Genomic DNA, 72,089 nt, shown 5'->3' with positions numbered 1-72,089 from the left:
CGTGTGTGAATCTTGGCATTAATGTTTGTGAAGTGCTTTGAGATCCCAGCAGGAAAATTGGCTTACAGTGAAATATTAAACCACACAGATCCCTACAACCTTGCAGGCAATCACCAAGTGACCTGAGAGGCTTTTTGTTCTTCCCCAGCCTCTTAGTTTCTCTGTACAAACTATGGTTCACTAGGTACAAGATCATCTGCAGTGCAGTTGTAAGGAATATCTTCATGCCACTTCCAGGCAGGAAGAGGGGGCAGATATTAGAATGTAATGCAGAATCTTTTATTGCTGGAGTCATATTTATCATTAATTCAGCTACCACTTACAGATGCAAAGAGAGAACTAGAGTGACTGTCCTTAAAAAATGTATTGGTTGAAATAATTCTAGGCATTGTTATTCCTATTGCACGCTGTCGTGTTCATTGTTATCAGAATGGCTCTGTGAAATTGCTGTGGATGTACGAGGCTATTTTCATAATTCACTTTTGACACACATTCTGGGCTGCCGCTTTTACAGTGGACTTTTGCTTCTTGCCTTTAATCGTTTGGGTTGTATATTGCTTTTTCTGCATTCTCATCGCAACAAGCAATCATCCCAGAACAGGTATATATCTCTCCTGAATTCAGTACTTCTGCACATTCCAGGCAGGTGTGGACTCATGAATTCTCAACGTGCCTCAATTTATCCTTACAGACTGCAACCATTTCAGAAACACTCAGTGTTGCACCCAGAGCTTACCCAGTTCTTTCAGAGTTGCATTTTATTAGGTTATATTTGATCACAAAATCCTGAAAACCAAATATTTTTGGAAAGGTTTCTTACAACACTTCTGTAATTACTGTATTAACTTCCATATGAAGATCTCAAAGTGTACATTATGAAATGAGGTTTGTGACACTCCTTGGAGATGTATAAATATTATTATTCCCACTTGGGTAGGGAATTTAGGTAATGAGGAGGAAAGGTGATGTATCTAAGGTTGTGCTGGAACTACGTTAGAGAGAAGAGGATAATGTGAAATCAAATATAGCTCTGAACTCCTAAATCTCACTTCATTAATTTAAACTCTGAGTGATGCATCCTTCTTATCCAGAGGGCTGTACACTGATGTATTTCCACTGGAGCTTTTCTCTGAGGATCAAAGGGGCTATGAGCCTTCATGTTGAGCTTGGTCAGAGTTCTACGTCTTGACTACTCAATGGCTAGAAACTCAGAAATGCGTTTTCTTTATTTGAAAGTGCAATTACCAATGGAAAGAAAATTTAGGGATATCAAAAATGTTTCTTTCACCCATTTAGTGAGATGGCTATGTTGTGTCTCTGCTGCCCTGGAGATCTCTGGCAATGGAAAGCTGGGGCTACCTGCACAGGTGGCCTTTTGAACTCTGAGATAGCTGAGAGCTTGTTTATGTCCCTGTAACCAGAGTGAATTAGCGGACTTTAATTTCAGAGCTATTCCTTTTGTGTCCTCCTCGTACTAACCTTTAATTATGCCTTCATGCTCACTCTCGCAGGCTCTGTAATTGACCACAAATTTAGTTGTGTGGCCCAAATCGAAGGCAAAGGCACATAAGTGTATTAAGGTCAATTATCTTGTGCTACAGTTCTCCTGCAGAGTGAGCTGCTTCTGGTAAACCGTATTATTAAGCAGGCTGTTATTCAATCCTAAAGTTGCTTTAGTTGTGCTTTTTCCTCAAAGTAACACTAACGGGTCATCGGCGTCACAGAGGATTGCAGTGTTGGGGACAATACGGCAGCCAAATCTCATTGCGTGCCTGTGATCAGGGTTTGAAATGCATTAAAAAGGAACAGTTGATGGTGGGCTATGGTTTTATCTGCTTTACAGCCAGTTCTTCTGGAGGGTCTAACATCTGAACCTATCAAAGTTTTGCAATATTAATTAAGTCATCTAATACCCGGTCGAATTAGTATGCATTTCACAAATGAAAATGGAGCCCTCAAAGTTCAGTTTGTCTAAAGCCAGTCTGAACATCAGTGGCAAAGGATCATAAAAGCTAGAAAGGGTGAAAGCCTGTGAGAACTCCTCTTTTAATGCAGGATTATTCTTAAAGAATAATAGGCTGAACTGTATGCAGTAGAGGTTTTAAATTCCCATTTAAAAAAAATAAATTAAAAGTGTTAGGGTGAGTTTTGTAAGGTGCTAAATGGGAAATCAATCTGTACCCTTGTTTTATATCTAAAAAAAATGCCATAGAAATAAAAACATCTGTATTAACATTGGGAACTGTGTCAGGTGGAGTAATTAGGGAACTTCTTGATCTGTGAAAGACGAATTCCACCTTCTATCACAGAATCTTCAGAGTTGGAAGGGACCTCTAGAGATCATCTAGTCCAAGTCCCCTGCTAAAGCAGGATTGCCCAGAGCACATCCCTCAGGGCTGCATCCAGGCGAGTCTTGAAAATCTCCAGAGAAGGGGACTCCACACCCTCCCTGGGCAGCCTGTTCCAGTGCTCTGTCACCCTCACCGTAAAGAAGTTTTTCCGTGTATTTGAACAGAACTTCCTATGTTCTAACTTGTGCCCGTTGCCCCTCGTCCTGTCACTGGGAACCAATGAAAAGAGTCTGGCGCCATCCTCCTTCAACCCCCCCTTTAGATACTTGTATGCCATAATAAGGTCTCCCCTCAGCCTTCTCTTCTCCAGGCTAAAGAGTCCCAGCTCTCTCAGCCTTTCCTCATAAGGGAGATGCTCCAGTCCCTCCATCATCTTAGTTGTCCTACGCTGGACCTGCTCCAGCAGTTCCCTGTCCCTCTTGAACTGGGGAGCCCAAAACTGGACACAGTATTCCAGTTGTGGCCTCACCAGTGCAGAGTAGAGGGGGAGAATGACCTCCTTCGACCTACTGACCACACTCTTCCCTATGCAGCCCAGGATGCCATTGGCCTTTTTGGCAACAAGGGCACATTGTTGGCTCATGGATAATTTACTGTCTACCAGTACCCCCAGATCCTTCTCCTCAGAACTACTTCCCAGCATGTCCACCCCTAACCTATACTGGTGCTTGGCATTCTTCCTCCCCAGGTGCAGGACCTTGCACTTGCTTTTGTTGAACCTCATGAGGTTCTTCTCTGCCCAGCTCTCCAGCCTGTCCAGGTCACGCTGGATGGCAGCACGGCCCTCTGGAGCGTCAGCCACCCCTCCCAGTTTGGTATCATCAGTGAACTTGCTGAGGATACACTCTGTCCCATCATCCAGGTCATTAACGAATGTACTGAACAATAGTATATTCTATTATATTCTAGTAATAGTATGTTCTATTATTATTCTATATAGCAGTACAGGTTTCAACAGCTAACAGGGGATTTCTGAATTGCATGGTGTTTTCACAGCTGAATTTCCCAAGGAACAGCCAAACTGAAATAGATCCTTGTATTGAACAAAACAAACAAACAAACAAACAAACAAACACAGACCAAAATCCCCAGAGCTGATGTTTTTCATCCCCAATAAGCTGCAATCAGCGAGGAAGTTGTGTCCACGCTTGACTTTGGGTGAATGGTCAGGTACATACTGGAGCCAGGCAGGAGATGACGTTCCTAGCTGAACTGGGATCCATTACCGGTTTGCACCTATTACAGATATTCTTCATCTCTGCTGTCTTTTCCGATAGGTACCTGTTGTTGGAGTTACAGAGCTATGGCTGTGCGTGGCCAAGCAGCGTTGTTTATGTATCAGCTAGAAGCACCTGCAAGGTACAGCTGTATTTCCCATTGCACACCATTTTGCTGTGCTATGAAGTATCACTCGGATTATTTTTTTAATAACCATCACACATATGGGAAAAAATGCACATGGAAAGCGTTGCCGGTTTCATTTACGCAGTCTAATGCAGTGACTTTTAAGAGAGAGATAAGGAAATGGTACCACTGTGTCAAAACTGAACTTGGTAGCAGAATCAGAAAATAATCGCAGTTTAAGAGAGAAATGCTTCAAATTCCAGGAATAAAGGCCACCTTATTACGAGCTGAAGGTCTATGAATAACCCATTATCTGGAATCTGCAGAGGATTCAATAGGAAAGCCATTGTTGTATTTCTTTATACTTGCTAGAATTCAATTTCATTTTGTATTCTTCTTTGATGTTAAAATATTGATGTTTACATCACTACTACACCTAGATGCCAAAACTGGTAATGGGAAGACAGTGGACTGCAGCTAACATGAAAAGTAGGAGAAAAATAAGTTCTCTTCTAAGAGATTTATGGCTCCCAGTGGTTTTGTGGTGTGAGGTGACTTGTCCTGCTTCAGAAAGGAATCTTATGTTTTTACAGCTCAGGATGGGAATCAGTTTAGGATTTTAGACCTTGACTGAAATAGCCTTGCACTTTCTTTTTAATTTCCTTACAGTCAATGCTTTTGGTCAGGATAGTCCTTGAGTCTACCACGCTAGAAAGTGTCACCTTTCTGTCAGACCTGGAATAATTCAATTTCTGTGTGACACATATCAATCCTCCCAGCCTGCCAGCCGCTGCCAGGAGGCTGAGCCGCGCCGCAGGCAGGATACGGCCCCTCATTACTGAAGTTCACCACAGGCACATCACAGTGCTCTGAGCCTGGACTCGAGATCCCGTCTTTACAAGAGACCCTGGTGCAGGGGGCTCTGCCCAGCAAGAAGGAGACATCCCCAAGGACCCTCGGTCAGTGGGGCACACACAGCACCCGGGTCAACGCTTCCTAATCCTAAACCTGAGCAACTATGGGACCAGAGCATATCAGTTCATCTCATCTTGATTCAAAGCCAGGATTTCCGGACTCTCTTGGTCACTCGTCCCAACGGTAAAGTGCCCTTGCTGTTAAAAAAATAAATTTACATCATTTTATTTCTAATTTAATCTTCGCTGAATTCAATTTCCAGCAATTTAATGCTTTTGTCTGTTAGAATAAAGAACCCTCTTGTATCAAATGTTCTCCCTATGTAGGTACTCACAAACTGTGATTGAATTGTCTCTTAATCTTCTTTCAATAAGCTTAATTGAACATCATAATATCAGTTGAATCTCCCAAAAAGGGCCACCTCTTGATAACTGATTTTCCAAAGAATCTTAAAGCCACAGGAACAAACAAAATGTTCCAGTTCCTCCCTCTCCTCTTTTTTTTCTTCTGGCCTCTATTAAATAAAAACAAAATACGTAGCAAGGATCTGTCTTCTGCCGGCTTAGTTGAAGCTCATTTCCATGGCAGGTTGATGATACGACAAATCAAAATATTAAAAATCCTCCATGGTGCCAAGGTGCTCTTGGCACTGAATTCAAAATGAATCTGAATAATGAAAGAAATGGAATAAATTCTGAGATATGTGGATAGGAGATATCCTCCAAGATATCTTGGTAGAGCTATTAAATGGTAACTGGTTATCAATTATCACTTTCACAAATTATAATTGCTTTTCCCTCTTTATGGCTCTTTTAAGAGACTGCTATTTCTCCTCCCCAGCGGCAGGCGAGCTCCCTGACAGGCGCTCCCTCTCCTCGTCCCAGCCGATGCTGCTGGTGGGCCAGCGGACAGGACGCAGCATCTTCCCTGGGGGCGAGAGCTCCTCCAAAACCCTGAGGAGGAATCCATGGAGAGGTTCCCACGCTGCCCACCTCCCCTGGCTGCTCGTCCCGTCCCCCCCAGCACCTCCCTGCCTGGGATTCCCTGGGCCAGGGACCATTCCCCTGGCCGCGTTGTCCGAGAGGTGTCGTCAGTCTCCGACAAACGCAGGGGCCAAGAACAGAGCAGGAATTACTGTATAATTCTGAGCTTTGCGATGTGATGGGAGCTAATGCCTGGTATTTTATGTTCCATTTCGTCACACGGAGTCGAGGACTAGGAGGTGCTTTTTCTTCTTTTCCCCTGTGAGATCTTTGCAAAAGTCTCTCTTTTTTCTGTTCGCGCTGCAAGCAACACCAAGCCATCAAACACGAGGTGTTCCCGTCTCAGTGTAATCCTAGGTTAAACGCACAATGGGATCTAAGGGTATGGAAACAGCTGTCCCCCCCCGTGCAGCAAGAGGGCTTCTATTCCCAAGACAGCTAACAAAGCTCAGCACACTACAGTTTCCAAAATCATCTAAAACTTGTCAGGCATTTTATTGACACCTTAGAAAGAGGGACATCTACCCAGCAGCCGGCAGACCCGTTCCACTGATAATCAGTCCCGCATCGTGCTGCTTAAAACGCTGGCAAGAATCAACACTACAGGAAAGTCCCCGACCCAGCTGGAGGGCTCTGAGCTCTCCGTGCATGAATATGGCTGGTGCAGGCATCTTCCTCTCTTGATAGAAGAATTTTTAACTTTTTTTTTTATTATTATTTTAAATTTTAAAAGCTATAATCACAGCCCAGTGCTGAGACATTTCAATTAAGAAATTGGGGGTGTTCCTCCACAGCTGCCTCGTGCAGTCGTCAGCAATGTGGTGAAGCACTGCCAGTGAAAAACAAACGAGAAACGGAGAAAATGAGCAATGGAGAGCTAAAGCTCGGATGTCAACTTGGCTTTGCCGTTTCCTCCACTGCCTTTGTCAGTCATTTTGGCAAGGTGTCAAAAGCTACGGCGTTAGTCTATATGCGGAGTCGCACCCCCTCTTACACGTGTATGTCTGATCTGAACACGTTCTCTGAGAATCTGCTTCCCTGCGAATCCCTGCACATACATCCTCCTGCTTCAGCCATGGGTAGGATCCGAAATAGTATCTGTGTGACAGCTCTGAACAGATGGAAAATACTCGTGTCAATGTCTCAATTATTAAGCTTCTGTGTATTCCCAGTGATTGCTGCCATGCTCTAAAGAGCTAAATACATGCACTAAGCCTTTCGCCTAGACTTCCAGGTGTCGCTGGGTTTTGAGTTCTTAGTTCTGCAGAGCATTAGAGTAGCCGATCCATTGTAGTTACTGGTATTTTCTCTTTGACATCTTAACTCCTTCCTAAATCTCTAACAAAAACGCATCCCAAACAAATGTCTCTTGCTCTTCTACTGCCATTTTTATGTACTACCAGAGGGCATGCCGCGGGCCGTCACCAAACCTTTAATTGCAAGTAGATGTAGATGTTTTCAATGCAAAAGCCTCGATGGAAAAAAAAGATACTTTGGTTGCCAGTGGGAGTCCGTGGAACTGCGAGTCTCTGGGTCTTACATCTGTGTAGCCCCGGGTGGCTTTGAGGGGAGGCTTCACAGTTGTGCACATACACACACAGAGTGAGAACATAATCCTATAATCTGGTTAGATCTGGTGCTTACTTGCCAAGGAATTGCCCACATTACAGCAGTTGCCAGGTCAATGAAACTCTATAGTTTTTGGTGCGTATGCGTGGGAAACCCAGAGGATGTCGGTGAAACTCCTCTTGAGTTTGATGTTAGGCATGTGCTTAACTGGGCCTTACACAAGAAAAACATCCGTAAACATTCAAAAAATCAAAGATGCATTGCTCTGAATAGCTTAAGAATATTTAGAATAAATTTCAGGAACATATGGTCACTGCGCGTTGGTTTCTTTTTTCCTTGCTAGTATGTTTCTTGTTGCCCATTCATCTTATAATTAACAAACCCAGTGGGATAAATCATTGTTTCCAGCAGCTTAGTGTATAGTTCCTGGGACAATGGCCTGGAAACTCAGTACACTACTGTTTATCAGCTATTTCCCATACTCTGGCAGGCAAATAAAGATCCCTGGAAAGTGTTGCTGTTGGTGTTCAGTAAAGTTGTTGCCCACTTCTTGGTGTGCTATAAACTCTGAATTACCCACGCCGTGCCTCACCAGGCTGTTGGATCTGGCAGGAAGCTGTTATGGCTCTGCTCCTCAGCCACATCTATGGGGATATTGATTATTTATAGCCCAGCTGCCTTAAAACTAAAGCAGTTGAGAAAGCAAGAGAGAAAAGCAGCATTCCCACGAAAATGGCTGAAGCGGGTCCAGCTTGTCTTTCTTTCATGCTGTGAGTCTCCTTCAGGAAACGAGTATTTGAATCTGTTATTCTTAAGGGAAGCATTAATCACAAGCTTAACTCTAAACAAGCTTAAATGGTTTACTGGATTTTCTAGCTGAGGAGAAAAAGAAGGTGGGAGGAAAGAAAACAGCATGGAGGAGTCCAAAAGGATAAAAGAGAAAGCAAAAAAAATAAAGACACACAGAAGAAATACAGAGCTGCCAGGAGGAATAAAAGGTTAGGTATTAAATTGGGAGGGGGAAAGGGAGAATTCAGACATAGCTGAAGGAAAATAAGAGCAGCACAGGCCAAAAATACCACCCCTTCCCCAAATTTGGAATTAAAAATCAGAGACCCGTATCTTAAACTTGAGTTAATATTCTAGTGAGACAGAACAAATTATTTGTACTCTGCAGCCCACTTCATGTTTTCCTGATACACAACTGGAATGCTTATTATTACTATTATTATTACAAGGCGTAGTTGGTTTCTGGGGGAGTACTAGCAAAACCAGATCTATTCTTTCCATTTCTCCTTCATCCTCTGCTTCTGCAAGATGAATGTGAATGAAATCAGCGCTCCAACCCTGGCAGTCTCCCCCCGCAGCGTGGTGAGATGTGAGCGACCCCAGGTATCTGCAGCTGTGGCAGGTGAGGTACCGATGCTTCGGTGCCTTTCCCGTGCTGCAGGGAGCGAGAGCTGGGCGGCCTCTCTGCTGCTCCTGCCTGTGCCGCTCCTGCTCAGCCGACTCAAGATGGATGCTAAAAATCCCGTCTGAGAGGAGGATGTGCTGCGATATGCTGCTATATTCTGTGCTAGAGCTTATGCCATGCTGCAGAGCAGCAGCCTACGTCATATGTGCAAACCCAAAGTGCATTGAACAATAAATATAGTAACAGAGTTCTTATGCCTTATGTTCAAATGCATTTCCAGGGTGGCACGTGCTGTGGGGCAGTGGAAGTTGCACAGATATTCAGGGCTATAGCAAGGCAGGAGCAGAGAAGCAGCCACCCATCACCTGTGAGGGACAGTAGCTCCTTGCTCTTAGTGGGACCCCAAATCGCCTTAGCAGCAGTGTCTTAGCTCAGCAAGATGCACTGCTGGTGATACACTCAAGAGTATGGAGAGAAGAGCTGCCTTTCCCCCTGCTGCTTGCAGGGGCGGGGGACAGGAGGGGAAGGAGACATTTATCCTAGGACAGCAAAGTGCCTTATTATGGTCTTAAATGCATTCTGCTCCGCCACACACCTTGCTGCTCAGCAATCCTTCACTGCAGGGAACTGCTGAGCTTTAAGGCTCAAATCCTCATCCGCAGCAAGCACACCTGCTATTGATGCTTTTTACCGTGGGTCTGTGATGCCAGACAAGAGTTACTGAAGTTAGGAGGAAAGGAAATTTTCAAATCCTTTGCAGTTCCCCGCCCTGCTGGTTTTCCTCAGTACATCTGGGCTTCCTGGGCTGGCTTCGCGCTGGTGTTTATCTCCTTGGGCCAACATGAAAACCCAACAGGCAGCAGCTTTAGTCGCAAGGGGCTCAGCCCAGGCTGGCTAGCAGATCTCCCCTCTCACCCCAGAGGAGAAGGCAGTTTCTGCAAACTGCAGGTAAAAGCAGAACAGGCTGCGTGACTTGCTGAGGACAAGCTGAACAGGGCGAGGGAATGTGCAGACTCCAGGCGGTGGGAAAGCAGAGCTCGTTTAGGGAGCTCGGAAACTGAGCAAGGCCCGAGTTAGCAGAGGCAGGGGCGTGAGCTCCCCGTAGACAGAGGGTTCTATGTGATCCTCCAGTTGCTGGGCTGAAGGCTGGGGGATACAGGTGGTGAAGCAGCAAGGGAGCTGAGTATATTCAGTTATTAGTCAAGGACCCCTGCCGCTCGGCAGGCTGCAGTGCCGCAGGCAGCGAGCTGCCGGCAGAAGGGAGGAAGAAGAGGAGCAGGGACATAGCAAGCAGTCCAGGAGCAGGCAGCACGGTGCAGAGCCAGGGACCTCTGTTTCTGTAGGAACCTTAACCTTCTGGTGGCACGCATGGTCTAAACACCGAAACACAATCGGGAAAGCAGCAAATACATGGAATATGGAGCTGTCCCCAAAAGCCCTGGATCTACCTGGAGCAGCCCCCACTCTCCTGTCTCAGAGCACCAGTCAAGGCAGACAAACTCCCACGCAGGCACTTTGCCTGGGGGAAGGAGCAGAGAAGGACAAAGGAAAATGTTCCTCTAAACCTTGCACACGCACGGCCAAGAATTTAATTGCATGCCATCTTTCGAGTCTGTCCCATCCCTCGCTCCCTCAGGGGCTTGCTGATTTCTTCACTCATTGAAACTAATCCCAGTCACCTTGTTTGGATGGTTTAACTCCTTGGCTGGCCCAGATGCCTTATTGCTTCTGCCAAGATACTGTTTCATTCTAAAATTCATGTTTCTTGACAGAAGACTGCCCATGACACAGATGATTTTGCTCAATGAACAAGAGCAATTGGGAAATAAGGAGGGCCTACCAACAGGAAAGAGAAGCGTCAGATGGCTTGCAAAGCTAGGGGATCGCCTGTCACTGGATGTCTGTTTTCTCAGAGGACCTATACTGGGAAGATGAAGTTCTCTAGGTTAAAACAGAAAGTCATGTCCAGGGGTGTCTCCCTCCCATTCCTGGGCCTTTGGAGTCATCCTTCCACAGCTGCTAGGAAATAGCATCTCGCGAGCATCTGCCAACAGTGACAATCTGCCGATCACAGCACGAGGGGGTGGGTGTGTAATGTCAGGGTAAAGACGCACAGTTAATCTTTGACATGAGAGCAGACCTGGGAGATCTTTGGTGGTTTCTCATAGGTTTCGTGAGGGCCTCTCCTCAAAGAAAGGGGTTGGAGTCCAGCTGCTTTGCTGCTGTTTGTTTGAATGCAGGTCACCCAGTGTGCTCAGAGGCTCTCATTCCTCACACGGGCATTGCTTTGGCTTTGATCGTTGTGCAGTTTACGTCCAGCAATCCTCATCTCAAATTCCGCATGACTGCAAATTAAAAAAATGTAATAAATTTGTCCTCGTTTTGGGTTAGTAAGGAGAAACTTCAGATCTGACTAAAGAAAGGAGCAAATTGCAACTTGGAGAATTTTTCTTTGAGATTCATTAGTGAGCTCTTCCTGATCCGTGTTTTGGGTTGATGCTTAGTTCTCAGCCTCCATGGAGTCCAGTGTACTGTGCGAAACTGGGTTTCTCTTCACTCCCAGTTTGGTCCTGGCTGTCTCTAATTCATCCCCTTCTCAGGCAATGCACAGTCTCCGTTATCGTTCTGATTTAGGTTTTGTTGGAACATGGGAAAGCAAAGGGAGCCAACAGAAATGATATCTACGTGCTAGGGAACATATGTGACCTTTGCATTTGTCACAACTGCTTGGAGAAGAGGGTGCTGTTTGCTTCATAACCATTGCAATATCCTTCACAGGTGGTTAATGCATTCTATCAGCACATGAAAGAATAATTGGATAGCCACTTTTTTAAGCTGTATGTAACCAACCATATCAAGTTTATCACTAAATGTCATAGTTTATCATAATCTAATCACCAGAGAGCAAGAAAAATGAGCATACTTGTCTCCATCAATAAACGAGTGATTATTCAGACAATAACTAGGTTTATTTCCTTTATTTCCATAAATGTTTGAAATCTTATGAAGATGCTCCGGAGAAAGGATTATTTATGTTGGCATCCAGACAGTATAGCGATAGGAGGTTTAGAAAAGCTAGAGAGAGATGTTCATTTAGAAATGATCCTAAAAGTCTTAATCATTTTCATTCTGCAGAAGGAAACTGGGACATCAGATTATTTATCAGATTAAAAATGCACCACCTGTCCCGTATTGTAGCATGCGAGCCCAATGCACAACAGAATCACTGGAAAGCCAGTAACAAGGAAAGAGACAAAATTTCTGCATTAGTTTTTATTTTTAAGATAACATGGCTGTTCTCCTGCCAATTGGCCCTTCTTCCATGTCCCATTTTTGGAAGTTATGTAGTATCAAATGTTGACATGTTACCAAAGAAAACCGCTCCACTGACAAAAGTAAAAACAGTTTTGATCAGTATCAGAAAAAAGAAAAAAAGTATAAAATATTGCCTCAAGTCTCCAGTATGTTCTAACATGAAGAAAGTTATAGCTTGTCCCCAGGGGGGTGACAAACTGCATCTCTGATGGCTGAGCAAATCTAATGCCACATGACACCTGCGCACCCACGCGTGCCAGGAGACAGGTGTGTGCTGTAGTATTTCATACAAACAGATGTCCTCAGCCAATGCACTGAGTTGCCTGAGCCTCTTACGAGAAAATAGAGATGTCAGGAAAGGAAAACAATTTCCTCCATGATCCATTTGCCCTTGCAGCTATTCCTCACGCCTCCAGACTTAAGGGCGAACATCTGACGGCCACTCAGGCAGCAGCAGCGGCTCTGGGTCTGCGAGGAGGAAGCGTATGAAGAAGAGCTGGAAAATATTTTTGTGACAAAAATAGCAATACGTCAGCCTGAGCGAACGATAAGAGATAAGGACTCTCTTTCCTCGCTAAAGTGGAAATACTAGTGACAGCAGTCTAGGGATGCTTTGCCAAATTTGGCCACCAGCGTCGGATGGGTGCTTGCAGTGCAGTCCCGGTTAATGACTTCTTGCTTTACCTGCAGAGAGGTACCAGTTTGAGAGCGTTTCCCCTCAATTTCCTCGGAAACGTGGGGGAGATCCCACGTGAGGGGAACTTCTCTGTGAGCTCCTCACCCATCTCGAGTGTGTCTTCAGGATGACAGACTGAAATTCCTGAGCAGGGACCCGGGAGATCTGGCTTCAGTTCTTCTCTCTTCACAACTTCTCTCTCTCCCACCCTGACCTTTGAAGCCGCCCCGTCTCTTTAGATGCGGGTTCCCCAGCATTATTGATGGGGAGTAGACAAAATGCCTTTTCTCTGCCCCTGCTCTGTTTTATCATATTATACGTCCATGAAGTACCTAGCAACAAAAAACTGGGATCTTTTCAGTGCTGCTGTAACATAACAAGAAGACAGCTCGACATATTTTCTCCTAAGGTCTTCTGTGGCTTTCTGTGACTCTACGGCCAACCTGGTTTTCCTGGAGGCATTGAGCCAGAGCTTGTGCTGGAAAATAAGCAGAGCCACTGCTCTCTAAAAAAGGGTTAAATGAGAACTAAGGAAAATTGAAATCTGGGTCTTGAGCAGGTTTGCCACTTCACAACTTGGGTCTATAGCTGCTGGAGATCTCCTTTGAAAATGTCCTTTAACCCCTTTAAAACATTTATTTTAAAGCTTCTTTTAGCCTGACATTTCTGTAATACGTCACTGCAAAATACCTTCTTAACAGCTGCTGGCAGTTCATGGCCTCTTGGTGACCTAAATGCTGCTTTTGTGCAACAGTGGCCAGCGAGCAGCAAATGCTCTGGATGATTTTGCACTTCCTACAGCCCCGCTGTTGAGAAGAGGGGAGGGGGAAGTAGCAACAGCAGGAGGCACAACATCGGGGGACAGGAGGCAGGGGGCAAGCTGGAGAAGATGGATGAGGGGCAGGAGGCACAGTTGCTGTGAGAAGAGAGTTGAATTCCAGACTCAGTGGGAACTGGGTAGCGAATGGTCCCTTGTCAGGGCCAGATGAGTGCCCTCCCTGCCTATCGCTCCCGGCAGCAGGCTGCCGCGCTGCTGCCGGTGCCCACGATGCAGAGGACATCACCCCACCAGCTGCTCGGGGCACCTCAACATCCCTCCAATGCCTTGGCCAAACCACCGCTTTCTATTCCGCAGCGCTTCTGCAGGCTGAGATGCCAACCAGCTACTTTTCCACTAATTTAACTGAAATTCTGCTAATTAGACCAAGAAGGCCAATGAGAGCTCCATTTTGTTCAGCCTTCTCTGTACCCATAACAAGAAGCAGAGCCTGTATCGCGGGGCATCTCACCTGAACAGGCAGGACAAAGACTGAGAGGATTTCCCCCCCCCCGCCGATTCCTTCATGCAAAATGAGATGAATATACGTTTGATCTTCCCAGTGAATAATGCTTTTAAAAAAGGCAGACGGTGCTTTCTTCTTACCTTTTTCAATTACTGTTTACAACTATTTTCTACTGCATTTGTGAACTACTTCAAAAGCTTTCTTGGAATTTGTACACCCCAGAGTCGTTTGGATGTAGTACAAACCAAGCAATTGAAAAAAGGGGGGTGAAAAAAATAAATTAAAAAAAAAAATCACTTGCAGGTTAATAAGATTTCAGACGGAAGAAAAAAGCAATAGCTCAGAGCTGCTGTGTGAGGGACTCTGAACCTATTTATTTCTGTTCTCTCACTTCTTATTTTAATGCATCACAGTTGAATTAGCCTTGGCAGAATTTACAGCCCTTTTGGTCTATTGGGCACACTAAGTCTTTAATGTCCCAAGTGGTCCTATGATCTGTTAATTACCTTATTGCATGCAAAGCTCTATAGGGCTATTTCTCTACAAAAATTCATTGTCAGGATCAAATTAGTTGTGGGGACCCCTTTCTGTGTGATGTTGAGTGTCCTCAGCTCCGCACGGGGAGTGTAAGATCCCCCGCTCGTCGCGGGATGCATTCAGCTCTTTGCAGGATGAGACAGCGTGTGAAGTAAATGATCAAAGTGGCCCATTAGATAAATCCATGCTCTCATCGTTAACCATCCTGAAAGTTGCAGGAGAATGGTTTACATTTTTCATTTTGTATTCCAAGCACCGCGATTAATTTTGACATTCCCTCTCTTTGTAAGGACAGTTCTGGTGCTTGGCTCTGGAGAGCTGAACAGCAGGTAACAGCTGAACTGAGGCAGTAAAACATCCTCCTGTTTCTTCCTAACCCAGAGGAATTGTCATAAGCAAGGGGAGGTTTTGAATGAATGGCATTTCTGTAATGGACGGCCCCATTCAAAGGCAATAGGTGAAAAGGCAACAAGCAGTTCAGAGAGATTTGAGTTTTCCCCATTTATACAATATATTTCATCCATTTATACAATATATTTCATCCCTGCCTGGCAGAAATACCAGTTGATTAGAGGCACTCACTTTCCCATCCTCTAAACCCCATGCTCCAGTTTGCTTTTCTTCAGCCAAAACTATTGCCCATTACCTTCTAAAATGGCAAATTTCTACTTCTGAGAGCAGCAAAGATCCCCAGGGTCATGGTCCCCATGGCAGCAATGTCTCCTGGGGGCTCCTTATGTTCTTACAAAGCTCGGTAACTGCAGAGTCTCGGTTAATAAGATCACTGCAGCATTGTTTCAGCTTTCTTTTCTGGCTGTTCTCATCTGCACAGGGGAAATACATAAAGCTTCTCCTCCTGAGGACCACTCCTTAGGGGACGTTGTCACTGTATCCTCCACTCTGAGTATCTTTCTTCCCAGTCCCTGCCAAAGCAAAGAAATCTGGGCTTTTTTGGGTGTCTGGCAGAGGCAAGCAGCCGGCTCCCCTCCAGCCCTGGAGCGGCCACGCAGTGCCTCACCCCTGGTCCTGCTCAGCTTGCCACAGGGAAGCCGCCCTTGCTCCTCAGGGTAGCTATTGTGGTGGCCTGTGCTTACCCCTGCTCCTCTGCTCCTCTCCTGCAACTGGAAAACAGTCCCCACACCTCTGGGTCATAACACGATTTTGCACCACTGGAACACCTCTCGTCTGAGGATCTCAGAGCTCTTTGTGATCTGCAGGGACTGGGTCCCCACAGGATCCCTGCTGAGGGAGGTGACCATGGGGGTCCGTCCATCAGACACTGCGTGAGGCCCGATTTTCTAGAGGATGAGAAACTGCAGCCCACCCCACCGTGCTCCGTCCAGCTGCCCCCTCCAGCCCCAGCTCCCTCCAGCCCAGCCAGCAGCTGCATCAGCCCCACCTCCTCACCTGGATTTGGAATCTGATTCAGCACCAGATTAAATACATCTTTGGTTAAGGCACAAGGGGAAGAATGCACTGGAGGGTTTTGCTGAGCATGAAAGAGGATGCTTTTAAAAAGTCACTGTATTTAGGCCACGGGGGGAAAAAAAGCCTACAAATCAGAGAAAAAAGGGGACTATAAATAGGAATCAAACTAAGATGTCATTTCTTCATCTGTCTTATTCCTTCAAAAAGCCATCCCTGATATCTCCCTGGCCAACTGCTTGGGCTGGGTAGCTCATCTTGGCTGCGTTTTCACTTTTTCTTCTTTTTTTGAGTTTCTGGTACTACATCTGGAAGTGGCAGAATAGGGAAATCGCAAAGACACAGAAGGAGCAGGGCCAGTTTTCTGCACTGCAAAGTGAGCACCACTTTCAATAGTGCGGCAGTACCAAAATGTGCCCTTGATAAGCAGAACTTGCTAATACTGTCCCCAGTGAGCAGCAGTCGTTACCAATCACAATTATTAGGCTAACCCGGTTTCCAGAGAGACATCCAACTAAAGAGATCAGCCTCTTAACGCTGTGCAAATTTGTTATCACTACCTGCAGATGGGAAAACGCGATGCCGGCTTTGCTTCTTACGGCTTTTCCCAAGGTGGCTGCTGTCGGTCAGCGGTTGGGTCAAACCGACCTGCTCCGACGGGGCTGCTCCTTTCACACCTTCTCGGACAGAAACAACCACGTTGGTGGGGAAAATGGTTGAGTTGCAGCTCCAGGGGAGAAATGGGATGGGGACCCCAACCTCCTGACACCATGTCCTTTCTTGGAGCCGCTACGCTGGTGCCGTGACCATACGTTTTCTTCTCTGTGCTGGCTCCTTGCCGCAGCACATCCCGCCTGGTGCCATCACCATAGTGATGGGCTTTCACCAAATGGGAGTTAAATTATACCAGGAATAGAAATGGGTAGGATTTTTCTTGACTTTCCTTGAGGGAAATAACAACTGCAGCAGCATTCATAATAACAGTATTTGTACCAAGTTAAATACTGGATTCAGTGCTTGTACATACATAGAAGGACTCTTTAATTCCTCAAAAAAGGAGGCCAAAAGCATTTCTTTTAGTAGTGAATCTGGAATCAGAGAGCTGGTATGAGTTTTGTGGCTAAAACTGCAGACATTTTCTTTTTCTTCTCTTTTTTTTTTTTTTTCCTTCTGAAATATATAGGAAGAATATTGAGGTCAAACAAGCGTGGGTACTAATAAGCCCTTCACAAATGTGGTGGAGGGCCATTTAACAGGATATTAGGAGACACTGAGAGAACTGACTTCTATAATCATTTAGAAGCTACTCAGAAGGAAAAAACTGTTAAGTAGCTAAACTCGTAAATTTAACATGCACCGTATAGACAAGGGAAGAAGCATATATATGATATTCAGACGCAAGAGTAAACCAGACAGGGTAAACAGAAGGATTAGGAAGAAATTAATGATGTGTAACATCACAGTTGTGAAGTTACATGAAGATAAGTTTTATGCTGACAGGAAGGTCAGAGGAAAAGACATGTGGGTGCTGCAGAACTGGGGCATATAATGATAGTAAACTTTGTCAGAGATGGGCAGTAGACTAACTGGTTCTCTAGTACCAACACTAAATGAGGGCTGTGTTGTAAATGTGACACAGTCATTAGACAGACAATGGCAAGTAATACACAGTTAAAGAATGGGGAAAAAACACCCCAAGGTGGAGGCGGTTTTCTTTGAGAAGACCATGTCAAAAAATAACGTGGCCAATGAGACTCTTGTCAAAACTGGATTAAAAGAAGAAACTACAAGTATAGTCACCTCTGCACCAATATGCAAAAGAAAAGATAAAAGGTAGAAAGATGTAATCCCAACTATGCAGACATGCTCCAGGGTGTATTAGTTGTATTACAGGAGGATGTGCAGACTTACCCGGAGGTAGGTATGAAGCACAATATGACAAATGTGGCGGGACTGAGCACGGGACACGCTGACAGTATGAGCTGCTTATTACACTATGAGCCTGTCGAAATGATAGGGACATAAAAAGATAAGAATAATGGAATTTCTCATGCATTGCTTTTCTTAAAATATTTCCTAAATGTCCTGGCAAGGTTAGCATAAACACAAGGTATGACAGTACTTTACTGTGGGCTTTGCCACCCAGTTAGTGTGTTTTGTTGGAAATGGAAAAAAAATATATATACATCTGCAGCTGTAAGTTACTGTGTAACTTGGTAAGGGCTGTAAAAAAAGATGAGAAGTGCAAAAATTGTACCGCTTATTTGCACATTCCTGGGATCTTATGAAGGAGCTATCACACACCGCGTGACTGAGAAACTGGATCCACCGAGCCCTTCTGGCAGCTGTATTGATGGCAGAGTCTAAACCTCGGAGGAAAGCTTTTGGAAGGATTCCTTGGCTCCCCCTGCCCTGTGTTTGTGCCCCCCATAACAGCCAGTGACTGACGATGACTGTCTCCTTATGGTTGTGTCGTGGGACTGACACAAACTGGAATCGGGGAAAGCCAGGAACAGTGTCACTGGAGGATCTCACACTCCTGGTCGTGTTTCCATGCCGCACATTTATAGCCATTCCCTTTTCTCCTCGCCTAGCGGTTAGACTCGCTGCTTCAGTGTCTCGAAACACTGTGCTCAGCAATTCGTATTTTGCTGGCTGGCAGAATTTACTACAGCCTTACCCTCAAAGCCACATTTAGTAGCCTATGCAAGGTGCACAAACCTCTGATTTGTAAACAAAAGCGCAGCAACTGTATATTCTTTGGATTATAACTATCAGCCACGTGCTTTGGGGGTCAAGGCTTCCCACTGTGCGCTCCTTTTTGAAAGGGACTCTGTTAAATTATATATGTGCTTGTATAAAAGTGGCAGGCGTTTGCTGCAAGCTGGGTTAATAAATAGGCATGTTGTACAGCTGCCTCATTCACTCTAAAGGGTAAGTCACCTTGTCATGCCGAGTCACCGAAAGCCAGAGCCAGGACCACGGGGGTCAGCTTGGGCATGATTCTTCCTGGGGATGGAGCTGGTCCATGGACTTTCTCTTCAGTTTTGGGTACAGGGTGTTTGCAATTGCACTGATGGGATTTTTGTTCTCTCCCCCCTCTCCTATGCATTGGCGTTGTTCATAGCCATGTCCAGGCTGTTTAGCTTTGCCAGGCCTCCTGCACGCTTGTCTGGCTGGTGGGCAGGGGTCCTCCCACCCCCAACCCTCTCTATGTGCAGGTCCAGGAGCTGCACTGCAGATGCTGATCGTGGTTATTGTTTGCTTTTTCTGCCTTCCTGATGTTTCCGCAACTACACGTGATGGAGGCCCTTTGTCCCCTACAACAAAACCTCTGCATTTGACTCGCACCATTTGATGGATTAAAGGCAAGTTATGGCACAGTTCCCTTTCCCTCCTCCCACGTCAGGTGCAGTACCACCGTAGCCCAATATGCAACCCCCACTGCGACCACCGTTGACTTTTTTGGGGATGATTCCACTACGTATCGATGGGCTGCAATACAACCTCCACAGACAAGGTCACCTCCAGCCTCAAAGCAATAGTCAAAGTAGGGCAGGGAGCTTCTCGCTGTCTTTGGCAAGCCATCAAGGTGACCGAGGGGGTTCATACCACACAGCTGCCTCCTCCAATTCTCTCTCACACCCCAGTCAGAGCCGGGGCTGTGCCCTGTCCACCCTGCTCCATCCATGGGCTGCGCCGGGGCTGGTGTGCGCCTGGAGCTGCCACTGAATCTAATCGGGAGAGACAGCAGTCTGAGGGTATTTGGAGGCTCCCATAGTTAAGAGCAGCACAAATGCTTTTAAATATCCTGGATATCATTCTGATTAACAGCTGGGGGACATTAACGCTGATACAGTCTCTGCGTGGCAGAATGAGCTGGAACAAAGGCAACAACAAAAAAAATCTTTCTCTTATTCCTAACCCCCCCGCCAGGGGTGGGTGGAAGTGCTAAACTTTCTGGTACTTGGAAAGAGGGAAATGATGATATGAAAAGGAGTGTCAAAGAAATATCCTCCATTTCCAGCTCCTCCTCCGACTTTGTACTCCCCTCCACCACCTCCTCCCCGCACACAACACTCTTCCGCATAATCTTTACGAACTTTCAAACTGAAAAAACAAGCTGTTCTTCATAAAGAAGTAGTGGGGGTTTCTCCCCCAGCATTATGGTACCATGCACAGAGGCTGGGTCTGCGCACCCAGATTTGCCACGGCAGTAGGGTTTGGGAAGAGAAGGCTCTGCAGGCTGGGAATTCTCCTCGGGGAAACACAACCGATGAAACTCAGCTCAAGACTCCAAAGGTCGTGGCAAACAGACCAAGGTCAGAGGAAATGTGTCATGCTTCAGGTCTCATCAGCGATCCTTCACATACACTTTCTCTCTGGAACGCCAGAGTTTAATCTTGAACGTTAGTGCAATTAGTATGGGATAAAAGTGTTTACTTTGGTACCTCGTGTTGATATTTTGACAAAATGGAGGTGCTGAGCACAGAGAATAAAATACTTTAATGAACAGGAGAAATAGTTGGTCTTCATCCCACACCTCCCTAAATTAAATAATTTCCTTTCAGTTTGCTTAGCTCCTGAGTAGGAAAATTGCTGAAAATGGACAAGACTATTAAAGAGAGTTATAGCTGGCATAAATGGACCTTTGAGGAGAGGAATGATAGGGCTGTATTAGAAAAATGGATCTTAGTGCAGCCCGGCGAAAAGCAACAGTTTGGTTTTACAATGTAATTTGCAAAACCTGCAGGTGATTGCAGGAATACAGACAGGGTAAAAAAATCAATGGTGTGAATTATTAAAAAACAGAGGGCCAGATTCTCCATTAATATGAACTGGCTTGGTCCTTAGCATCTCCAGGATATATGGAGAACTACAAGCGAGTTTAGCAAGACAGCTTTGAAGGACAATACAAGGATGAGACAAAAAACTGTCTCATTATAATTTGGGATGAGTGTAGTCCTCGTTAGCGGTGAAGCTGGGAGTAAATCATTCTGACTATTACAAGAACAAGCTGAAAATTCCCTTAAGCCACTCTGCTCCGTCATGTTATATTGTGTGTGGTGAACGTATTACCAAAACCAGTTTGAAAAATGTTTTGGAAGGCTAAAAATACATCCTTGATGCTATTTGCTACTAAACCCTAAAGCAAGGTTCCTTGGCATCATTCAGGATTCCGAGAAAAGCATTTGAAACACCTGAAATTACTTTAAAATAGTCACTCTGTAACTGAAAGTTACCTAAGTTGAAATCTAGGGGTTTTCAGTCAGTGGAAGATTTGCTGCTGATCTCAACGCATCCAAGAACCTGCCTTAAGGTAACATTCCCCACCGTGGGCACCCGGCACGGCGTAGGTGAACGGTAGCTCCTTGGGAAGCTGAGGCTTTCCCCTTCCCTCTGGCATGGAGCTCAGGGATGCTCTTTCCAAAGAGTTCAGTTCCCCTGTGGGTCAGGCCTAATTGTGGTTGTTTTCTGCAAATCTGGACACCCACTTCAGAGCCAAGGATGGTTGTGGGATAATTGCTTGGAAATATAATGGAGATTCTTGGAGAAAATTCACCGTTTCCCTGGTGAAGGGCTAATTTTTTCCTGCTCAAGTTATTATTCCAGCAAAACTATCCCAAACTATGCCATCTGCAGAAGTGGACATGCACATCTTCCCTGGCCAGCCACAGGACTCAGAGGGGTGGGACTGATCGCTGGTTCCCCCTAAAGCACATAAAGCTTCGTCTTCAAACGTAGGAAAGGAAACTCCCCAGGAGCTGCCAGACTGAATTCAAATTAGAAAGCAGCACCGAGCCAGCTGATGGAGTGTGTAAGGACCATCACCGAAAATCCCTGGGCACCAACACTCCTCTCCTTTCTACATGCCTCAGCAGTCACCAACCACCCGTTTGCCATCATAACAATTTGGAGGTAGGATTAGTTTGGGATACGTTTGATAGCCTTGGCACGCTGTATATTCAGGGGGATCAGACAGTAACATCCTCTTATTTCTCCATAGAGCCATTTGTCAGCAGGTGGTCACAGTCATTCTGGGTTATATAGTATCTGGTCCTTTTTATAGTACAGACTCATTACATTGATAATTAATCCGATAATGCCTATATGTCTGCTGTTATCTCCGAGGAACATGCAGCCTGAGCACTGAGCCATTAACACACCTCACCACTCACTGTCTTATGGCAACGATGAAAACTTCCCTAAACTTCACTCACCCTCCTTCCAGCCAGACTTTACAGTCAACGTGAGATTATACCCAGGTGGGTTTTTTTTTTTTAAAATGTGGTTTGTCAACTATGGAGCCGAGCCTTGTTCTTGTGGCTGGTGGTGGCACTCCCTGTCCAAGTGGATGGGATCATGGGCTGACAAATAAGTGGGAGATCCCGTTCCTTTGGCTTCTTGCTCGCAGCAGAGAGGGTTGCAGCTCCAGCCCTCACCAACTCTCGGAACTAAAGCGCTGCATCAGGCAGCCTGCCTGGGCAGGGGGCACGTGGTTATAAATGGCAATCTACGTGGGTCTCAAACTGCAGCCTCGCAGACTTACTTCATGTCTCATAAATATTAAAAGATTAAGTCCTTAAAATTAAGAAAATCCAGCCTCAGGTGAGATCCTGCAGCAGGGTACACCTGATCTTCACCAAGGAAAAAATGCTGTGCCTGTGCCGGGCATTGGGAAACCCCCCGATGAGGGCGTCCAGCCCCTCTCCACATCAGTTAATCCTGAGGGAAAGAGGTTTTGTATCAGCCACAGATTATGAGTTTGTGTTTTCTCATTTCCGTGTGTCTGAAGGGAGGGTGACTGGGGGGCCTTCTGTTTAGGTCTGAAAGATGCTATTTACCTTGTGATCCTTGTGCCATTATAAAGTCCTGATACAGGGAAAGGAAATAAGGGACAGACGTTAGAAACAAGGGGAGGGCAGTACAGAAGGGATTTCTGCTGAAGCAAACGAAGCCATGCTGTAGCTAGGGAGGAAAATAGATTGGAAAAAGAACGAAAGAAAAACAAAACCAGAAGGAGCATTTCATCTCAATAACAGTGCTCTTCTTTCCAGTGGAAGCTGAATCGAGTGGTCTTCAAACGGTCCAGAGAAATAGAATTCAAACTGAAATTTTCTGTCCCCCACTGGCACCCAGCTGAGCCCAGCGCGGCGGCTGGAGAGGGCTGAGCCCAGGGCTCCGCTCCTGCTCCCACCTCTGCCGCTCACACTGGTCCTTGCAAAGGGGTCTCGCAGCATCACGAGCCTCTGCTTTTCCTTTTAACCTCGAGGTGTTGTTTCTCCATCAGTCAAGAAGGAATATGTCATCAGGCTGTTTTCCTAAAATGACTGCGATGGTTTTTATTTCTCACAGCAGGCAGCTCCCCAACACAAAACGCATCACAGGCAGAGGTAATCAGGGATCACAGACCAGCAGCCTAACCACACCAACTAACTTTCTCTCATCTTTCTACCCAATTACATGCTGTAAAATGCTCTCTCTGAAAGTAATTAGGTTGTCTTGTTTAGTCCCTGCACAAGTGATTACAGAGAGATTCTCGCTCCTGTGAGTGGTGGAATTACGCACAGCAGATACATCCCAGATAAAAGCACCCTCTCTACAGCCTTAGTGCACTTCAAGAGCTTATTTGTGCTGTTTGATTTTAAATACGCACCGAAGCTTAAGCTCGTGTCACTGCAATGCATTGCACTGTCCACGCTGCAGGACACCTCTCTGCCTCGGCAGCTTTCAAGAAGCAGAAAAGGACAACTGCCATTCAGTAATAAAAAAGAAAAAAAAACAAAACACCAAAAAAATAACATACTATCATTTAAATGTCTATTCTTACGGGAGCCAGCAAATCTGACTTAAAGAGCCATATAGCCAAAGGCTCTTGGATTACCAGTATTCATGGTGATGGCCAGGCTTCAGCTCCCTTGCTCATAGATGGCACAAATTGACATTTTTTTTGTTCCCATCTCTGACACGTATCTCAGAACTTAGGAACTTGTGCCAGGTTAATGCAGAGGCAGAATCCAGGCAAGGGGGAGAGGGGCTGAGTCCAGACCTGCCATTAAATGCAAGCATGACAGATCTGAATGGGCAACAAGGTCCATGCAGTGCCTGGGACCAAGGATGTGTCTCCTGCCGATGGCCAGCTGGGTTGTGCCGCCGGGCACACGTGCTCCTGGCCCCGCAGTGACTCAGGGCTGTGCGAGTCTCCTTGCTGGATAAAACTGCAGCAGGGTTTGCACGGGCTGTGCTGCAGGGAGCCCCATGCACTGCATCTGAGGTTCCCACCATCCAACTGGGTCTCCCAGTTTAAGTTTGCAGATTTCAGAGTTGAGCCTAAGAGGACATGGAAATTAGAGCACAAACAGCACCCAAGTAAAGGCAAGTGGTTGAGTAGGACACAATTTTTTGTCTTTTTATGACTTTAATAGCTGCTAGATTTCTTCTTCACCGAGGATTGCCTAATCCTTCCCCTTCCAGAGCAATTCAGCTCTGGGCACAGGGACTTTGCTGACAGCAACCGCTTCCAGACTTCATCTTGGTGCAGGGCTGTGCATGCTCTGCTCTGTAATCATTGCTGAGACTGTATTGACCAACGTATATACTGCGGAAACGTAAAGTTCTAAATACCATCCTGGTTGTTCTCCAGTCCCTCTCCTTCTCTTTCTATCCCATAAACTTCCCCCTTACCACCACTTTCCTGCATTTTGCTGTCTTACGTCAATTTTAAAGGGTTCCCCCAGGAACAATTTTATTAGCCGAGGCAGAATAGAGACAGATTTAAATACACTCAGCCGAAGCTGTTGCTCAGATTCCCAGAACAGCCCTTCTTCCACCACGGGGCGGTGGGTTTTGTTTACGCGGCTCTCCCTGAGGGCCCAATTGCAGGGAGCCAGTGGTGGGATCTGCGATGGAATTAGGTAATACAGGACTCTGCTGTCTGAGCATTATGTAGTGCCTTTTTGGATAGCCACGCAGACTTTAAAGGGAGGGAGGGGAAACCCTATTTAATCAGCCAGATCACGCGTGGCTGTTTGATACAGCGCTGCGGTTCAGCCCTGCGTGGTGATGCAGGAGTGCGTGCCCAGCCCCAGGCACGTTTCCACGCGGGTCCCGGGATGCTGTGGGACTTGCAGCACTTCCAGACCCCCTCTGCAGCGCGGAAAGTGGCAGGGAAGCTTTGCAAATGCTGCGTGCACTGCACCGTAGCTGGTGGCAACCCCTCTCTCATGCCGCCTTTTTAGCCTGGTCTTGGGCAGAAAGGACAAAAGAACCCAAGGACCAAACTGGAAGTGCAGAGAAGTTGCCGGGTACCTCCTGACTTCCACTCGGGAGATGAAAAGCTGCCGTTCCCCTCCGGGAGCATCTGACGTCATTTGAAGTCCTGTTCTGGGCACAGGCGGAGTGTGACGGATGGGGCACGGCTCCTCCCGCCGCCGTCCGTTGGGGTGACACGTGTGGCCTCGCGGTGCACGGGGTTTGGCTGCCCACACCCCGCAACCCCTCCTTCGTCTGCGAACGCGTCCGAGTGCCCCGGGCTCCCCTGCAGGTTGTTCCCCTTTGGTCTTGTCCCTGCCCGGCTGGCGCTCTGCTGAAAAGAGCCCACACGCTGATGCAGGGATGAAACAATTTGGAGGTAGGCGAACCTACCTGAAAGTGGAAACTTCATCATGAATACATTGACTATGCAAAAGAAGCTGGTTTTAGGGAAATATATTATCTATTCTACCCTATGTTTGTGCAAAGACTTAGAAAAAAGGTGTTTGATCTTAGCTTTTGGAGAGCTTTGCTGTTTCTCCGTCGGTTACGTGGTGCTTCTGAAAAACCTGTGATTCCTTAATCCCCTGTTACTTCACACAGGCGTTCACTGACATGCCACAGAGCCCACAACAGGGTCTGCTGGTGTTTCAGCCCTCTGCATGCTGTTTGCTAACAGGAACTAATCCCCCTTCTGCAGCTCAATGTGGTTCATCGGTTTCCACCACGTGGGGAAACTGAGGCAGGCATGTGCACGGTGCCGTGGTCTGGGACTGTTGCCATCACAGCCCGGACTGCAAGGCGGGTGGGCAGCCTGGGTCAGAAACAGTCACATCGCTTTCCCTTAAAGAAAAGAAGGAAAAAAAAAAAAAAAAAAGGGCGAGGGATAAGTAAATTCTTCATTGCTTCATTTAGCATCTCCCTCACTCTCTCTTCAGCCTTGCGGGAGGATGAAGAAATGTTGCTCATTTTTTCAACTTATGTTTTTAAAACCCAGTTCATTTTTAACTTACTTACATTGCACACATGTCGTCAAATTGGGGATGGTCTGTGGGCTGAATTACCCTGTATTCTTGTTTAAAATGTGTTGTCAGGCTGTAACCTGCTACAAAAATTCGCTGCGACTCCAAACCAATTAGCGGGCGGCTCTGTCTCATCCGGTGCCATTCATTTATTAATTTTAATAAACAAGATCAAATTGTTACAGAATGTGTTCTGTGCATTTTAATCAGATGCAGTATTAGCCACGCTGGAGGGGTGATGACCAAGGAAAATAGTCCTGGATACCCTTTGCTTTCTGAACTGACATTTCAATCCACTGCTTGCCCAGAGACACAACGTGAGCTCGGTTACACGGGGCTTATTTTTCCTGCAGAGTTTATTTTCTCCTTATAGCATTTGACCAGCACAGTGGCTGCCATTTGCTGGAGAAAAGGACTGAGATAACTAAACCCTCGCTGAGGCTCCCTGGATAAGCGGAAAGCGCGGGTGTGCGGTGCCACTCCATGCACACCCCTCCTGGGGCATCCAGCCTTGAGGGGGTGGGTGTGTGTGTGTGGGGGGGGGTGGGGGTGTGTGGGGGTGTGTGTGTGGGTGGGTGGCTGTCGGGGGGGTCTTTCCTGCCAAGCCAACCGCTTTAAAACCAGTTCACCTCCAACAGGACTCTTCACTGCCCCAATGACCTGTTTGTCTTCTTCCAGCCCCGCCGTATCTGGGAATCGCTCAGCCCTCGGGTGAGTTATTTCACCTCCGCGCAGGTTCCGCTCCTGCCTCGTTTGGCCGCCCACCCGCTTTCCTCCATCCCATTTTTCTGGCGCACTGTCATTTTGCAGCATCTTTGCAGGGGCTGTAAGCACGGGGAAACTCCGAGTTCACTCAGGACTTTCAGGTTTTCCTCTATGCGGCAATAAAGTATATATGGGGCCCACAAAAAGCAGTATAAGGCCAATTTCTTTAATGGCAGTAAATCCCCACTGAATCAGAATTAGTTCTAGCAGCTGGATTATGGCTGTATGTCCCTTAAAGTAATAATAACAGTAAGGGGAGGAGGTTTTTTCTTGAAAATGTACTTACAGTTTACCAGAGTTGTCTCTTCTTGCTCGTACGTGGTTTTTGTGGGGAGTGCTGGTGTGTGCAGCGGGGGGCAGGGGCAGACGGCTGTACACATGGCGGGCACACACACACACACACACACACACACACACACAGGCAGGGCGGCAGAGGTGACAGTCAGCAGCCTGGCCGTGCCCTTCTCTCCCCTCCAAGGACAGCAGCCCAGCCATCCTTTCTGTCTCCCAGACTCGGGTGGCGCACACAAACCCTCGCAGTCCTGCAGCGGTTTTAATGGGCCTCGTAATAACTTTTCACAGAAGCAACCACCGAGACCTACAAAGTATCAGCTGTTGTAGGGACCCAAATTGCAGAATCATGGAATAGTTCAGGTAGGAAGAGACCTTAAAGCTCACCCAGTGCCACCCCCTGCCCTGGGCAGGGACACCTCCCGCCACACCAGGTTGCTCCAAGCCCCGTCCAACCTGGCCTTGAACCCCTCCAGGGATGGGGCAGCCACAGCTTCTCTGGGCAACCTGGGCCAGGGGCTCACCACCCTGACAGCAAAAAAGTTCTTCCTAATATCTAACCTAAATCTCCCCTCTTTCAGTTTAAAACTGTTCCCCCTTGTCTTATTGCTACACTCCCTGATCAAGAGTCCCTCCCTGTCTCTCCTGTAGCCCCCTTTAGGGACTGGAAGGCTGCTTCTCCTCCCTTCAGACCCTCCTGCCTTTTCTCGCACTGTCTCCATCAGGCAGGTTATTAATGTGTGTCTGTGCAAAAATCAACAGCTTCCTCATCACGTATATGCAAAAATATTACTGGAAATAAAAGGGCTGAAGGGATGGCAAGTCATCCCTTTTTTATAGGCAGTCACCACTGTGCCGCGCAGATTGAATGCAGTGGGGAAAAGCAACAAAACCCTGGTGCTGAATAAAGAACAAAACAGATTTTTCTCCCCTTCTTTGTTTACTTTACTTGGAGGAGGTTAAAGTGGCATGTCTTGGTTCGTTTTTTTTTTTTTTTTTTAAAGCTTCATTGTCATTTTTTTAAGCAAGGTCAAGGCACAGAAGTAAGCAGATAATAGGGTACATTGCGAGCCAGGGTGACAGCACAGACGTGGAGCATGACACACATAATGTCATTTGTTCGAGGCAGGGACTTTAACGTCTTAATTACTCAAAGTCTCAGTGATTATGCCAATTGATCAAAACCATCAGAAAAATGCCTTCTCAAGGGATAACGTGGAGCGAGGAGGGAATGTTACATCTTTAAAGGTTAAGTGACTGCGACACCTCCCTGAGCTGGAGCCTGAGACAGCTTACGCCGAGCGGCGATGCCAGAGCCCCGCGGGAGCCCACTTCTGCTTACATTGCCTCTTCCTCAGCAAAAATCATAAACCCACTTCTCTCCCTCTGTTATTCTCTTCTAGACCTTCAGCCTGAGGATCAGATTGAGAAAAATGGTTCCTCTGAAGTACCCGTTACTTGCAGCATCAAACCAAAACTCTACTCAAATGAGCTTGTGCATCCTGTAACCTGCCCTTGGCTGATAGCACCCGGCAGCTCACGAGGCTGCGTTTGAAACGCTGTTCCTGCTTAAATGCGTGGAGCAGTCCGTGTCTCCAAATCATCGCCTTGTGTGCTCGCATCCTCCTTGCAGAGTCCCCGGGGATCCCCTCCTGTATGAGAGTGCGGAAACAACCACGGCTCCTCTACAACGACAGCCGAGACTCTGCGAAACAAAACGGCACCTCCAGTAGGCCGTGTGTTGGGGGGACCATGACCCATAAACTGGGACGGTGTGGCTGCATTTACACCCCTGCACGCGTGAGGCAGCTGGACTTTGCTCAAGGTACTTGTATGGGAAAGTTGGAAATGTTGCTGGGTCAAATGTTTTTGGAAAAAAGACCGGTTCAGCTTCCCCTTCATTAATAAATTTGTGAAAACATATCTAAAAAAAACGATGGGGTTTTTTCACTGTTGAGGTACTTTAATTGCTACCACTATAATTTTTAAATTTCTTTCACCTTTATTTTTGGTTTTTTTTTCTTTAACATTTATACTTTTAAATTCCCAAAGATGCTCCAGCTCTACTACAAAAATTGTATTTTTAGCAGAAGAAATGATCTCATTCCACTACCCTCCCCTCAACAATTCCTTTTTTTTTCTTGCTGGCGGGGGGGGGGGAGTGTTTTTCCAGTGGGCCAAAACTCCATAATTCACACAGTAATTCTACTTGCTGCTATAAAAATAGCCACATCTTCCCAGTGGATTAAGCTGTCTTGAACACCAGACTAGCCAGTCCGGACCTCTGCCAAATGCTATATTTACATTTCCAAACTAGAATCTGTTTCTAATACATTTTTATGGGGAGTTTTGACCCTTTATATTTATTGTTAATGAGCTTTCATCTCTATAATAGCCTTTCATCCCAAAGGATCCTGAAGAGTAATTGTAATAACCTGGCATACAAAATACACACAGAAATCAATTTACCCACCATTGAAACGTAGCGGCGACTGGAGGGGTTGAGGATAAGGGACTGTTGAGCAGAAGCCTGTGCCCTGCTGCAGTGCTGTTCCCTTTTGAGTGACAGGGCGAGCTAATTACCTGCGCTGGCTGTTGTCCAGACGAGCAGGCTTCACCCGTAGGCCTGCAAACGCAGCTTGCGGAGAAGGTATTTAGTGAGTGCGAGGACTTGGGTGCTTGGGGTTTTCGGGTTGTCCAAAGGCCATGGGTAGCCGCATCCAGCAGGGAGATGGTTCTGGTGGAACCCCCAGCATTGCTCTCTGAAGAGACCTGGTGCCACCACAGGGTTCAAGCAGTGGTTGAAAAGCTGCTGGCACCAGCTGGCTTTGCTGCTGGGCATCGCTCCTCTTCCCGCAGCAGACAGTATCTCCCTTGGCTTCGCACTGTGTTGCTGCTTAAAGCAACCTGCTGGCATGGACCTACTGACTCTAAAGGAGAGCTGTGACTTTGCAGCCCCATGTAGCGTGAGCTTGTCTCTTTTTAACCCCTGGGACTGTGAAGGGAGAGACTCTCCTTGGCCATTTGCAGCTGGCCAGTGATGCCCTTCAATAAGCCATGCCAATGGAGGAGGGCAGGGGAGCGGTAAGTAATAATGTCACCATCAATCACCGACTGCCATGGGGAAGCCTTGGCCAGCCATTCGTCTAAAACGCCGCTGCCCGAGTGGTGTAAATATATTATTGATGGCTGCCTCAGTTTGCAGCATTTTCATTATTGCTCACACCAGCAGTGCTCACGCTTTGTATTACCAGCAAGGGAAGCCACAGGACATCTTGTTTCCAACACCCCCCCCCCCTCCATCCCTGCACTAATTGAGGCTGCTGGCATCCACAGCAGCCCCTCTGCCGGCAGGAGCCCTCGGCAGAGGGAGCGATGCACGTCCCCAGCAGACGGGGCCGGCCACGTCTGGACCCAGCAGACGGGTCCAGTGGGCTCGGACTCAGGCAGTCCCATCATGTCAGAGCAGGGCAGGGCACTGGCCGCGCCAGTATGAACTGTGTAACCTGCCGTTAAGAGGCTTTTCCATTTCCTCTTGCTCCGCTTTTGCCGTTCACAATCTGCCTGACAAAAGCCTCTCCAGCACTAATCCTGCCCAGCCGATCCCAGCGATGAGCAGTTCAGGCAGAATGCCACCGCATTCATCACCTTCCTGTACTTCAACTTGTCGCGGATAATTTTCCACGATGGAGCAACCCACAACTCATCAAAGGACTTGTCAGCCACCCTCCCGAGTAAAGTAACATTCTCAATCAAAAGGCTTTTACCTTTTTTGCCCCTCAAAGGGCACCAACCCAGGTGAGAAGGGGGGCTGAGTACCAGAGACCCCTGAATTTGCTGGGCAGTCATCCAGTGCTGAGAGCGGAATCCCTGTCACCCCCTTACACTGCTGGCATTTAAAAAAAGCAAAGGCCAAAGAGATGGAAGGAAAGAGCCTTCCCTTCCCCCGTCCCCTCCTGTAAGTCATTTTCTCTGGCCTATTTTACAGGAACTGAAAATCTATTAGAGGAATAGCTTAATCCGGTTTGACTGTAATAATTAGGCTGCTTTAAAAAAACCCTGACTAATCGTATAAAATGTGATTGTAGACAGTTCAGTGCATGACCCTTACACTTATCACTTGAGGTATTATTACAAACCAGAAGCAGCTGGCAAGCACGGAGGAGGATAAAGGGGAATAAAAAAAAAACAACCACATGCAAAGGGACAGGGACTGTTCCTTTTCTGATCTCGTAACGGAGGCACTGGCAGCGCCTTGAGCTGTCTTTCTAACGTGGATCCAAAGCATGAAGTCACCTCCAAGACCCTGGGCAGACACCTCTGTTTTTGCCAACGGTGTCCCCCTTTCTCACACTGTTTTTGCAGACAGTCCAAGAGGATTTGAATTAGCGGTGGAGCGATTCCCCTCGGGGCTCGCTGCAGTCAGCAGATGTTTGTAGCAACAACGGGCAGCTTTTCCAAAACAAGACAGTCTGTATTAGTCAAGCAGGATATAGTGCTTTAGGGTCATTGGTTTAGCACAGAAAAGCAATCCTTGCTTCCATGTCTTGGCTGGTAGCAATCTCTTTTTCTCTCTCTTTTTCTCTCGCTCTCAATCTTTTTCAGGCTCTGACAGCCACAATTTCTTCCTTCCTTTCCTGAGCCTAGGTTAGGGGCAGCTGAGTTCCCATCACAGCATCACCACACCTTTAGTAAAGCTATTTTATTCCCACATGTTCTGCCCGTCATGCCACAGGATTGCTGCCAGTTCAGGATGCCCTTGTCTCCGCAAGATAAGGTCACTCAGATAGGACAAATAAACATCCAGAAACCCATCTCCTACATGACTGTCTCAGAAGAGAAATCAACTCTTCCAGTCCCAGTGGTCCACAAGGATATTTTGGAGGAGAATTCAAAAGCGCTGAGCCCACTGCAGCGATCTAGTATAACGGAGAAGATCACCCAAAGGGACTCATGCCTTAGCAGGGTCACTCACAGATGAAGAGGTAGGAGCTGGCTTGACATGGACATCACATAAACGTTAGGAGAAGCACAGGGAAGGCTCTTGTTCATCACTACCATTAAAAGCTGAGACTGAGGCCTCGCCCAGACATTAGCTTCCAAAAACATTGCTCTGTAAAGACGGTCAGGAGCTTCAGACTTCACAGAGAGATGACAGCCAGGACGAGACTGTACTAGCACCAATGATTGTACCAATTGAAAACACATGATCAACCTTGAATGAGGCTTTTAAAGACTGAAATAAGAAGATGTACTCACTTTCAATTTATTCTCTCTCTCTCTGTGTTACAGTGATTAAAATATGCGGATGATCTTGGAAGCTCTACTGCAGCTTGTACAAAAACCATAATAACAACATTCACAGTAATGGAACTTGCAGCTGGAGTTGGGTTGTTTGGTTTCTTTTGCTCTCCCACGAGTCTTCCTTGGGTCTTTTTTTTTTTTTTTTTTTTCATTCTGCTCCATACAGATTTTGATCTTTCCCTTATTAAATAGGAATGGTTATCCCCACTGACTCACTTACTTATCTAATAATAGCTAGAACCTTTTAATTCAAATGATTTGATTCCTGGGGTTTTTAGATTAAAGTAAACATACAGTTAGAGTATCACTGGGAGAGTGGCTATAGAAATACTATGGTCAAATTATCCTGTGACTCAATTCTGCAAAGCACACTGAATCCCTTTTAATACATTTCACAAGTACTCGGTGGTGACCTCTAACACCAGAGTGGTTTCTCTCCTATGGTAGCTCAATTTCACAACTCTGAATACATCTCTTTTTTTGGAAGGGAAGCCATGCAAAGGTTTTTATAAGATGTTCTTTAGCCTTTAGGAATGAGCCAATTTAATGCCAGGGTATCACTCCATTTCAAAGAGCTGAAGGACTTGAGGAAATGCAATCTGCTTTCTGAACGATGTGAGATGAATATAGTTGTGGTTTCATTAGAAACCAAGCTGCAGAGTTTGGATATAGAGTTTGGATACAGAGTTTAACTTTTTCAAAGTTCAGCCCTGGCTCTTGGTTTGTCAGCTGTATTTCCCTGCAGCGCTTTTTGTAACGGCCCTTCTGAAGGAGCCTGCTCCAGCGTAGCTGAACACTTGCCTTGGGAGTAGATGGCAAAGACGACATTGCTGCCAGCCAAAGCTTCTATCATTCATTGGCCTTAAAATGGGAAAGGAGGCGAGGTCCCTCCATAAAGTCAAGAATCGCCAACAGAAGTTCAGCTTGGCTTTGATTCCTATTTTTCTATTTGCAATTGAAAGATGGGCAGGAACATAGGGAATAAACCCCCCAGTGATTAAAGGGGAAAACAGCAAGCTCTGAAAATGCCTCCTGCAAGCCAGAGTCACCTTGGCACCCATGCAAAGGTGCAGCCGCGCTCGACGGCACCAGGCACACACACATCGCCCTCCACCACCTCCCAGCCCGCAGCACAGGTCGCCAAAAAAAAACAACCTGCCAGAGCTACAGAGACGCTCAGTCACATCTAGCTTTATTTTAATCCCGTCAGAAAAGTTCAAGAATTACACCAAAAAATACTTCAGTCTCTGCTACCTACTGACAAAAAATACACCACAAAATTATAAACTGTTCAGTGGTTTGCTGGAGTTTTGATTGTTGGTGGAGGGGGTGGTTTGTACATTTTGAGTGAGAAATGAATTTACAGGTGGAAGGGGAAGGAAGGACAGGAAATCAGACAATGGCATTTGGCACTACATTTTTAGCTACACTATACAGTTATTTATCATGATGCCTGTTAGGACTGAGGAGTTCTGCCCTCATTTACACCCTCTAGTGTCTATGTATGCGAAATGGAGGACAAAACTGCCCAATGCAGGGGAAGAAGGGGCCAGTTCCTAATTTCCATCACAGTCTAGCCACAAATCTGAAAAAGCAGCCTTAGTCAAATGCAAACCCTGCCCTCCCTGTGCACTCTGCTCCGGCTGCTCCGTCTCACCCTGCCCACGCTACCGAGGAGCAGGGCTGCTCTGCAGCAACAGCTTGCAGCTCTGAAGAAAGAGAATCCTTTTTTTTTTTTTTAAATCCCGCCAGTCTGCACTAATTGCACATGCCATTTGTGGGGAGAGGATGTTTTACATTGGCCAGGACTGGATTAAGCTTGGGGTCTGGTCTGTGTTTGCAAGCAGAGATTTGATGGGACCCTTGTAGTCTGAGAGCATGCTACGGCCGTCCCTCTCTCATTGCCTAGAATGACATTAAATACTGAAGTACCTGAAGGTGAAGGAGGGAAGAGGAGCGTCCCATTTCATGGGCGAGGGAAAATTAGGGGCTGAAAAGTTAGAGGCTCGATACTGTTCTATACTATCACCACTCTTGAGAGGCTCTTCAATTCATAACAGCATTTCTTTGTATCTTGGTGACCCTCAGGAAAGAGGTCCCCAAAGGATGAAGCCTCACATAAATTGCCAAAGATCATGCAGGAAATCTGTGCCAGAAGCAGAAATAAAGCCCTGATCTCCTGACTCCTAGTCCCGTACTCAGAAGTATATTCATGATTTCCCTATAGCAGCCTCTGTCTGCTTCCCTCCTGCTCCACATCCACATCGCAACCAGGATTTCAGCCTCAGAGCCCAGCCAAGATCCCCAGCGCAGTGGCGGCTCATTATGAATGCCTACACCTTGCTGGATTTACTTAGGCCACTGTGCAGGGGTCTGTGTGCATGTGTGTTTGCACGTGTGTGTGCTTGAGGGACACGGGGATGCCTGTATTTCTCTATCGGCAAATGAACACTGATGCTAGATTCAATTTGACAGCAAAATATTCCCCCCTTTGGCAAGCTAAACAACATCACAACATCTTTGTGCCAGGTTCTTTCTATCCCCTCTCTCAAAAGGATTTCAGGGGTTCCTTCACTGCATGTTAAGCCTCTGTCACAGGTTTCCAGCAATGATAAAACTTTGTGGGATTCTCTTTGCTGCTTTTATCCTCTCTGGCTGTTTATCTAATTTGCTTTTTTTGTTTTTTAATTTCTTTTTCTAACAAATAGTTAAGCAATGATTTAAAAATATTTTTACATCGTAAGATACAGTCAACATCAAACATGCCTTTGTACAAGAGCTCAACTCGGTTACAAATCAACAAGAACAATGCACGAAAAGAAATATCCATTAAGATGACTCCTGCACTTGGGTTTTATTTATTCCTGTTGTGCTGTTAGCACAGCACCCTCAGCTAGAGCAATGCAGTATAGACATGGTGTTGTCCCCCCACCCTCCTACCTTGCCCATCATTACTTGTTAACTTTAATGACCTTCTGTCTTGGCAGCCTTGGCTTCGTGGTTTACCGATCCTGAAGACAGCCAGGGCGATACGGCGCGGGAGCTGGTCTGCTTGGCCATGCTGTAGTGGCTGATGACAGTGTAGAACCTGCCCCGGGAGTTGGAATCCTGTGCGGAGTAGTACGCATCCAGCGAGGCTGGGATGCACCGCTTGTGCTGGAAAGGGGAAGAAAGCAAGAGAAGTAAAGAGTGGTCCCATCACCCTCAGGCTCTCGTTTTAAAAATCTGAGGGTTAGCTGTTTGCATGGATGACGTTTGACTCAGACTTGCTGCAGCGAGAGCATCTGCTGCGCAGCCCCGGCTGCCTTTCAGCGCCGTGGGAATGCACAAAGTTTAGAGTCAGACAGCAGCCTTCAAAACCTGTTGCTATTGGCAACCCTGGCTGCAGGCTGATTTCATCCGTGGATGGGAAATGGGGACTGCAAAACGAAGGGCTGGCTGGTTTGGTACGTTGCTGGCATGCACAGAGACCGAGGCCCCGTGCCGCAGTCCTAGCAGGGCTGGCTGAGCAGCTCGGATCACGTCCTGCACTGAAAGCTCTGTAGAGCAAAGTCCAGAATTAATCCTCAGACAAGCAGAGGACAGGCAGAGGCAGAGTAAGCTGCTTACGTGCTGCTCTGTTACAGTGTGTTATCTCTGACCTCCAGGATGACCACCTTGGTTGGGGACGGTAGGGAGCGTAGCCCAACTGGCCAGCCCTTGTCAGAGCTCCTTGTCTGTGCAGACGCTGCCCGGGCATCTCCGCTGTGCCAGGGCAGACACTTGCGTGCTAAGAACTGCACAGATAAAAACAATTCGCTTTGCAACAGCTGTAAAAGAGCAATCAAATGGTAACAACTGTCAGACTGGGTGGTATTCTCCGGAGTTGAAGTAGCACCAAGGACACAAGGAGCCCCAAGTAAAATTATTAAATTACTCCAACTCCCAGTTTAATGTGACTAGCTGAAATCTGAGTCCTAAACCTTTAATCTTTTCAGAAGTTCAGGTTTGGATCTGATTCTGAAATTCATGACTGCTTCCTAACTTCATTTTTATATAACCTAAGAGAATAATTCGCAATGACTAATACACCAACATCCTTACTTTATTTTCCAGCCCACAGACTATCCGCAGTGTGGTCAATACTCCCATGAGTTTATGAGTTTATTCACAGTAAGGAGTCGGTGAACTAATTTCCAAACTTTTTTTTTTAAAGATCTCAACAGACCAGGCAAATAGTTCTCTGTGAATATTCAATATACAATCACTGGACAGTAGGATTTTAGCAATTAAGTTACATGGTTTTGTTCTTGATAGAGGCTCAAGAGCACCTAAAAATAAACTACATGGGCAAATTCGGATTTCCTTCACAAAGGACACATGTGCCAGCACTCTGAGAGTTTGCTTTGCATGAAAATGTATGCCAGTAAACCTTGGTCACTTGAACGTGTGGGAAGCAAATGCGGGATTCCAGCTGCAATAAATCCATTCAGAAATATGACGGATCGTTCCTGAACATCTGTCTGTAGTGTTCACCAAATGCTAATCCCAACAATTACAGTGTAACAGTAGCTGATGGAGGCAGATGCAAGTCCACATTTCCCATAACGCTTTTCCCATTTCAACACATTCTTCCCAAACGTTCTGTTTGGCCTGGTCAGAAAAGCAGACTAGACTGTAACCATGTAGTCAATTAGAGTCTAGCGTTATCTCAGGCAATTCATCCAACTGAAGTTTCTTACCTTATAAACAAATCCATCTGGGCAACTGTGGTCGTAAGTAAAGGCTTTGTATACCACAAGAAACACTATGCAGGCAAGGAATGCAAGAGCCAGACTTATGAGAATAGTGACCTACAAAAGAGGGATAATGTTACTCTACATATGTTAAAATGGCATATGAGCTACCTCGTAATTAAATGACTTATAGTAACAGCCATGCTAACAGACTGCAGTCTTCACTCCACTGTGCAGTACTTAACTAAGCATGGTAATTGAATGAATGCTACATCCAATAGCCCTGAATTCTCACATCATTTCCATCCCCCCACAGACCTTCGGAGTGCACATTCCTGTGTTTAACCCCTTGCAAACCTATGGATTTTGCTGAGGCATTTGGTGTTTTCGGTGGCTTTGTGTTCCCATGCTCTCAGCTGTTCAACCAGCATCGTCATCTGCTGGCCCAGCAGGATCCACCAGCAGCCAGAGTCCACCTTCGGGGTCTAACCTCTGCAGATAAACTGCCTTATAACCATGGCAAAATCCTGCTTTTCTTATAGCAGGGGTAGGTGAGCATGTAGGAAGAATGAAGCCTTTGTAGCACGCATCCCTTTGTGCCTTCTGGGCGATGCAACAAGGATAAATTGTGCCTTCCAGAAGGGAGGGCGGGAGAAAGGGAATCCTTCTCTTTTTATCAAAGCTGAAAAAGGAGAATAGCCCAACCACCGACAATGGCCAGCATGTAAATCCTGCAGCGTGTCCAAGAGCAGATGCTAATGCTGGAGGTACCAGACACAATACCCTCTTTTGGGCCCAATTATTCCCCCTCTCCTCATTCCCAAGCAGGTTACTTTGCTGCACCATTCTGTTTCTTTGCTGTAGCACCCTTCTCTCCAGCCTTTCCAGGTCCCTCATAAATTGGTCACTCAACAGTAAGTTTCCTGGCCTCATTCAGATGCCTGGACTGAGGCCCTGATCCTTGATGTTACCTGAGATGTGTCCTCCCAAAGTTCTGAGCAAGGATCCCAAACGGACTCTTGTTCTCCGTTTCCCCAAAGGTTTCTTGGTCCCAGCTGGTAATTCAGCAAATGCAGCATAAAAGGCTATGAACTTCTACTGCCTAAATTACAGCAACCCATCCTGTCGAGACTGCTGTCGCACACTCTTCTGGATTGGCATGAAAAAATATCATAATCCCTGGGGCTCCAGTGTTACCATGCAAACTAGAGCTTCTAATCAAATGAACTCACTTACAGAGATGATGGGGGTGGGCAGAGCAGCAGGGGAAACATTTAAAGCTGTTGCATGGCCAGCAGCTCAGGCAGGGAGCAGCAGTGGCAGCTCCTCAGCTTGCTCTGGCTCGCTGGGACCGGGCACCAGCAGCACACCTTTTGCAGGACGTTTGCCTGCATGGGAAAGGGGCTGCAATGTTCTTGTAAGCCTGCGAGAGCTCACGCTGAGGAAGTTCCTACAGCAAAAGTTGGAGGTCAGGCATAGGTTTACAGGAGGCTTTTTCCTACCCACAACCTCAACCTGTTTGCTTCTGAATTCCACTTTCCCATCATGGCATCAGAAGCCATGCCCAGGGCTGCAAATTTTCCCCGGTCACAACGAAATCCACCCACTGAGAGATGCGCAATGGTAGGACGTGGCACGGACTGTGTGCCTGCCCCGGCTAACGGCCCTGCCTGCAGGCACGCTACCACCGAACCATGCATGTGCTCATCCTCCAAAACATGCCCGCATCCCAATATCAGGGCTGCGCCTACCTGTACTAAAGGCAATCATTATCATTTACTGCCCTAGCAAGGAAGAGCCACAAATTTTTCAGCTCTGTCTAGTCGTTCAGGGTTCATCCACCCTTTTGTTGTTACCGTTCTGTCGCAATCCTCTTTATTTTCTTGTATGGGTGTTCAAGCAAATTGAATAGTAATTACAGGTGGAAGTTTTCCTTAACTAAGGCATAGGAGAGTGATGATGGGAGAAAGTGGTGAAATACAGAGATAATTCCTACAGGATAGTGGAGAGGCTTGTCAAGAACAGCAGTTAATAAAGAGCAAGCCCGCCATATCTCAGAATTCATCAATATAATATTATTAATATAACAATAATATTATATAATATTAATAATATTATATCCATAAAGACACACTAATTGGTTAATATTGATTCACACTGAATTTTGTTCTATTTCTCTCCTTCGGCCACTGTAGCAGCTGTAATTCTGAGAACCTGTATGATATGCAATCCTTGCACAGCCTCACAGGGGCCACTGTAATTGCTTGCAGTGCAGGAAAAGACTTCTCACCCTCATCAATCCCGCAGAAAGATGCACTGCCTGGTGAGATGTAGTCCTACAGCGCACACAGCATACTGGGACTATCCCTCAGAGAAGCTACAGCAGCCCTGGCAATGCCACCTGCAATGCTGGAAGATCCCGAGCTACAGTTTTGGTGGCTGTTTTGAAACGAAAAGAAAGAGTGAAGGTAAATCCACACGTGCGGTCTTAAATCTGACCCAACACATCCAGTTCGAAACTCAACGAAAGAGAGAGCTGTGGAGACTGTATCTAGCGCGACAGATTTATAAATTCATTGTTAAGTCAGAATATTTTAGAGTAAAGTGTAAAAAGGTAGCAAGATTGAGGCTAACAGACTTTTCCAGTGATGAACAGTTCACTGAAGCCCCGACCCGCCTTTCAGAATAACTGCTCATATTAACCTCCTCCTTGGGGCCCAATCTGCTGCAAAATGGGCCAATTAAGCAAAAGGCAGTTGCAGAGGGAGAAGCACTTACTGCTGGATCTCATCAGAGAACATGCATAAGAGTCCTGGTGTGCTGAAAAGGTAGCTGGTAGAAAAAGGAGTACGGTTGGATGAATTGCACTAGTCTGGCCAAGAAAACATGGGCTCCACCTCCTCTCCATCAAAGCACACTTGCCTGCAAGTTTGAATAGAAATATTTCAGACCAACTTTATGGTGGCCCATGGGCTCCCAACCTGGGGAAGCCTTGTCTCTTTTCATAGTGCTGAAGAGGAAGAAGTCTCATTTGGATTCAAGGGAGATGGAAATGAAAATTGCCATGATTTCTGCCCCCAAAGGAAGTCATATTACACCTGAAAAAATGAAAATAAGTCATTTTGGAAAAGTATAATCAAAAGGAAAGACTTCCTGGATTTAGTATGCCAATATTCTCTACTTTTTCCAACAGGAAACCTGGGAGAAGAGACCCCTCTCCAAGAAGACCCACCACAACCCAGCTCTGGCAGGCCAATGTGGAAGAGCATTTCCCCCTGTAGAATACACGTTCATCAACTCTTCCCCATTTAAAAGAAGAGCATGTTAGGCCTGGTACTTCCTCCAATAACAATTTATTTAGTAATACAAAGATGACAATGACACAAGTCCCCTTTGAGGTTAGTTTGAAGACGAGCCGTACATCTTTCTCTACCAAAGCCAATACTTAGAGGGCAGCCCTGGCTAGAAATTCAGAAAATTAGAAATGCTCAGCTCTCCAGTTTGGTTGCTCTGCCCTGACTACAATGTACGGTGAAAAAATAAATCTTGCTTGGGTTAAGCTGAAGGAACGAACTTGTGCTCAGGGCAAAGGAAGAGACAAAGGGCAATGAAATTACACCGAATGCCATCTGGGAAGGCATGGAGCTTAACTCAGTGAGAAAGTACCTCTTGCTCCTGAGCAATAAGAAGCTGCTCATCCTCTACCTTTCTTTAGTAAATACAGCTTTCAGCATCAGGGCTAGCAAGAGCTGCACACCAGCAGGACACATACACCCTGTGCTATCATTCCTCCGTCCCTAATGTCTACCTGGTTCCTTTCTCCCCCTCTGCATCCATGTTTCCTCCATCCCAGAGAGATCCATCAGGGCTGACTGCACCCAGAGAAGAGGCTGTGAAAGGGGAACATCCCTGGACGGTGGGATGTCTCCCTCACCCAGCGTGACTCTATGTCTGCCTTCCCCAAGAGTTGACACCAAAGTTGCTTTGAAGGCTTCTCACTCTGAGCCAGTTAAAATGGCCATGTTCTTCCTTTAGCCTTTGGAAAAAGAAAGAACCGAGCTGTCTGGAGCGAGAATGAACATCCCTTCTTTTGTTAAATCCCACGTACATGCACAGCCTGTGGAAATGACCATTAGTAATGTGATTTGACTGGTTCCTTTCCTCTTGTCTGCCCGCGGAGCCCCTAAAAATAATAAATTCCCCTCCGCTCTGTCGCTCTGCTCCAGCAAAGTGCTGACACCCAATTCATTACCTCCCAGGAGCAGGTCCCTCCGCTGAGCTCTCCCCTCCCTCGGGGTGTAATTGAGCCCCTTCTCACCTCCCTCCTGCCGTTTCATGCACTTGCAAAATTACAGCGTGACACAATATTACACATGATGATACATAGTGTAAAACTGCTCCGGGATGAAATGTCGCGTAAGATGTTAAAACCCAGAGGAAAGGGAAGAAAAATCAACCTCCGGCTATTTTGCCACACCAGAGCTAAGATCCACCTCACTAGCTATTCTGGAGCATACAAAGCTTCATTAACATTCAAACACCAAAGAATCACAGAACTGCAATACCTAATAAACCTCCACTTTTTTTTATGATTAACATGAACCTTGGCAGTCTCTAAGCAATATAAACACTCACAGAGGGGAAATAAAATTCAGTGAGCAGATAAAACCTAGAAGTGCTGCAGGCATGAATCTGTCACGTGTGACTGCTCGAGTGGGTAAAAGAAGGAAGGGGGGGATCTGACCGCCCTTTCCCAAAAGTCTGATATGATTCCCAAAGGTTCCCTTAAGAGGGGAGTGTCTGCTGGAATGGAGAAGAGAGAACATCATTACCATACCAAAAAAACTCCAGAGAGGCCCTTAACATCCGTGAAAGATGATATCAACCGCCCACCAACAACAGCGCGCTTGGCTTGGCTCCTCCCCACCTTTTCCATCAATGACGAAGTACACGTTGCATTTTCACAACAGCACAGATGAAGAAAAAGATATATCCTCATCAGGCAACAGGACATAAATTGCCACTAGGTTTTGCTCCAGTGAGATGATAATCTAATTGCAGTGGTGTGCCAGTTAGCCTGGCCTTCGTGCTGTCCATCAAAGTATCCTTCTTACTCTCTGATTTCAACTGCTGACCCTGGTTGGTTTTTTCCCATCAAAAATTCCCTTTTTCCCTCTCTAGCTACAACGAAAAGCCTTATTTAAAAGCAAACCAGAGAACAATGCCACATCCAAACAACAGGGCATTCTTTTAATAGCCTTTTCCACTGCAAGGTTTCTAAATTTCATTCCTTATTGTTTTCCTTGGCAAAAAATCTTCCGGTTTATGCCCTTAGCTTTCAGAGAAGGCGTGCACCCTTCACTCCCCAAGGAAGTCAACAAGAGCAGGGAGCTGCTGGTCCCTCCAAAAATCCTTAGTGGCTTTGACAGCAATACCGATAACCTGCGGAGCTACAGAGCCTGCAGGTAGCTACACACCAGCCTGGGGCTGGCACTGACTGTCACACAAACCAGTGAGGTACTTCGGTGCCTTACAGCCCTGGGAAACCTGAACTCTCTGGAAATACCTGGGGGAAAAAAGGAAGCAGAGAAGGGCGGATGCTGAACAGAGGTTGACGGGAACACTACTGCACAGAGCAGATACTCATGAGGAAGGATTTTCAGGCAGTGTAGGTGGGGGAAGGGTCTGTCAGCAGATGGCAGTTCCCTCAAATTTATGCACTGTTTGAACTGAGTTGACAAATATTATTTTTCCCAGTGGGGACTGGATGCAGACGGCTCTCTATTAGTATTCAGCATCCAACCTGTGCTGGAGAGCTGGGGGGGGTGTGTGGTTTTGTTCCCACTTAAGCCACATATTACTTGCATTAGCAGCTGGAGGGACATAACTTATAATCATGGCCCTGGTGTCAGGGCTTGTCATTCCACCTTTATGTTTTGTTCACAGGCTCCACTGATGGTGTCACACGCTGCAAGGACTCAGTATAAAAATGGTAAAAAAAAAAAATAAAATTGGATAGGGAGAGAAAATAACATGGGCATTCAAAGGCAAGCCACCTCACAGTGAAAGACAGAAGGCGGCGTCCTATGAAACTGTGAAGCAACACCTTTTGAAGAAGTAAAGGGTTGTTCTTTCTAACCCAAACTGCAATTAATCTATGAAATTAATCACAATTAATCTAACAAATTTATTCTGTACAACGTGGTCAGCAGAAGGAGCTCAGTAAGACTCCAAAAAGATGAGACATTCATATGGAGAGCCTCCGAACGGCTTTAAGTAGGGCTTAATAAAATAAAAGGCACAGCTCCCTCTTCCCCCTCCGAGTTCTCATATTTGATGGCATGAACCAGCCATTTAGACACAGATGCACAAAGGCAGTCGGGTGTCTAAATATCCTTTAGTTTCCTACAGGACACTAGAATCAGTACGCACCTTCTGTAGGCTCAGGTGTCTTCAGAGGGGTAAGAAATTGTCCATTTTGGATTTTCACACATTGCTCTGGCACATCTGCCTCTGGGTCACTAAAATGGGTTTCCAAATGAGCTGGTCAGCTCTGCAATCCTTGTGCTCCACTCCTAAAGCTCAAACCCAACACTGCTCATACTCAGGCAGCAGCCTTATCAACTGCTGTCTAAAATTCATTTGGGAAATCACTCTGCTGCCCTTTCTTTGGGCGGAAAACAGCTGCATTCAGTCCAGCTTTGGAGGAACTCAGCAAGTAGCACCTGCTGCTTGTGGATCAGGCATAAGCCTCAGGTGCCCAGGCGTTTGAAACCACCCTCCCTTTGCCACCTAAGTGCAACAATTCTCAGGATGCAAACAGACGATGTGATCTCTATCAATCTGTCTGAAGAAAACAGCACAGAATCTCTCTTCCGTGCTCACGCAACTCTTGTGAGAGGCCAGCAAGCAGGGGTTTTCATCAGCGCGGATGGCACTTACATATCAAGCATGATTTTTTTTCTAAGCCTGGCAAATAAATGTTTGACTCTGGACACCTTTCCCACTGCTCAGAGCATGCAATATATATACTTATATACGCTCAAAACAGGAGTACAGCCAAGAGATGCCACAACCAGGAAAAGCATTGCTGTCCATAGGAAAACCAGCCAGCCAGGCAGCACCCAGAGAAGAGTTAATGCTCTCAGAGTGTAGAACTGTGTGTCACCGTGAAGGAGATCAGTTTGATTCCCAGGTAAAGATCATTTACCATGGAAAATACCTACAAATACCTACAAAATTCTGCACAGTCCAGGAGGACTGCTATCGTCTTAGCAGCTGCAATGTGACTAAGGGACCCCCGAAGCCAGATGCCTCTGTCCGTTCCTGCGCTGCGGTCTCACCCTCTTCATAGTCAAGTTTGTCAAGAAAGGATGCTACTGCAAATGTCACATCTGGTTCTCGAAGCTACCTTCAATGTTGCTAGGTATTGGGAAATTTTGTGACCTTTAATGGGCAGTCCCATTGAAGAAATTCTCTTGTTTTTAATTTTCTCTTTGTAGAAGAAGAAAGACTCTGAATGAGGCAAAATTTGATACAAACAGAATTGGCAGAAATCCTGTCAAGGTTATTTTCACAGAAGGGCATAAGAGCAATAAGGGCAACAAGGTTCTTTCCATAGTTTATGGCAATGCCTGGAAACCTATCCATCCATTGACAACCTAGTTAACTTGCATGCAAGAAAAAAAATCACAAAATCATAGAATCATCTAGGTCACCTCAGTATATGTTCATACACCCATCATCTCATTATAAGGATTTCTGACTGACAGTGTAAAATTCAGGAGGGTGATTTTTTCCCTTCATCCCATAACTTCTCCCAGCTGATAACTACATGTAAGACTGACAACATTAGATCTCGACGTGAAAGCTACAGCTAAAGTGAAAGACTCAGGAGCACTTCCCAGCTCCCAGATCCAGCTGTCTATCCTGGCTGCCTCCCACCTGTACGCCAGGATGAAATCCAAATGTGAACCACACCATCATGTTAATCCAGGTTACTATTGTAAGAAAACTCAGGCCTGTAGGCAGGGAGGGAGCCACAGGCTGACAGAACACTCAGGTGGATCCACCAGGGGGATAAGGAGTCTGAAATACCCCCCAAGAACAGCTGCTCCCAGCACCCTGTTATACGGCCTGATCCGCTCTGCAGGTAAAAGTGATTTGGCTGCACTTCTTCAAAAATGGCATTTCACTCCCAAGTTTTGAAAATCTTTTTGTAATAAGTCAATGATTTTGCTGATTTTATTGCAACAGCTTAGCCTCTGAAATTTTGAAAGGCTAACTGAAAAAAAAAAAGTGACACAACTGGGTCTTCATATTTGTTTGGCATTGTGCAAGACAATGTAGGATTTGTCCCTTATTATTACAGCAAAGCTTTATCCCAGATGGTGTCCAGATTCTTAAGTAGCATATCTTAGGAGATGCTTTGTAAGAAGGAAACGTCCCTAAGTCATGTATCTAAATCTTCAGAGTTATGGGAAAATACTCCTTAGTGCTCCATGGCTTCTTACATGAAGCTTAAGGGGGTTTCTTTTTGGTCCTTTATCTTAGAATTCATAACCATAAACCAAAATGGCCCCAGTTCTTCTAAGAACATTGAACACCTTCCATGAGGATGGTATAATCTCGGGGTCCAAAACCAGCTCACATCTGCTCCACTATTTCATGGGTTCCTTTCAGCCCACACAGCCCAGCAGTCAAAACCCAAAAGACTCACAGAGTAAAGAGAGGGTCATTTCTCCAGCTACCCCAAAGCCTCAAAGGTATCCCCTTGAAGCAGCACTAGCTGTCTCTGAGCCCATTTGCTACCCCAGCTATGTCCCTGTTGGCTCTACCCATCTCTGTGTACGCCACCCACCATGGCTACACCAGTGAACTTCTCCAAGTTTGCAAATCTTAAAAAGAAACATCTACCTTCTGAGAATGACCATGTACCCACTAGCAATTCCTCTGCTCTGCGCCTTGTAATACTGTGAGTGCAGCACGAGTGTGGAACAAGAACACCATGTTTCTAAGCAATTTGTCAAATAATTAAATTATGCACACAATAACTAGCTGGCTCAATTATATTAGCCAGTCTCCATCATGTAATATAATTTCTAGTGGCTGTTTAGGCACTAATAGCCTCAGATCTTTTTAACTGTGTCTGGTGCCAGCTGCGGTCTGCATGACGTCTTTCTGTGCCAAGTCAAATCCCTTGAATGGAAAATTCATGGCTCAGTTTCCAAGCCCCCGCTCCTTATGGATGGAAGTTCGAAAATGCCATTTTCAATAAGGATGCTTCCACCATTGAATATGACTGAAATTCCACTTAGTTAAATAAAAAGCTCTGTTGCTTTTTCTTTTCTGTCATTTAATGTCAAAAAAAAAAAATCCTTCATCAGAATAGGCTGGTATATTGAGATGCTATAATATTGTTTCTAGGAATACCAAACAAATACATGGCCTTTTTGGCAGACCATACAGGTGTTTAAAGGTCTTTTTCCCCTCCTCCTACAAGAATATTTTCTTCCCTTTTCAACTGTCATTCCCTCCTTATTTCTGTGACTCTGCTATCTTCAAAAGTAAAGAAGCAAAAATTAAACAAAACCTCAAAATTAAACAAGTGGGGTGATTCAGGAACACTGCTTATAAAGATGCTTTTCTTCCCAAACCCTTAGTCGTAATAACACCTGACATACCATTTCATGAGCTGAGCTTCTTTTCAGATCACTAATTTGAGATGGTTTTTCAATTAGTGGGATTGCAGCAGACAGATACATCATCTCCACTGCTAACCCTTCATCAGTGACATGCTGCAATTTCCCATTGCATTGTGCAAAGCCTTGGCTGTGACATTTCCTCCGGTAACTTCACGTGGGACATGACAATGGATGCCTCAGCTCATCAAGGGCCCTTTTTAAATGCATTAACAGGAATACAAGATAAATCAAGTAATCAATAAAATGTCTTCTTGCCTACCCTTTGCCTGCCAAGACTCAACCTCTGAAGAGTCTCATACACGCAAAATCTTCCCCTGTCCCTGCTTCCCTCACATTGGATTTGGTGCAGGGAAAGCATCAGGAGTCCTGAGTAAGAACAGGTTCAGGGACTGGCACATGGCAACAGACCTGGGCAATGCAGATTGTGTTCCTTGCTCTGATACTGGCTTTCTTTGACACCTGACACACACTCCTGGCCCAGCTCCACAGCTTGCCCCCTCTGGTACTCACAGACACCCCAGCAAGAGCCAGCCAACGCTGTAAGCACCTAAGTCCCCAAAAGCTTGGCTTTTTCTGGGCTGTGTGTGCAGAACCACCCAAGCACCAACACCACCCCACGGCCAAGGATCAGGCTGGTTTTAGGGCAATTTTCAAAGCAAACCTTTCAGACTTGAGTATCGATGTACTGGACTAAGGCAGAAAATGGTATTCCTCCAGGCAAGTTCTCTTGTGTATTTGCCTCTTCCATTGCTTTCTTATATTTTGATTTTACATGTGACACAACCACTTTCCTCATCAGCCATCAACAACAGAAGACTGGATTTAAAAATGCCCAGAACAATTTAAGCTCTTTATATGCCAGGGCAGAAGATAACTTTTCCCTACCACTCGTCAGTCCCATGGACTTCTTAGATAAAAGGAAATCGAAGGTCAAGCTCGCACAAATTAAAACACCTTTGTTCAGTGTGCTCCCGTGGTTAAAAAAAAAAATCAATTGGAAGCTCATTCCTTTAAGAAGGTCAACATATTCGCATGCATTTCAGCATCTATGTCTACCATCACAGGGCAGGAAATAAAGCTAATAATATAGCAGCATTCATGGTCCAGCACACCCATTTCTCTTAAAAAACTTATTCTTATTATGTGGGTGCTTCATACAAGGACAAAGTGAGAACTTGGCGAGCAAAGTGTCCCCTGGGTAACTTAAGAATTAAAAGCCTTTCCATTTTAAATTAGAAATGTGAAGCTTTATTGTTGCAAATGACTTACAAAAGCTACTCTTTTAAAAACAAACAACAAAAATGAATAATCTAGCTGATTATGATGCCTTCAAAGGCATGAGGCCAGTTCCATTAGCTGTGGATCTGACCCAACAGGCTTAATACATCTGCAAGTACTAACAAGAGGGAGCTCAGGTCTGTTTAACATTCAATCAGCGGCCTGTGCTGCTTTATAAATAGAGAGAATGAAACATTACATGGAAAAAAAAACGTATGAGTGAAGCATTTAACTTCCCTGATTATTATTTTTTTTTTTTAGCATTCTGTGGTTTGGCTACAAGACTCAAAATGCACTTCACAACACTCAAGAAACATTTCCTTGGCTTCAGTCAGCTGAAAACTCTGTCCTCCTCCGTCCGATTCGGTCCCTTTTGCTACATTAGCCAAACTAGCATTAAGCATATTTCATTCCACCTCAAATGCTGACAAGAAAATTACCCAACAAATAGGGTTTACCGTGGGGTGGCAGAGGTACCGGCACGAAACATGGCACTGTATTGTTGAAGACAAAGATGCAGTGTAAAAAATCATTCAGACTAAATGGAAACTGCAATTACATTTTGTAATTAGCAGAACAGGTATCTCCATGCAGTCACTTATGAAAATCTTTTTCAAGCATTTTGTTCCAAAGCAAAGGGTCAGTTGAGGTTTCTGCTCTCTTACTCCTTTCTTTCTCCAATATATCACAGTCTGGAGAATTTATATTCAGCAGGTCTACCCTACAAACCCTTAGTCATGTGAATATTCTCTGTGACTTCCATTTTTAGACATTTTCTGCATAGCAATTAACTTTCTTCTTCTCTCCAAAAATCAATTAAAGGAAAAAAATAACCCCGAACAAACCTCTTCAGCTGATTACTGTGTCAGTGCTCGCAGATGGCAAAAATAAAATATATTTGAGGTGTTTTATCTGACTTTGCAAAAGAGTATGTGTATTTGTTTCTGTGAGAAAGAATATAAACCAAGAATACACTTTAAAGAATGAACCATTTCATATAAAAGCCTTTTTTTTCCCCCCTTTGTTTTGCCAGGTGGTCCCTAACCCAGTCGTATAGAGCACTTGAGTTAAATCAAAATATACTTTTCTTGCATGTGTTTTCAACATGGAAGCTCTTCCTGCCTTTACCTTCTTGGGACCAAGCCTGTACCAGAAAGCCAGATATTAGCTGGGAATTCCTACAAAACCCACAGACTTTTACCCAGAGAGGGGAAAGCTTGCAGGGTTCATAGTACCATACCTGGGGATGTGATCAGAAATATCTGTTTTCTGGCAGCTGGGCCACAAATCCACATTCGGTTCATCCTCACAGCTCCAAATTGTCACTGATGATCACAAATGGCTCCATCAATCTACCTCCATGCAAGCTGTGAGACCAGCTAGGACAGATATGACCTATCCTCTTCTCTGCCCATTACAGCCAGAGAAAGAGAAGAATGATTTCTGAGCTCAGGCAGAAAGATGATGAGCAACATTTCTCACTTCCTTTCAGACACAGACGTGAGAGTCTGAGTCCATGCAGATGTAAGCAGACACAAGGCCAGGCAGGGCTGGGCGGTGGATTTGGGAGACAGGAGAAACTGTGACCCTCTGCATTGCAGTGGAAAATACTCAACCTCCAAGGACAAGTGTGGATCCAGAGACAACTCACTCCATCACTGTCTGGAGAAGACTTAGGTGAAGTGAGGGCTGCCTGACACCCCTGCAAAAAGGGCATGCCCCGGGCACCTAAGCCCACTGGGAAAGGAGACTGCCTGGTGATAGTTGGGAACTCCCAAAGGAATAAGCCTCCAAATCAGTCCCTGGAGACTGAAATCAACCCCTTCATACTGACACCTCTCCAAGCCCCTCTTTGAATGCAAGGCTCAAGAGGACACCACTATACCATCCCCGATGCTGCTGCCAGTGCAACAAGGTGCTATTGCCACTGCTCCCCTGTGCCTGCCACCTTTCTGATTTCCCTCTGCTTTGTCCCTTGTTCTCCTGGATCACACAGCCCATCCGAGCGCTGCGCAGCCTGGAAACAACATCTCAGCCACATTAGCAATTATCACCAAAGTGAGAAAAATCTCTGTGTATTAGAGTGTGTTCCCTCCCTCGAGCACCACTCACATTAGTCAGTGTAATGGGATCTTTCAGCAGCCACTCTGCATCTTCCAGATAACCGACGTGATGTGGCAGTCACCATGGAAACATTGTTATTGTTAGTATTAAAAAGCAGTAAGGAAAATTGTCCTGCTCAAACTCAGAGGAGTCCTTTCTCTCTGAGTTACTCCTGCCCTCTGGTAACTTAACAATTAAAGGAATCTTTAAATTTATTCAGCTATTGAATGGGCACAATGAAAAGCCCCATGCCATTTTTTCCAGGATTCATTCCTTTGCAGGTTAGAGGAAGAACTACCAGCATAAAGCAATAGCCTACAGGTGAAGGCAGAACATCCTATGGAGAAGTTTGCAGGAAGCATGGCATGGAAGGGGAGTTTGGGAAGGACGTGCAGGGGGAGCAGAAGGAGAGGAATGCTACATTTGAGGTTCTGTGTGTGTGTGTGTGCAGCAGAGCGAGGGAGAGTTGCCACCTAGACAGCCGCAGTGGTGATGTGCCCTTTAAAAACAAGGGCAGGGTGGTCAGGTAGGTAACTGTGTGCATTCAGGGAAATGAGGTGTTTCTCAAAGCTATGCTCACGATGCAGTCATTTGGCAGTCCAGAGGCACACAGCAATTCTCTGCGCCACGCTGTACAAGACACCTTGTGCTCACGTCTCAGTGGACCTTACCCACAGAAATAAAGTGATCAAGACCTGCTCGCCACCTTCCTCCACAAGCATACAAGCCCGGGACCTTCCTTTCCTCTCAACTGCAATGTCTGTGACGTGAGGATCCTTCCACTGCAAGATCTAGCTGAATAACCTGAGGGTTCAATGGGTCGGATTCTAGTGGTGCAAGCAGGGAAAGCATCTTCCATTTCAGCAAAGCTGTTACCAACAGCAAATCAAGCTCTGGCCCTGGCCCAGAAAAATCTTTCTTAATTAGGAGTCAAGTATTTCAGATACTGGCTTGGTTTTGATAACGAACAATTATTGCATCAATGTCTGTTTCATGGGGTGTGGCTGGAGACAAACCGATTTTGTTCTAAGTCTTTCAGATTAGGTCAGAGGAAAACAATTGTTTCAGTATGAGCATCTCAATAACAGAAACATTTGAATGGGTTCCACTATATTTTAAGAACCTGATGAAAAGTGTGGTGAATTATTACATCCACTGGATCTGCATGTATCAGAGCAGTTTCAGGGTGGAGGGAGGAGAGGGTTTATCTAATGATAAGAAATATATTGTCATCGCATACTCAACAGGAACAGATTACACAGCCAGTGACTCTGAAAAGAGATCTTGCCAACTTCTAGCAAAAAGAGTGAAGTTTCCAGTCTTCTTCAGTGATGTAATGATCAATACTTGCAGATGTAAAAATCATAAAAATACAGTTAGATAAATTGCTCACAAGAAAATGTCTTAAATATCTCAATTTTCCCCCCGTATACCCAATCTCAACCTGTTCTGTTAAAGACAAGTACATGGTTTAATTATTCCAACTCTGAGAGACCGAAAATTTCAGCTTTCTCAAGAAAATGATCCATGAAAAGGAAAGAACTCTAGAAGACTTGAGAAGTCAGATAGCTATGGCAGGTAACTATCACCCCGCTAATAGTTATGAAATCATTGTCTCCTGGAAAAAGCACTAATGAATAACTCTATGGCATTTAGTGGTAGCAGAGCTCAAACTGGCTGCACGTGAACTTACTTGTGTAATAACGAGAGCAATTTGCACAAAACCAGTAACCGGCTGGCAGTTGCATGTGTCAACCCGATGCTCTGTGTTGTAAGCCTATGCTGAAAGGCCGCTCCAGTGCCCTTCCTGCGCTACTCAGAGACAGAAAAATCTGGGCAAAGTCAGGGCTAGCACAGGGCTACCTACAGTCCCTGGGTGTGACCGCATCAAGTACAAAATCCATCAGCAACTATTCTCCAGCTTGTTTCTTCTTAAGCAGGGTGCTGAACACAAGCTCCACCTAAGTGGCAGTCAAGGAAGTGGGCAGAAACCCACTCTTCACCTTATAAGTGCTTCTGGTTGATTTCTGTGTTATCTGGACTGGTTGGAAGACAAAAGTTGTCACTGGAAAACCTGTCCTCCAGAAGTAACAAGACTTTTCAGTCAATAGATAATCTGCTTGAAAAGCAAAAGAGCATTTGATCTCATTTCAGTATTGATGGAAAGAAATAAGGGCAGAAACTCATGAGAATGAAGATACTTGCATATGAGAGATTGTTCTTAAAAGCTGTAACACAGGATATCACTGGCAAGAAGCAGCAGTAAGCCCTGTCTCAAATGCAAAGGGTTCAATCTGTTGTCCCACAAAGGAACATGATTCTATGATAGACCATCATCACATTTGCAGACCTTTTCTAGTGCACCTCAGTGTCATCACTGGATGACATGCACTACCTTCAAAGCACACAAAATGGAAGGCAAACACCAGACACTATTCCCTGCCAGACTGAGAAACCTTGATATACATCATTACTGCAAAATATGGTCTTTGCAGTTCAGAAACTTCCTAGAGGGACACACTCAAAAGGCATAAACAGCCTGGAGGAGGCAAGGTCTATAAATCACTGCCAGTCAGCTTAGAAAAAAATCATTGCTTATCATTGCTTCTCTGTGGAGGAGTAAAACGATAAAAGAAATTTCCTTTATGTATGGACAGCTCAACCATAACACTACATTAACATCATTTTCTTGTAACCCATCTACACACAACTATTTAAACATTTGTTATAAAGTATGTATGTAATGACTCATCCATCTGAAGAATAAGCCTAATTGGTCAAACTTCCAGGACACTGTGTGCTGAGCTATAGAGAATCATAATCTCATCTATTAGGAGATGTGACACGTTGCAGAAGCTATCTAAAATTCCTGGAAGAGGTAGTGTGAAATAAGAACCGTTGCCTAGGGACAGTCTCTTCTTTACGATTAATTAAAGAGCTTAGATCTGTGCTATTCTGGATGGATGAAAAATATGCATGCATAAGCTTAGATTCTGGCTTTGGCTTGCTCATGCAAGAAAGTTGGCTAATAATTCATTAGACTCTTCAATAAAAGATACCCAAAAGGCGGAATAAAGGCCATCTGTGGATTTGACTGCCATGTTCATATGGTCCCAAAATTTCCCCCAGAGATCCTGCTCTTCTGTATAATGCAGCTACATGACACAGAAAAAAAAAAAAAGCATAAAACCAAACAAGAACTTGGAAAGAGTTTCCTTCTTCCCTGAGAACATTCCCATACCAAAGTGACCGGAAGTAAAGAAAAACCCTTCATTGATTGAAACAGGAATGTTAAAAATCCCTCCAGAGAGATTATTAGTGGGTGGGGAGCACAGTCATAAACATGGAGTCCCAGCAGCATTTTTCCACAAATACTTAGTAATGACAAAGATTCACTTTGCTGTATTTCCGTTTAAATGGATGTTAATTCTACGCTTTGGGTGAAAAATAAAATACAAGACATCTCACTTTGTGTGCTCTGGGATACCAAAGTCGTGCAATAGAAGACAGGAAAGGACCTCTTGGCTATTTCTTTGCACCCTCTTACTGTCCTATCTCTTTCCCCAGCATCCGGGTACCACATACTGAGATGTATTGCTCCTCACACACAGATCAGCAGAACCATAGTAGCAAAATCGCTCCCTATGAAACCCCTTGAATTCAGGCATTGCTGTGGACTCTCACTAGTTGTACATGCATTTCCCATACAGATCCCACATATTTGGAGGGCACTAAACCAATGGATCATCTACACTTGGATGGACTTTTTGCCTTTCCCTCCATCATTTCTCTTGCAGAATCAGTGTGATGATTTACTTGCTTTTGGTAGTGTACAGCCACCAACAGCCTGGCTCGAGAATGAATAAATTTAACCAATGCGTTAGCAAGAAGGTGCAGATCGTATTTCCAACACACCACATACTAGAAGGCTATACAAAGCAGCCAGCCAGCAAAAGAAAAGATGATGATCTCATCTATATTATCTTTTTTTAAGCTTTTAAAAGTGTAGCCAAACTGAGATAATAAAAGTTAAGTATTTACTATTATTCCCTCTTAAAAAAACAAACGTAAAATGATTTCATCAGTACCAGATAATAGGCCTGCTTAGAACCAGAGGGCGGTATTTTTAATAACTGCACTAAAAATATGCACTGGTATAAAAATGTGATGCAATAAAAAAAAACGTACAAAAGGTAATGAAATATTACCTATTATCTCAGCTCATTTTTGTCAGGAAATAATACTACAAACTTAATATGATACATGGAAGCCTTATGAAAAGCAGGCAGGGAGAGGCTTATAGTCTTATCCAGTATTAGACGAGAGGCTGAGTGATTAATAAGTTGACATTGAAGAGCAGAGAATGGAAATCATATGGACTTTGGGGAAAGGAAATAGCTTAAAAATGAAACTGTCACGCTGCCAGGCTGGATAGGAAGAGGCACGGCTTCCACAGCCACCCCCACCGCGCAGGACAGGGGAAGGCAGCTTAAACCTCTGCGCGTGCTGTGCACGCAGCTGGAGCCTCCTCCTGCACACACGGGTGGCAGCAACGCGAGAACTGCTCCAAAAATAGGAAGGGGAGAGGAAAAAATACATTGCAAGGAGAGGCTGGAATGCAATGGCAAGTTGGCCATTTGAAGAATGTGAAAAATAAGATACTGTCTAGAAGGTGCAGGTGAAATGAGATTTATCCATGGCAGTGGATGAGCTATCTAACTTACGGGCCTCCAGCATACACAGCGTGTACAGATGAGAGATCCTCGATTGCTTTTTTAAATAACAAGGCCAGATCTTTTGATGGCATTAAGACTTGGTCTGACACTGACCTTAACACTGTTCAGGGCTGCAGGGTTACGTTTTAAATACCCAGTGAAGCACCCTTACTTACAATACCAACAATGCCATTTATTGCGGGTCACAAGCCAACACGTCACTTCCAGGAGACTCTACATTTACTGGTGTTTCTCAGGCACATCGTGTCTGGTTCCGATTTGTATGTTGCTCACACTGGAAAATGTCTGCTGCGGTTTCCAAGACCGGGGATTTTACTGTGGCTAATTCGCTGTTTACTTTACTAGCGGCACCAACGGAGAGTCACTATCGGTGGTAAATAGGTACTATGAACGCAATAAGATCACCAAAGAATTCAGTCAAAATCAACAGCGTGTAAGCCCCTGGTAAGTAATTTAGATCACAACATGTGATGTCCACTGAAAAAAAAACCCCAAGAAGCTATAAACATTTATTCACAGACCTCTTAAGAATAAATTATGCCTTTAAATATCCTGGATGGAAGCAACAGAATTGTCCTTGTAAAAAAAGGTAGTGAATTTCTGGAAAAAACAGAAACAGTGCCATTCTGCAGTGCTTCAGAAAAGAGTAGCTAAACATTTCTCCTTTCACCCAGTTGAACAAGACTCATCTTGAAGTTTATCAAGGATGAATGGTAACGATTTTTTCTGGATCACATTCCAATTTTAAAAGTGATAGCTTTCTTCTAAATTACTAGAAAATAATTATAATAAATTTTTTTTATTTCTCACAAAACTAAGGAAATTGGGCCAAATGAAAGACTATTCAGTTCTTTGAGTCAATTCCTCACAATTGTCAAGGATGATACCCTTTCACAAAAATTTATAAGCCCAATCCTAGCTTTTCAAGGAGCAGGACTATAGCTAGGCACTGCCTGCTCTCTCTGTTTTCTACTCAAATCATTGATATTTCTGCTGACTTTGGAAATGTGAAATCAGATCTCACACTTTTATCACTCCCATGCTCTGAGGTTCAGGAAAAGCCCCATATCTTCTCAATGAAAAGGGAGAAAATGTTAGCAGCTATGCACTTGGAGTCTAATTTTAGGAGGAACTGAGCCATTCTAACATGCTGCAGTCAACAGGAACTGAGGGCGCTCAATAATTCATGAGTTTCTTTCCATGTTTGAGTAGAGCCTGTTGAAAATTTCTCAAGGAAACATTTTTCATCAGAAAATTCCAACTCCTGTGAAGCAAAATTGCTTACAGGACAGGATATGCTTGGATACTTGTCTAATATCTCTTTTCTTATCCAGTTTGAAATGGCTTTTAATCTATAATAATCTATAATAATAAAATATTTTAAATATGAAAAGGGTTATTTGACTACAGACGAAAGAATTTTTAAAAGGCAAAACAAACTATTTCAATCAGTCTTCACTGTGATTTTTTTATTCCTCTTAAACACAAATGTTTGAGAAGAAAAAAGATTCAAACTTGTTTTACGTTCAGTTTGGGCTGTAAAAGATTTTCATAACTTTTCCCGGGAAAAGGAAAACATTTCCTACTTTAGATCTAGTTATGAAAGTATTTTCATGCCTGTCCAAACGAGAAAATAAAGCTTTATACTCACGCAGATAAACCCCTCTTTGACCCTAGTGATGAGTGGAGTGTTAAATTTGTTACGTCTTTACTGTCACTTTGATTCAGTTATTTTAAAATGAATGGCATTTGCATCAGAAGGCAGCAGAATAACCATTTCTTACCTTTAGTCTTTCTGTTACACCATCAGTGAAACTGACTGTGAATTCAGCAATTTTGGGCACTCTGAGTTTTCCTTTGTTCTTCTGGTCAGGCTGATATTCTGTTCTTGTTTTCACAATTACCTGGAAAATATCAACACTTTTAAGGTTTCTGCACACAACATCCTTTTTTTTTTTTTTGTTGTTGTTGTTGTTATCTAAGCTTTTCTATATAAACCAGACCCTGGACCTGCACAAGTACCTGAGAACCATAAATTAACACAAACTCATCATACCCTCGGGAACTAAGACCTAAGACAATGAGCCTATATCTCATTGAATCTTAAAATAACTGACAGTAAAATACTTGACCCCCACTTTTGTTTAGGACTAGGCATATAATTTTTATACCGTATTGAACAGGCAGAACACGCAGAGTAACAGCCCATCCTAAAGAAGAGCCTCACTTATTAAAAGCCCCATCCTAATAAGTTCCACTGAAGCCAATTTAAATTTAGGCTATTTGGTGTCTCATTTATTCAGGCTCCAGATTATCAATATTAATCTCATACTATCACCTTGGGTTTTCCCCAGAAGTGTCATTTGCTGACTAATCCAGGTCCTACTAATCTTATAAAAATGAGGTGTCTTACGCCAATGGAGAAGCCGCAAGTGGCTTTTAAAAGGATACAGTCAAATTACCAAAATTGCATCGTCAATCTACATTGAATTTATTTGTAATCTAGAATGACCCTAAATATTTTGGGTAAGACGTACCCACTGCAAATACAGAAAAGGTAACACCCAATGCCAAATACAGAAAAGGTAACACCTAATGCCAACTGCTCCCAGAGGGGATGAGCATCGGGGCTGTGCTCTGAAACTAACAGCCCTTCAGAGGAGTGAGCGCGTCCATCCCATTATACATGAGAATCTTAAAAGACTACCCACCCACGAGCCTATGCAGCTAAATAGCGTCGTGAGAGCTTGCCAGCATAGCCACACTATCTTACTCTAGCTGGAAAAGGCAAGAGAAGACACAACGGCCCTTGGCACTGGCCAAGAGCTGGAGCTCATCCCTAGAGAGGGGGGCTGCGCTTGTGAGCACACAGGAGCCTCTGCACAGGATTCCTCAATCCAAGGACAAGGTCCACAAAGCATACAATGGTTTGGTGTGGTTTGCAAGGTTCGGATAGATCAAACCAAAAAAGATAGAAAGAATATTGAAGTTCTCGATCCCAGGGCCAACACTTCCTCTTTTTGACCTCCCATTCTGAACTGCAGGACTACGCAGCCAACAGCCTCGCCAAGGTGAAAAATAAATACTCCAGGAGTGGTGACTGGTTCATATGAGAGTGATCCTAAAGCTCACTGTCAGAAACAAAAAGTCTGGAAGGATTGAAAAAGATTAAGTGATGCACAAGGTTGAGCTACTAGCTAATGAAGAACTTATTTCCAAATGAAGATAGCAAAGTCTGGTTTGGACCAGAAAAAAACCCAGGTATTTAATCCTCCTGCACTTAATGCTGTGTAAAAATCAGACTGAGAGAAAATCAGTGAGGAGTCATAAGCCAATTTTCTGGATTCAAATGCAAATCATTAAAGACTGATGAATATTTACATCCTTCAGCATAACGCTCTCGATAATATTTATTACAGTACCATTTGCAACATTAAGACTTGGTAAGAAGAGGGGATAAAAAACCACCCAAATATATTTATATTAACATTTTTTAACTCAGGATTTCTGATGATACAACATAGATGATGAGAAATGACACATGGGGACAAGCTTGATTTGGCGGGTTTGGGATGAACCCCGACCCTACTCTGAACCTTCTACTGAATCAAACCCCACTGTGCTCTGAAATGCAGACCAGGATATCACGGACCAAACACAGCAAAGCTCCCCCTCCAGCCAAGATGAACTGGCCGAGGTTAGCCCTGAGTTACAAACAGGCAATAACATCATTTTCTCACTCAAAAGGAGCCAAGTGCACTCAGGACTCCATGCAGCTGCCCCCGACCTTTCCAGTCTTCCCGCTGGCCTTTTGTAAACCCCGTACAGTAAATTACAGTGTGTCAGCCATCCACACCTGCCAACCGGCGTTCAGAAATTGCACTCATTCTGTTTTCGAACCTACCAGTCACAATACCCAGTTCTCCCAAACTCATGCTTCCTGCTTGATACAAATCTTACTGCAGGCAAAATTTTTAAATATACAAAATATACAAAAAGCAAAATATATTTTGCTTTCATGCAAACTCTAAATTAGGTCTTAATAAAGGACCATGAAGCCAGAATGTAAGAAAAAAAAAAAATAAAAGCCTTACTTGTTTCTTAAATTTCTTCCATTCTTTGTTATTAATGGCACTTTCCTTATGGGTATTTTTAAACTGTTGTTGCATTCAACCAATATCCTATAAGCCTGAACCGTGCTGTCTACAGGGATACAGCATGAGACTGAAAATAAGCCCACACAACCCTTCACAAGGCATCAGATTCAAGTCCAGTAGCAATGTCTACCACATCTGTGAATAAATAAGTGAGCTCAGTCCCCAGCCAGATCAGAAGCTACTTGAAGCACAATTCGCTGACTGTGCCAGCAGTGAAATGTCTGTGTACGCAGAGCCACAGGGATCCTGCTGGTCAGTGTTTTGCAGAGAGATCTGCAGAGGTATCAAAAAGCTTTAGCAGAGGAGGTAAGAACTACCTTTGCTAAATGCCTTTTGGCATTGCAAAAGCTAAATATCTGCTCTCCAGAAGTATCTTTGTCAGACAGCTGGTGGAATTACTCAGCAGAAGAAAGACGGGGCAGTCAGTAAGGCCTCCTCTTTAAAGGAGAGCACAGAAATACAATGACAAAGGGCAAACAGAAAGCTGAAAACACGTAGTGTGGGGGGAGCATTCAATATTGTGGCAGTAACGATAAAAATGCAATTTTGCTGAGGGCATGGGGCATACATTTAGAAGAAAAGCGCTACCTCTTGTTCAGTCCCCTACAGTCTAAATAAATAAGCCCGAGCGTGGATCCCACTTTTCCGGCAACATTCACCCCCTCTCCATCCAACAAGCTGCCATCAGGATGCCCACGCAAAGGCTTCTGGAAATGGAGTTGTGTTCATCACACTCCTTGAGCCTCCTGCACGAGTGAGACCACCCCAGTCAGGGCTACCTTCGCAGCACCCAGAGAGAGGAGCGAACGCTGTCAGATGGTAATACACAGGTACACACACACACACACCCCCACGCGGTTTTGAGTGGAGCATTTGCTACGCTGACAGCCTCCCATGCATGTGTCACTTGTGAGTGCCTCAAACAAGTTTAAACAAGAGCTGGGCAAAACCCAAAAGAACTTTTCTAAAGCACAAAGTATTAATCAAAGTGCAAATTTAGAAAAGGAATAATTCATCTTACAAAGAAATTTTTCTGTATTTTTAGCATTATTGGGGTTTTGCTATTTTGGTTGTTTGTTCTGCTTTCATTTTCCAGTTTCCTGATCTGGGTTGGGTGGGAAGGAAGACTTGCCTTCTTCCCTGTTCCCTGCCATCACTCCTTTTTCACCTTTTCTTTCCATTTTGCCACTGAGAAAAAATTTGCTGGCAGTAAAGTCTTCCAGAAATTCTAACCAAATTGCTGTTGGATGTACAGCAATAAAAACCCCACTGACTCCACAGTCAGCGCAATGATCAGTGTTCATTTATCACCGGCTGCCCCAGAGCAGTTCCATCAGAGCCCAGAATCCCACTGTTTCAATGCAAACAAGGTACATTCATCTCACACCACGACAGGTTTCCTGGGAGAGCGACTGGCGTTTATTACAAACCACAGCAAACAGAACGATCCCCATTCACTCTTCTTGTCTGTTTTGCAGCTTTGCTGACTTCAGTAGAGTTATTCTTGATTGAAACCAGTGAAAGGGAGTATAACATCGGGGTCCTGTGTTGATTGCGACTCAAAGCAAACTGAAGTGAAAGAAATGCCCAGCTCCTCATTCCCTTCTCTGCAATGCTGTTACGGTGGTGATGAACTGCTGTAAGGGGGTAACCCCCAGAGCTGGCAGCACTGCTTGGCTGTGCTCTGGCCAGACAATAAATGCAAACAACCCAACCCGTGCTTAAATGGACAAGTAGTCACTTGAATACTCCCAAAAAAGACAATCAGCCCCCTCTCGACCCTCACTGCAGCACCATTCTGCCCATTCTCTGCACTTGCCTCCTTGGCTCTCACCTCCTCCTGCATGCTCCCTAAGGCTTGTCTGAGCTCATGCTCCTCATGGTGAGATGGGTCTGGCTGTTCTAAATTGACATCCCTAGCCATGACCTGACTGGGGCAGAGGAGAATTATCATCATCATCATCATCATCATCATCCTTCCTCCTCTCATGAAGCAACAGGCACACCTGCGAATTAATATTAAAAAGCAAGAACAGTCCCATCAGCTTTTTGGATTGTCTGAGCCTTTGCGATTGCTGGATAAACACCCTTTGAACTTTTTTGGGCACTTGTCAACCTTTGTGTCTCATTATCGAGGCGCCGATTCAGCACCAGCTTATGTCTGTGCCTCACTCTGTACATTGTGATTGTCTAACAAAGAAAGCAACCTCCCTGCCAGCTCAGTCCAGCCTACCTATAGCACTTTAAAGTCAGTGCTGTGGACGGAGGCTAGAAGAATACTAGCTCAGGGGATCTCCCTGCGGATTATGTTGCTGCTATTCTTAAAGTTTTCACGCTATTTCCCAGAGACCCCCCACCTTTAAACTGCAGAGAGGCTGTGCTGTTTATGACAGATGCAATAAAGGGGACACAAATAAATTACCTAGGACTTCCTTCATTTTACATCCAAAACAAAATTGTTCTCTGAAAGTTGCTTCCCAGCTGAAGTTTGCAGACTGATTGTAAGAATAAAAGAAAACAGAAAAGGGCTTCTGTGGAGCAGCAAAAAGACATGTCTAATTATGGGAATCCACACTGCCAGTCCTTGCAGCTTCCTCCAAAACTAAGTTTATCTAGCATTTGAACTCATTAACTTCCAATTCAGAGAAGCACTTAAGCATGTGAGTAGTCCTATTAACAACAGCAGGATTAGTCACATATTTAAAGTTAAGCGTGCATTTAAGCGCTTTGGCCAGATCAGAGCTTAAGCTGGCTTCAGTCACCTTCCCAGCTATAATACCGATGCGCAGGGCTCCAGTGGCAACCTTCAGCAAGACCGCTCAAAGCGCATTACATACCAGCATGACCCCAGTATCCCCACATTACTGATGGAGGAGAAGGAAAAAAAAAAAAAAGAGAAAAAAGACCAGCTTAGTAATGTACTGAGTCACACCAGCAACTGGTGGTTGAGTCAGGAAGACAGACCATGGCTCGATGCTACTTACAGCGCACCGTGTTTCCTTGGGTTTTCATTAACGGAGTGATAATAGTAGCTCCACCACATCCTCCATATAAACGTAACGTTTTTGGAATTAGGGGCTGGCAAGAGATATATCTGGGATGGGTAGGAAGTCAGACACTCTATGGAAAATGGCAGCTCTCTGCAGAATTGTTGTCCTCAATCATCCTGGGTTAGCAGATGTTATAACACTCTCCATGTCTTGAAAAGTTTTTCCTTTCTATTCTCTTCTTGCATCTTCGGATTCCTGATTCCAAGCCCTCAGATGCTTTTCTGCAAGAGCTCAGTAGCAGTCTATAGAGAATGGCCTGTGAAAGTTATAAAAACCCAAACACAACAGGACAGCAAGCCATATCTATCATGCTGCTCCACACCAGCAAGATTTTTCTAATGATGCTGTTTGCGAATACATTTATTGAGTCCTGAACCTAAATGCACTTATTATTCTAGGCTTAATGCTAGTGACACCACTAGAATCAATAGAAACCTTTCCCCAGCTTTAATGAATGCAGGACCAGGCTTCTTCTCTGTAGTGATGCTTTGGGAAATTATAGGTGTGCTGAGGTGAGAAACAACAGATGAGAGTCTGCGTACACCAGCAGGAAATCCATCATCAACAACCTTGAGAAAGTAAACAGTAGGAGAGTGCTGGGAAATCTAGAGATTTTGGAAGCTGAAAGAAAAAGAAAGCAAGCTTCTAACCAAGTGGACTATATTAAAAGCATTTATTTTCAGGAGGAAGGAGCAGAGTAGACGGGAAATGTGACAAATGGAAAAATATCACATTAAGCATGGAACCTTAAAAAGGATTTTCCTGCAATGGGATGAAGTAAGTGTTTCAGAAAATGAACTGATATGAATTCTGAGTCTTGTCTCAGACTGGCTAAATGTAACATCATTTATTGCCACTTTATATTTGCGTTTGAGCTCTGTGGTTTTCCCTGAAGAAATGAGTAATAATATTTAACATAACTGGCATTGTGAAAACTTTAAATTATTCATTTGGAAAAGGACATGCAGCCCTGCCGTAATTCCCACTTCACTGCCACGGTGCATGTAATATATTGTGGTTCAGGTGCTGCAAAGTGCAAACCATAAAAATTTAAAATACTACTTCCCGGGATTATTAATAATGAAGAGTCTCTCACTCTGAGTGGCTTTCAGATTGACAGAAGAGATAAACAAAATGTGTTTCTCCTACCAAGGGGAAAGGTTTCCTCCAGGTTCAAAGCCGGGCTTTGTAGGCCCACAAAATGGTGGTAACACACCCATCAGTTGCCATGTGGATTAGTCATGCTCACTTTTAAATGAACATGGGACTCTTGGCTTCCAAGGACATGCCTGCCTTTGTCCCTTGCAGAGAGAGAACAGAAAATGTAAACCCATCACTGGCACCGACATGGTGGTTTCCTTTGCCTTCATCACCCAACTGAGCACCAACAGCTGAGACAGACCTTAGACCAAGTCCCAGCTGTAGCATGCTGTCCCGGTTACTGATGATGATAGTACAACGGTGACCCCCTGGCTTGGCACTAAATCTGCTGTGACTGAGTCGGTTTCTATGCTTCAGTGCTACAAGCCAAGGGATGGCTAAAATTCACCACCTGCTCACACACAAAATTCTCCAGTGACGTACGCACTCTAATCCTCACACACAGCCAGCTTCAAAGAGCAAATGAGATGTGCACATTGCCAACAGTAGCTGAAGTTAAAATACTTAGCAGTAAAGGAGTATAGGAAAAGAGATGGAAAAATCATGTTTTAGAGCTTAAAACAATTTCTTTGTCTGCAGGCTTAGGATGAAACATTCGTAGACGTGAGCAGCTCCATGCCTACTGCAGTGTCTCCTGTACCTCCTTCTGGCCCTTGCACTGGCTACTGCTAAAAACAGGACATGTTCGACTGGATGGACTAGTAATCTGAGATTACCTGGCAATCACCATGCTGCAAATTCCCAGATTTTTAGACAATTAGGTCTTTAAAAACTTTCCCAAGTAATTATGACTATGTCCCATCCCATGGGAGAGGCAGCTATACTTCCAAATCGACAGGATGAACACATCTCAGCAGGCAGATTTCTCAGAGATTAATATTAAAATTGGCATTTGGAATGTGGGTAATGGTAGTCCCCATGGCATCCTAGCCACTATTTGAATACATGGAATGCCTGAAATAGCAAGCAGCAAAAAGAAGGTTAAAAAAAAAAAAAAAAAAGGATGCCCGGGGATCAAATCCATAGTCAATGGAGAAAGCCACAGTCAGTAGAAACACTGCTTTTTTTTCCCCCTGTATCAGCTTGTCTAATGGATGTTGTGCTGGAAATGAGTTTCACAGAGGGTGGTAGAAAAAAGTGGTCTCCTGAATCAGTGCCAGGAGGATATTCCAGGCACAAGGAACATCACAAAAGGACAAAGACAGCAAATGTAATCAGCCCTGGCATCACCAATGAAAGGCAGTACAAAATGCAAAGGCTGCATTGGGAGCTGAAAGCCGCTGAGAAGGGAAAGGCATAGCTCACAAGCACAAAGGGAGCCTGGAAATTACTCAGCTAAGTCTCCCTACAAATCGCTAGGTGACCAGAACCATCAGGAACCCACAGGAGGCTGTGAAGGGGTGACAAAAGCTGATTTCAGTAGGTTCAGCGAGGAGAGGGTATAGCAAAGCAGACAAAAGAATCAATCGCTCAGCTGTAGTGATGGTAAATTGGCCAGGGTAAATCAGCAGAGCTCCATTGATTTCATCTAAACTACATTGATTTACACTAGTCAAGAATCCTGCCCAGTCTTACTCTCCAGACCAGTAAATAACTGGTATGCGGGGTCCACATCACGGTCTTGCTGAAATAACTTCCACCTGCAACAATGGGTTTTCATGTTGGAATAAAGAACAGATTGCAAGAGGCTTAAGCCAAACATCCATACCCTAACACACTTTTCCTGTGTCCATTTCTGCTGTTTCTGCAGAATGCAGCTCTAGGAATTGCAGTGCAGACGTAACTGGGTTTAAGAGAGGCAATGGGGCTCACGAAAACGGACATGAGCTAGCTTTAAACAACCTAATTCAGATATCGATAGCGGTGCAGTTAAGGCGAGAAATTTCTGTACAGGGTATATAAATCCTGAGACTTCCCATACTCCAGAGCTGCAGCAGCAACACGTTATCTGTATGCAAGTGAGGCACCTGAACGCTGCCCAGGTGCCCGCGAAGGCAGCGAGCGCAGGCTGGGACGGCAGCACAGCCCCGACGCCAGCGGACCGGCCATGCACAGGGGGTTCGGTGTGCCACAGGGGAAGGATAGCCCGGCAGCAGCTGTATCCAAAGAAGAGGAGCATGAGCTGCCAAGAACCTCAGGGCTGTCCAAGACATGCAAACAAAATCAAAAAGGTTACTCCAGAAACACTGCACGGCCAGAGTGAGCGTTGCTGCAAATACTTATTACAGCTTAATGAGCAGAGGCGGTGTTTACATTCAAACACACATTTAGAGGACAAATGGATTTGCACAGTGCAAAGGGGGACAAATGTCACATGAGAGGAAGGCTCAGACTTTGGTACTTGTGAGGATGAGGCAGAGTATCCCAAGTGGAGAAAGCAAAGGACGGGGAAAGGCAAGACAGCCTGCCCGTTCCTTCCTATTTGCAATGCTCTCTTTTTATTCCCCTCCTTTCTTTTATTCACGCTTTCTTTCCCTTTGCATCCTCCTCCTCCCTTTTACTCATCCTTCCTTCAACGGCCACAATTACTAGCCCTGCCCCGTCCCTCCTTTTGCCATTTGCTCCTTCCCACCAAACACACCACCAGTGTGCGCAGCAGCACAGCCGGCTGCCCCCATCAGCTGGTGTCAGGGAAGGCTGAGCGGCCTCTGGCCCCACCGCGAGATGCAGCTCCCCAAAACCACCAGCCGCCGTGTGCTGCTGGGCTTCGCAGAGGGCAGGCTGACATCAGCGCTTCAGGACAGAGCTGCCAGTAGTCCCCCAGGTACAAAAGCACTCATCCAGCGTACTATTAATTATGCCTGCTCAGCTGGCCGGGACAAAACGTTATTTTCTGTTAAAGCAATAGGGACAGGCTGTGAACACAAGGGACCCTGCGGATTTTCAGGAACTCTTGATTAGTCTGTGTAAGCGCGTGGCCTCGGACATTCAGGGGTGCGGCTAGGGAGGGAGAGAGGCAGGGGATGGGAAAAGCATTTGAAGAGAGCAGTTAGATCTATTTTTTTCTTTCTTGGGTTGGATGTCAGGAATTTGTCACCAGAGAAATGATTTCTCAAGCCTCCAGATGCATTCAAAATAAAGAACAATGGACCACATGATAAGCCTTCTGCAGCTTTCCCCACAAAAGAGATGCCGGATGTTTTTTTCAACCCTGACAATAGCTTTCATACACTTTTGTGTTATGTAAAATTAGGATTTTTACTGCCAGAACAGAGGCATTTCCTGCTGGATTATACTGAAGCGAGCCTATAAGACCAAGGTGTCCCCGGTTGTTGGTCCCATTTCAAATTACACTGAAACAGTATGGTCCCTGAAAAGCTGCATATCTTTCAGCATTATCATTGCAGAGACACGTAACAATTACAGCCAAAGCACTTTGTCTACGCCTAGGAAAACAAGTGAACAGCTCGCCTTTTCCCCTTTGGTCCTAAAAGAAAAAAGGCTTCTTTTTTTGCTTTTTGAATACAGAAGAAATTAAATTTAGAGACATAAAAAGCCAGGTCAGGGGGTTGTCACCGGTGATGGCTATTATTCCTGTTTCATAGATGGATTTCAGCAAAAAGGCCACGCAAAAAAAATGATTGAAGAGCATCGGTCTCTGCCTTCTGCAAATGCCACCTCAGCAAGAGAACAGGGGGCAAGGGAAATGCTTGAAGATAGTCAATAAATATAAATACACAGCAGACTTTGCACCCTAGGGGAGAAATTACTGTCCCGGGTACATTTCTCCCCTTGCAGCCATACAACTGCTGACAGAACAACGAGAATGCTGATCCTGCAAGAGGAACAGCACGAACCTTGGGAGGGGACATCCTCGTTTGGTGGCAAAAGAAATAGTCAATCTAGTGGCCAATAATTTTTTAAAAAAGGGTGCCAAATTCAAGCCCGCTGAATTCCTGCCTGGATTTTTCCAACAGCATCGAAGCAGAAGTCAGAGGGAGCTGCTAACCTCACAGCACTTTGAAAAACAAGCCTGTTAGGAAAGCATCCCCAGAAGGACAGCCAGTAAGTTTAAGCATACCTTTAAGAAGGTGTTTCGCCCTGTTACCCCCCGTGTGATTTCTTATAATCAAGGAACTATCTAAAAAGAGATGGGCTTCAGGGATTACAGCACATGAGCAAAAGCCTCATTTTTATATTCTTTCTTTTTACCCTTTCTCTGAAAGGGGGGCCAGACACAGAAAACACTTTGAAAGAGATGAAGCTACGGTGAAACACCTACAGACGTTAATGCTGGGAGTCACTTAGAGTGACTCTCAAGTGATCTAGTTACAAAAAATCCTTAAAATTAAGAAAAATCAGGTATTTAAAGCCCTTAAAATATAATTTTCAGGCTTTTAAGTATCTGCAAAGGTGAGTATACTGACAAACAACAGCTTTGGTTTTCTTCAACTTGCATGCAGGTGTCTAAGACTCAACTGGAGAAAGCCTATAAATTAACAGAGCTTGAAAACCTTTGCCATGCAATACACATACACCAGGAAACGGCATTATTGCACACTGGCAATAACAGCAGTTGGGCTGCCCCGCACAGACCTAGTATACTCTTGGCCAAAGCCCGGACTACTACCTTACCACTCGTTTATCACTCCTTTACCAGACAGACTGAAGCGAGATGCACGCTGGATTGTCCCAGACCCAAGGTTAGATCCAGGCTGAGAGCTCATGTTGTCTTAAATGAAGATACCCTCTAACGGTGAAGAGAAGCTCAGAAAAGGGAGCATTTAAAAGCGTAAAATTCCGCCCCCCCCCTTTTTTTTTCTAGATTTCACTTACAGGAAAATGCCAGGGCACACCAGATCACTGTTGCAGTGGCACAGGCGATGGACTGGCAGCAGCCGGGGCAGGCAGGGAGCAGGGCATTGCCTCCTTGTGGTTACCAGGGAGCAGCAGTGGGATTGCGTTGAGGAAAACGAGTGAGCAAAAAACTCTTCTGAGCTGTTGCCCGCTGACCCCAACACCAAACCCGGTTTGGCTCCCGTCATTTATGCGGCATCCCATGCGAGAGGCAGGGATGTGCCTTGGCTTATGTTCTCACTCGCCCAAGCTCAAAATCAACTGCTGGCAGGTTTTAGCAATACATCGAGAAAATGTCAAATCAATTTTAGGTTTTTTTTTTTCAACCCCGCCTCCTGACTGCGAGGCAAGTCCAAACAAAAATACACTCTGAAAGACCTGAAATCCCTGTCTCCTCTTCCTCAGGCTCACAGTCTGACCGAATTCAGTAGCAGCTTTGCTTCCCTAAGTACAAAGCTGAAATTTCGCCCTCTCACTTAACCTTTGCCCCAGCTTTTCACCTGAGGCTCAACTCCTTATTAGCAGGTCTTTGAACAGACCCTCTGCCCCAGGGTGAACTCACCCCAACAGAATCTGTTCTACAAAGAGCAGAGGAAACAGGCTGTGAATTATTTTGCTTTTATCATAAACAACCTCTCCTTCTTGTGAAGGGATCTCCAGTCCCCGTTAACTCCAGGCCTACTGCACACAGAAGCTGAACCGCCGCCTGCAGAAATCAATACCGTTGACTCTAATGAGTTCTGAATCATGCATAGCACTCCCGGAGATCCATCCCACCCTTCCAGCAAAGAAAAATATGGATGTCAGTAGATGCATTGACAGTAATGTATGCTAATGAAGGTAATGTAACCTAACAACATGTGAATTATTGATGTAGGCATGTTTAAACAGAAAAATCAGCAAGGAATCACACCAGACCAATACACTCCAGTGTTTGTTCACCAACAGGCAATTGGAACGTGGTGGTCGTGAGAACATTCATTACCACTTTATTAGCCTGAAAGGATTTTTGTTAGGCTATCTATGTCTCACCTGATACATAAGCCATTTAAGTTTCACGTCGTGTGACACTGGGTGAGCTCAATAAGCCATCTGTACCAGCATCAAATGAGCTACATTGACACATATGTAGTTTCCTCTCAGCTTTTCAGACGTTTATGATAAATCATACTGCTTTGCCTGAATTATTTTCTTAATCTTATTTATCAGTCATAGATAAGGGCTGGCTTAGCCTCTCATTCACAGCAATTCATGGAAGTGTAACTATCTTGAATGCAGCGAAGTTGCTCCTGATTGCCACGAGGCACATGGAGAACGAAACTAGCTCCTTTGTCTGGCATGGCTCTCATTCCCAGGATGTCAAGACAGTTGACTCAGCTCTATCATAACATAAACGTAGTTTGTCTATCTAGGCAGTTTTATTACATCCATCATCATGTTCTACTAATGTATTTACAGAAAATTCATTTTGTACTACAGTAAAAACAGGATATATGTTCAATAATCACCAGTGTTAATTTTACTATTATTCCATTATCCTGGGAGATCTAATCATTCTGTCTATACTTTCGGGTGAGTTGGCTCCATCTCTGTGGTATCTGGGAACTACATTGCAGACAGGCTTTGTTTTTGTAAGGACTGTTGGGGCATATGAATTTTTACGGTCTCATCATGTCCTCACCAGGTTATATCAATACACATCGTCACCGCATCGGTACAAACAAAAGATTTCCTAGTACATACTGCATCTAAAAACCCCAACCACCAAACCACAGCCAATTGCCGAGGCACATTTCTGAACATTTTAGTGCTGCATTCAGTTCTGAGAGAGTTGAGCGGGCAGGCGACAAAGCTGTCCCCTGGATGGAGCCAAGCGGGGGAACAAACCCTTGGGTTGCTCCATCACCACCCCAAGCATGGGGGAACTCAGCCGCTCTCTTGAGAGATATCAGCATCCTCAATGTCCAAATAAGCTCTACAAAGCCATGAGGAACAAAACAAACCTTCACCGAGATAATTAAAATAGCTGCTTATTTCAGAAGAGTTATCACGTTACTCTCACTGCAGGCAATTAATCTTACTGATAACAACAACGACGCATGGTAAACCGCTCCTCAGTTTCTCCAGCACTTGCATGAGAAACACACTAAGCCTTTTCCAGTTGTATTTGTGAAGGCATATTTAGGGCTTTGTTGCGGAGGGAAGGAGTTGGGGGACCATTGCGTGTTTATTTGCCGTGTTAAAACAGATAAACACACTATGAAAGATAACCCCTTTTTATTTATCGAATAAACGCTATGCCACAGTTTGTATCATCACAGACCAGTAAGTCACCAAGGCACTGAAAACCACGGGGCATGTACGTGTGCGGAATCATGCAGGAGCGCCATTCGATTTTTTTTTGTTTTACCTTTTCCGGAGCCGGGAACTGCAGGTGATTTACTTCCAAGGGCGTGATCAAAGGAACTGTCTGAAAACCATCTTCGTTGGATGGTTGTTTGCTGTTCTTGTCGTTCAAATTACTCCCCAGCTTCACCATTCTTGGACCTTGCTTTCCAGACCTAAAACCAGCGAGATGGCCAATGTCACCTGGGTAGCGGGGAGGATTCTTGCCTTGCCCTGCTGGGTTGGGCTCAGAAAATCACCTAACTGGGCTTTTGCCCCCAGGTTTCTAGTCACGCCGCATACCGCACCGCGACTTGACTTCACACACAAGCATTTCGTCCTGCCGTATGCCGACACCCCATGAAAACCCCTCAAAAATCCCTGCCGTCACCCCAAAGGGAGCAGCTCCCCACACACCAATGCCCCAAACCCACCACCACCGAAACATCCCCACACGCTCACGGGGGGTCGCTTTTGCCCGCCACCCCCCCCCCCCAATTTTTTGTGCAGCCCCCTGGGAGGGTAGAGACACCCTTCCTTGCCAACCCCACACCCCGGGGGACTTGGGGGTCCCCTCCTCTCAGTTCCTCGGGGGGGTCGCGCCGCAGGAAAGGAGGGGGGAAATACTGGCGGGGGGGGCTGCGGTCACCCTCCCGCCGCCCCCGAGCCCCTACTTACTGCAAAGCAGGCGGTCACTGTCGGCGGCTCGGCCCGGGCGCTGCGGCGGGGGGGGTCGGGGGAAGGCGGAGGCCGCGGCGTGCGGGGGGGCGGCAAGAGGTTTCCGTTAACGGTCCCCGGCGGTGCTGAAGGGACAGCGCTGCGCCCTGCGCTCGGCTGCGGCTCCGCAAGCGCGACTGAGGGCGGGCGCGGGCGGCAGCTCCCCCCCCCACTCCCCCCCGCCGCCACACACACACTCTCCCCCCCCCGCCCCCCCCTCGCCTCGCGCGCACGCACGCCCCGCGCGCCGCCGCGCGGCCTCGGGCACCCCCTGGCGTCCCCGCCGAGCAAGGCGGGCGGGGGCGCCCCCTGCAGGCCGAGCGCGGCGCCGGCCGCGGAGGCGGGGCGGGGGCGGATGGGGCTGGAGGGAGCAGGGGGGCGGCCGCGGGAATGGGTCGTGCGGGCATAAGGGTCAGAGAGAGCCACGTGCAAGCGGTGACACCCAACAGTGTCACAGAGAGGGCCTGGGGGTGGAGGGGGTCCCCGGGCGGCTGTTGTGCCGCAAGGAGACAGGACTGGGGAGACCCCACCTGGAGTCCTGCGTCTGGCTCTGGAGTCCTCATGGAGCGGGGCCAGAGGAGGCCCCGGAGATGCTGGGAGGGCTGGAGCCCCTCTGCTGTGAGGACAGGCTGAGAGAGCTGGGGGGGTTCAGCCTGGAGAAGAGAAGGCTCCGGGGAGACCTTGGAGCCCCTTCCAGTCCCTCAAGGGGCTCCAGGAAAGATGGGGAGGGACTGTTTACAAGGGTATGTATTGAGAAGATGAGGGGTAACGGCTACCCTTCAAAAGAGGGTAGACTTAGATTAGATACCAGGAAGAAATTTTTCACTATGAGGGTGGTGA

General features: G+C 45.5%; 1 protein-coding gene across 1 annotated transcript; it reads right to left on the bottom strand.

Annotated features, from left to right (window-relative positions):
- Positions 1 to 33,621: 33,621 nt before the first annotated feature.
- Positions 33,622 to 71,466, bottom strand: NSG2 (neuronal vesicle trafficking associated 2). The gene is made up of 5 exons (XM_074603641.1): positions 71,211 to 71,466; positions 70,558 to 70,708; positions 56,767 to 56,886; positions 37,168 to 37,278; positions 33,622 to 35,602 (listed from the first exon to the last, which is right to left on the bottom strand). The coding sequence occupies exons 2-5, from the start codon at positions 70,684 to 70,686 to the stop codon at positions 35,411 to 35,413; spliced, it is 552 nt and encodes a 183-aa protein (XP_074459742.1). The 5' UTR covers positions 70,687 to 70,708; positions 71,211 to 71,466; the 3' UTR covers positions 33,622 to 35,410.
- Positions 71,467 to 72,089: the final 623 nt, after the last annotated feature.

This window comes from Larus michahellis, chromosome 11 (genome assembly GCF_964199755.1).
Source record: "Larus michahellis chromosome 11, bLarMic1.1, whole genome shotgun sequence".
Classification (NCBI taxonomy): Eukaryota; Metazoa; Chordata; class Aves; order Charadriiformes; family Laridae; genus Larus; species Larus michahellis.
The sequence above is the reverse complement of the archived record's forward strand: the minus strand, read 5'-3'. Positions and strand labels throughout refer to the sequence as shown.

What these genes read in the sequence shown, in the direction of transcription:
- NSG2 (XM_074603641.1), bottom strand. Translation starts at nt 70,686, where the DNA reads ATGGTGAAGCTGGGGAGTAATTTGAACGACAAGAACAGCAAACAACCA. An exon ending in GTGTAACAGAAAGACTAAAG is followed by an intron (nt 37,279 to 56,766) that starts GTAAGAAATGGT and finishes CCTCTTTTGTAG; the next exon opens with GTCACTATTCTCATAAGTCT. An exon ending in CAGATGGATTTGTTTATAAG is followed by an intron (nt 35,603 to 37,167) that starts GTAAGAAACTTC and finishes TCCCCTTTCCAG; the next exon opens with CACAAGCGGTGCATCCCAGC.